Source organism: Coregonus lavaretus (assembly GCF_964263955.1).
Source record: "Coregonus lavaretus genome assembly, chromosome: 9".
Lineage (NCBI taxonomy): Eukaryota > Metazoa > Chordata > Actinopteri > Salmoniformes > Salmonidae > Coregonus > Coregonus lavaretus.
In genome coordinates this window covers 2,028,356-2,100,444 of record NC_139996.1, presented here as the reverse complement: position 1 = coordinate 2,100,444, position 72,089 = coordinate 2,028,356, and the positions used below count along the sequence as shown (strand labels likewise).

General features: G+C 42.2%; 1 protein-coding gene across 1 annotated transcript; it reads left to right on the top strand.

Moving 5' to 3' along the window:
• The first annotated feature begins 33,919 nt into the window (after positions 1–33,919).
• On the top strand, positions 33,920–47,710 carry LOC311134812 (NLR family CARD domain-containing protein 3-like). Its single transcript, XM_084168594.1, has 9 exons — positions 33,920–34,041; positions 34,171–34,399; positions 34,833–36,588; positions 38,496–38,669; positions 40,698–40,871; positions 42,696–42,752; positions 44,309–44,482; positions 44,906–44,952; positions 45,483–47,710. The coding sequence occupies exons 2-9, from the start codon at positions 34,189–34,191 to the stop codon at positions 46,004–46,006; spliced, it is 3,117 nt and encodes a 1,038-aa protein (XP_084024720.1). The 5' UTR covers positions 33,920–34,041; positions 34,171–34,188; the 3' UTR covers positions 46,007–47,710.
• The last annotated feature ends 24,379 nt before the right edge of the window (positions 47,711–72,089 follow it).

Below are 72,089 nucleotides of genomic sequence, written 5' to 3'. Positions count from 1 at the left end.
CAAATGATAGGAATATCATTAAATGTATGCTTATCAACGATAGCAAGTATTTGTTTTATTAATTAGGGCCTAATCAGAGAGAACAGTTAAAGAAATTGAATAGCGAACTGAAATGGCGATAGAGCTGTGAAAATTGAGTTGAGGACAAAGGAGAATAATTTATGGCTCTGGTTAGCGGAATTTTTTTTTGAGACAATCCAGCGAGTTAGATTGAGCTGTAAGATTTAAAGTAGAGGTCTAAATACTTGACTGAAAGGCAGTGCTTTGATAAATTCTAATTGTTATTACTTTATTCGATAGGTTGCTTAACACCAAATAGTATGCAAATAGTTGGTGAATTCTAGAACGATAATTTATTTTCGTTACGGGGACCAGGGGATGCAAGGAGCTTTGGCTATTATGCTGAGGGAATAGCACCAACCTATAGTGGGTTCTAGATTTGTTAAATAAACAAACGTATATTTTAAACTAAAGTAATACAATAGGCTACAATTATAACATTATCAGAAAAAGGCACAATTTAATGTGAAATAGTTATTACAATTATTATTAATAGTTATTACAGTTATTATCATTGATCCAGTAATGATAGAAGGATAGTAGAGGAAAGGCAAGGGATTAAATCTCATTTAGGGAAAGAGGAAGAGTATGAAGATATATTAGGGAGTTAAATACCATTAACTGAGGGATATAAAACGTTTAGCTGAGAAAGACAACAGGAATCATTTACCTTCCACCCTAATATAGACATTAGACCACACCAGAAGTAGAGATGGCAGGATCACCAGTAGCAATCATGAAGGTTCCCAGAAAATAGTGAAGATATTGGTAATATCTCTAACAAATGAGAAAAAGGACCAGAAAGATAGTAACTAAATGGCCAAAGGAGGGAACATTTAATGTAACCGTGATTGTATTGGCTAAAAAATGAAATATGACATTTACAGGGGGGACAGGAACAATAGAAGGGGAGACAGATTTTCCTAGGGGGTTGATCAAATAATTGATAATGGATCATTTGAGATGAGATCACATGTAGCAGATTTAGGGTAATCAATTAAATAATCATTGTATACTCGAGGAATCTTGAGTGGTTTTATGGATTAGTTATGAGGAATTAGATTGATACAAACAATTATTGATGGGTTAGGACTGGGGATATCTGTATCATGTTTTGTGTGTACTACCATCTTTAGATTACTGATGGTAATTGAAGGTTAACAAAATGTATAACCAGGAGAAAGAGATTAGCTCATCTCATTGGAATGTTGCCCAGGGCTAGGGGGAGCAGTAGTAAAGTTAGGCAGTATTTAGGTCATAAAAGTGAGCTACCACATTAAGTGGGGCCTGGCTATTTGTGGTTGTTGTTTTTCAAATTGGGTTTTTCAAATAAAAAACAACACACCTAGTATGATGGTTATAAAGGGTTGTTATGTTAAAATTAGGCAGTATTTAAAAATAAGTGATGGCAATTGGATGATAAATTACCAATATTACCTAAGTGATTGCTTAGGTAGGTGGTAATATTGACACATGAGCAAAACATGTGTCAAAAGGGGGATGGTAGGATTAAATAATAAATATATACGAAGGAGAGGACAAAATACTTAAAAAAACAACAACAAAAAAACAATTTTTTAGATACAGTCTAGAAGAAAATGCAGTCAGAAATAGAAATTGAGAGCTGAACATGTGTGAAGATAGTTTATTAACCACACCCGTATGTCAGAGGTTTTGTGCCCCACAGGTGAACTAAAAGAGCAGGTGACCCACTCTATCTAACCAGGTGACTGGTGAGCATCCAGTCCCTAAAGAAGAAAAACTGGAAGCAGGCCTGTTGGGAAGGGCCCTATCAGGTTATATTGGTCACTGCCTTTGCCATTAGAATAGCAGAAAGAGCAACCTGGGTCCACATTACCCACTGCAAAAAGTTAAGAACACATGCAAGCACCACTGAACACATGCAGAGTTAGAGAGAAGAACTGGACCAATAGGGTCTGGGGAACACCTTTGTTAACGAAGATCTCCTACCCCAACCTATCATCACGGTAGTGTGTTCTCAGGGTGTGAGTATGGGGTAATACCAAGCAGAAAGACTGAGGACAGGAGAGGGTTGACGGTTTTTGGGAATATGGATAACTTGAGTTGCATCATAGTCTCGGCAATGGTCTTGATATGTCAAGATCCACCACCAATTGTGCTATGCCCTTACCATTGTTAAGAAGTAAAAGAGAAGAGAAGCAACCCGACATACTGACCGTCAAGGACGAGTGGCCTACAAAATGGGAGTCAGAGAAGGGCAGACTGTCAGATTCAAAATAAGGGTTAGGGACGTAGCCAACGGGTGGGGTATCTTTTTGTTTGTATTGTATTTTAATGAGTGACACCCTAGTGGGTGTCAAAAGGGGGAATCCTAAATTTCCCTGAAATTTCTTATTTTGGGTTTTCTTATTTTGGGTTCACACCCAGTGGGTGTGAAAAGGGGGATTTTGGGGGTCTATTTTCTTATAACTAGATGTGATGCCTAGCTTAGAAAGAATACATTAATGATTAAACACAATAGGTTTGTGCTGTACTGATATAGACTGTTTAACATAACAAGCTGTGATTAATGTGAGGAACCATTAGGGGGGAGGCTGAGATAAGGCTTGTGTCTCACACACACACACACTGCCTCTTTGTTGAACTGCCCAAGGACATATGTACATAGAGCACAGGTAGAGTGGGAAAGTACTGAAATCTCAGGAACAAACTGCGTCTGGGGTTGCTGACTAAGACAAGTTGTGGAGATAACAACTAATGCCTGGCAACAGTGAAGCGCCAAGGGGCTGGGACCAGCCTGTGCGCCAACGATAGGCTGAGTAAGTCTAAACCACGCTCAGTCTCTACTCTGATAGGCCAGCAGGGAGCAGGAACTATCTCTGTCAGAGTATTAAAATAATAGTTTTGGGTTGAGACAGTTAGTTCTCTGAGTGCCCTGTGTGGTATTTCAGTGGACCCGTATATACGAACACCATATTTACCATTGAAGTGTTTTACATTAATTAAAATACTAGTCTATTATAGAAGACGTGTATTGACCTCTTTTTGTTCCAATACCAGATTTGAATTGACGCAACTTAACAGTATGGAAGTTATAGATCCAAAATATCCCAAAATCTGAAAATTGAGAGATCGAAGCAAAATCACAATGTTTGCCTGTGGTGCCTGGCCTTAATATTTCGATTTAGAATGTCCGATTATCAAATGGGCATGAACAGGGTCAGGGGAACAGCTCGACTAGTGAATGGAGGCTGATTTCCTGCCTGTTCGTTTTTAGTTTTTCAATCATATGCTGTGTATACTCTGGTTATTTCACTCCAAACATCCACCACTGTTTGAGGAGCATGCAGCCTCTCGCTGCGCGACAGGTGATACTCCGCCCAAACTCTGTATGCCATGGGCTCTCCAACCCTGTTCCTGCAGCTAGTGTTATAGGGCCCCAGGGTTGCATGATGGTGGAGAACCCCACAATTACTTATGGCGGCACAAAGGATGACATTGCCACCACGCTGGCCAGGGACTTCCACAATGGCACGTTGGCCAATTAAGTTCCTGCCTCTCCTTCTCCTCTTCGCCAGATTGAACCCTGCTTCATCTACAAAAATGTATGAGTGTTCCAGAGTAGACAGTGTTCCAGAGTAGAGAGTGTTCCAGAGTAGAGAGTGTTCCAGAATAGAGAGTGTTCCAGAGTAGAGAGTGTTCCAGAGTAGACAGTGTTCCAGAGTAGAGAGTGTTCCAGAGTAGAGAGTGTTCCAGGGTAGAGAGTGTTCCAGAGTAGACAGTGTTCCAGAGTAGAGAGTGTTCCAGAGTAGAGAGTGTTCCAGAGTAGAGAGTGTTCCAGAGTAGAGAGTGTTCCAGGGTAGAGAGTGTTCCAGAGTAGACAGTATTCCAGAGTAGAGAGTGTTCCAGAGTAGAGAGTGTTCCAGGGTAGACAGTGTTCCAGAGTAGAGAGTGTTCCAGAGTAGAGAGTGTTCCAGAGTAGTGAGTGTTCCAGAGTAGAGAGTGTTCCAGAGTAGATTGTTCCAGAGTAGAGAGTGTTCCAGAGTAGACAGTGTTCCAGAGTAGAGAGTGTTCCAGGGTAGACAGTGTTCCAGAGTAGAGAGTGTTCCAGAGTAGACAGTGTTCCAGAGTAGAGAGTGTTCCAGAATAGAGAGTGTTCCAGAGTAGAGAGTGTTCCAGAGTAGAGAATGTTCCAGAGTAGAGAGTGTTCCAGAGTAGAGAATGTTCCAGGGTAGACAGTGTTCCAGAGTAGAGAGTGTTCCAGAGTAGATAGTGTTCCAGAGTAGAGAGTGTTCCATGGTAGAGAGTGTTCCAGGGTAGACAGTGTTCCAGAGTAGAGAGTGTTCCAGGGTAGACAGTGTTCCAGAGTAGACAGTGTTCCAGAGTAGAGAGTGTTCCATGGTAGAGAGTGTTCCCAGAGTAGAGAGTGTTCCAGAGTAGAGAGTGTTCCAGAGTAGAGAGTGTTCCAGAGTAGACAGTGTTCCAGAGTAGAGGGTGTTCCAGAGTAGAGAGTGTTCCAGAGTAGACAGTGTTCCAGAGTAGAGAGTGTTCCAGAATAGACAGTGTTCCAGAGTAGAGAGTGTTCCAGAGTAGAGGGTGTTCCAGAGTAGAGAGTGTTCCAGAGTAGAGAGTGGTCCAAGGTAGAGAGTGTTCCAGAGTAGAGAGTGTTCCAGAGTAGAGAGTGTTCCAGAGTAGAGAGTGTTCCTGAGTAGACAGTGTTCCAGAGTAGAGAGTGTTCCAGAGTAGAGAGTGTTCCAGAGTAGACAGTATTCCAGAGTAGAGAGTGTTCCAGAGTAGAGCGTGTTCCAAAGTAGAGAGTGTTCCAGAGTAGAGAGTGTTCCAGAGTAGAGAGTGTTCCAGGGTAGAGAGTGTTCCAGAGTAGACAGTGTTCCAGAGTAGACAGTGTTCCAGAGTAGAGAGTGTTCCAGAGTAGAGAGTGTTCCAGAGTAGACAGTGTTCCAGAGTAGACAGTGTTCCAGAGTAGAGAGTGTTCCAGAGTAGAGAGTGTTCCAGAGTAGAGAGTGTTCCAGAGTAGAGAGTGTTCCAGAGTAGAGAGTGTTCCAGGGTAGAGAGTGTTCCAGAGTAGACAGTGTTCCAGAGTAGAGAGTGTTCCAGAGTAGAGAGTGTTCCAGAGTAGAGAGTGTTCCAGAGTAGAGAGTGTTCCAGAGTAGAGAGTGTTCCAGAGTAGAGAGTGTTCCAGAGTAGAGAGTGTTCCAGAGTAGAGAGTGTTCCAGAGTAGAGAGTGTTCCAGAGTAGAGAGTGTTCCAGAGTAGAGAGTGTTCCAGAGTAGAGAGTGTTCCAGAGTAGAGAGTGTTCCAGAGTAGAGAGTGTTCCAGAGTAGAGAGTGTTCCAGAGTAGAGAGTGTTCCAGAGTAGAGAGTGTTCCAGAGTAGAGAGTGTTCCAGAGTAGAGAGTGTTCCAGAGTAGAGAGTGTTCCAGAGTAGAGAGTGTTCCAGAGTAGAGAGTGTTCCTGAGTAGAGAGTGTTCCAGAGTAGAGAGTGTTCCAGAGTAGAGAGTGTTCCAGAATAGAGAGACCCACAGTATCGACTGTAATTGAGTACTGACAGTGTCTGCTGTGGCAGGTGAGAAAGTGCAAGTTACCTGAAATACATCTAATCTCTCAATGTTCTAATCTCTCAATGTTCATCTCAAAGTGCACCAAATTCCTGCATTTATCTGTTGTAATGCCCTGGACCCCCCATACTGGCTTTGTCTTCAAATCCTAGAAAAGCCCCTGGACAGGCCTCACTCCAGTCACAGCTACAACCACCACCACCGACCACCACTACTGTTACCTCTGGGAGAGAGGAGCTGCTACCCCTGGGGAGAGAGGAGCTGCTACCCCTGGGGAGAGAGGAGCTGCTACCCCTGGGGAGAGAGGAACTTCTACCCCTGGGGAGAAAGGAGCTGCTACCCCTGGAGAGAAAGGAGTTGCTACCCCTGGGGAGAGAGGAGCTGCTACCCCTGGGGAGAGAGGAGCTGCTACCCCTGGGGAGAGAGGGGCTGCTACCCCTGGGGAGAGAGGAGTTGCTACCCGTGGGTAGAGAGGAGCTGCTACCCCTGGGGAGAGAGGAGCTGCTACCCCTGGGGAGAGAGGGGCTGCTACCCCTGGGGAGAGAGGAGTTGCTACCCCTGGGGAGAGAGGAGTTGCTACCCCTGGGGAGAGAGGAGTTGCTACCCCTGGGGAGAGAGGAGTTGATACCCCCATGGGGAGAGAGAGAGAGAGAGAGAGAGAGAGAGAGAGAGGAGAGAGAGAGAGAGAGAGAGAGAGAGAGAGAGAGAGAGAGAGAGAGAGAGAGAGAGAGAGACAGAGAGAGAGAGAGACAGAGAGAGAGAGAGACAGAGAGAGAGAGAGAGAGGGAGAGAGAACAGGTAGAACCTGATATTTAAATGAGTTCAGCAAACGAAAGTAACTTTCGACGACCGAATGATTATTCTAGACTCTGCTTCTGTTGAGAGAGAAATAAAAGGTAAGACGACGATTGTTATGTGTTTTAATATAGTTGATGATATTGTAATGTGTATTAATATAGTTGATGATATTGTTATGTGTAATAATATAGCTGATGATATTGTTATGTGTATTAATATAGTTGATGATATTGTTATGTGTATTAATATAGTTGATGATATTGTTATGTGTATCCAGGTTATAATTCCCATTTCAGCAATAGTATTGATAATAGGGTTAACCCTAATGCTGTGATGCGTAGGGGGTTGCCTTTTTCGACAGCGACCTGGTTTACCTCCCTGCCCGCTGTTTGCTACTCTACTGATATCATAAGCTCCCCCACATCCGTTGAACAAAGAGACACAATAATATGAGTGAAAGGATTTCAGGATAATATCAGTAAGTGTTGATTTAGAGTTGTCTTCTGGGTTCAGCCTTCTAGCTGCCTTTATCAATTGGGTGAAATGTATCAAATGACGTGGCCTCAGAGTTGGGAGATAACCAGTCCCAGTTTAAATCGATCCATTTCATTATTTCCCCAGCACAGCAAGGGAATCTAGGGACTCAACCTTTTTTAATTTAACCTTTATTTAAGTAGACAAGTCAGTTAAGAACACATTCTTATTTACAATGGCGGCCTACCCCGGATGACGCTGGGGCAATTGTGCGCAGCCCTATGGGACTCCCAATCACAGCCGGTTGTGATACAGCCTGGAATAGAACCAGGGTCTGTAGTGACGCCTCAAGCACTGAGATGCAGTGCCTTAAACCGCTGAGCCACTCGGGAGCAGAATCAGAATCTCCTTTATTCACCAAGTACATTTCCACATTCACTACCAGTCAAACGTAGGGCTGAGAGGAATGTGGCCTTGTGTTGCTGCACTGTCTATAACTACCTAAACAAACAGTAACAGGGCGATGAGGTGAAAGGTATCAGTCATGACTACATGTTGTTACAGGCTTTGGTATTTCCATTTATATTTTGAGGTTGGACGTTAGCATGTTGGCCGCACCTCTTGGCGCCACCTCAATAGACAGTATGCTTATGCCTGTGCTGGCTTGTCATCTCTTTAGTCAGAAGGGTTCCATCTGTTATGTGATATTGAAGAGCAGATGGCCCAGTGTTCTGGTTGGCCTTAGAGATGTTAGAAGACTGGCACCTCTTTGCAGCTCTGCTTCTTTACGTTGATGAACAAAGTCTTTCTGTCTTGTATCTCCCACGGTTTGGTCTGGTTTGGTCTGGTTTGGTTTGGTTTGGTCTGGTTTGGTTTGGTTTGGTCTAGTTTGGTTTGGTTTGGTTTGGTTTGGTCTGGTTTGGTTTGGTTTGGTTTGGTCTGGTTTGGTTTGGTTTGGTCTAGTTTGGTTTGGTTTGGTCTGGTTTGGTTTGGTTTGGTCTGGTTTGGTTTGGTCTGGTTTGGTCTGGTTTGTTTTGTTTTGGTCTGGTTTGGTCTGGTCTGGTTTGGTTTGGTTTGGTCTGGTTTGGTCTGGTTTGGTCTGGTTTGGTTTGGTTTGGTTTGGTCTGGTTTGGTCTGGTTTGGTTTGGTCTGGTTTGGTCTGGTTTGGTTTGGTTTGCTCCACTAGTTTTTTTTACTCCATATTGTAAGTTGGAGGGTTTTTATTTCAGATTTTCTCGTCTGGAGCCACTTCAATGGTGGGTGTCTTTTAGGTACCACTTTGTTGTTGCTAGTCAACATTCAGTGGACACTAGGGATTGGACGATTAATACCGGAGCTCCGATGCGCCGTTGCAGTTTTCAAAGCACTACTGATTTGACACAATGTATCAATGCTTGTATCAAAGTAACAATACTACGTGATGATGACAGTCGAAGCTTCGGACATCACACTACCATCTGACAGCGGTCAGAAGAGCACTGCCCTCTGCTGGAAGCGTTGTGTTTTTATCTATACTGAACAAAAATATAAACGCAACATGTAATGTGTTGGTCCCATGTTTCATGAGCTGAAATAAAATATCCCAGAAATGTTCCATACGCACAAAAAGCATGTTTCTCTCCAATTTTGTGCACAAATTTGTTAACATCCCTGTTAGTGAGCATTTCTCCTTTGCCAAGATAATCCATCCACCTGACAGGTGTGGAATATCAACAAGCTGATTAAACAGCATTATCATTACACAGGTACACCTTGTGCTGGGGACAATTAAAGGCCACTCTAAAATGTGCAGTTTTGTCACACAACACAATTGGTGATTGTTGGGGAATGTTTGGCAGGAGCTTCAGTGATGAAAACACTTATGGGAGATTCTGGAGCGGTGCCTGAGACAGTGTTTTCCACCACCATCAACAAAACTCCAAATTATGGAATTTCTTGCGGAGGAATGATGTCAAATCCCTCCAATAGAGTTCCAGACACTTGTAGAATCTATGCCAAGACACATCTACACAAGGAGCATTGTTCTGGCGGCTCGTGGAGGCAAAACTCCCTGTTAAGACTCTATGTTGGTATTTCCTTTATTTTGTCAGTTACCTGGAGGTGTACGTCGCTCATCACTGCATCCATCTGTTCTTGTACTTTATGCTGGTCTACATTGACATAGATTCACACAATCATGTCTCTTACATACATTCTAATGCCTCAAATGAAAGTTGAATTGATAATTCAGTTAGTAATCAAATATAATATTTATTGGAACTTTTGAGCCAACAATATGTTTCTGTACAGGTCTGTTTTATTTAGTCAATTTGTTATTTGTTCCATTGGTTTGTGTGTGTGTTTGTGTGAGAGAGAGAGAGAGAGAGAGAGAGAGAGAGAGAGAGAGAGAGAGAGAGAGAGAGAGAGAGAGAGAGAGAGAGAGAGAGAGAGAGAGAGAGAGAGAGAGAGAGAGAGAGAGAGAGAGGGAGAGAGAGAGAGAGAGAGAGAGAGAGAGAGAGAGAGAGAGAGAGAGAGAGAGAGAGAGAGAGAGAGAGAGAGAGAGAGAGAGAGAGAGAGAGAGAGAGAGAGAGAGAGAGAGAGAGAGAGAGGCAGGTAGAACCTGATATTTAAATGAGTTCAGCAACCGAAACTTCTAGACTCTGCTTCTGTTGAGAGAGAAATAAAAGGTAAGACGACGATTGTTATGTGTATTTTAATGGAATTGTTATGTGTTTTAATATAGTTGATGATATTGTTATGTGTAATAATATAGTTGATTGATATTGTTATGTGTTTTAATATAGTTGATGATATTGTTATGTGTTTTCATATAGTTGATGATATTGTTATGTGTTTTAATATAGTTGATGATATTGTTATGTGTAATATAAATATGTTGATGATATTGTATGTCTATTAATATAGTTGATGATATTGTTATGTGTTTTAATATAGTTGATGATATTGTTATGTGTTTTAATATAGTTGATGATATTGTTATGTGTATTAATATAGTTGATGATATTGTTATGTGTATTCATATAGTTGATATTTTTGGTAGACAGTGTTATATTTGGCCTACTCTCCTTCAATGTATTTGAAGTCAATTTGATGCGGAGATGGGGGTGAATTCGTTCCGTGCCCTCCTGTGTTCCCCAGGGTGATCTCCTACTGTATCATAGACCTATAGACTGTGTTCCCCAGGGTGATCTCCTACTGTATCATAGACATATAGACTGTGTTCCCCAGGGTGATCTCCTACTGTATCATAGACCTATAGACTGTGTTCCCCAGGGTGATCTCCTACTGTATCATAGACCTATAGACTGTGTTCCCAGGGGTGATCTCCTACTGTATCATAGACCTATAGACTGTGTTCCCCAGGGTGATCTCCTACTGTATCATAGACCTATAGACTGTGTTCCCCAGGGTGATCTCCTACTGTATCATAGACCTATAGACTGTGTTCCCCAGGGTGATCTCCTACTGTATCATAGACCTATAGACTGTGTTCCCCAGGGTGATCTCCTACTGTATCATAGACCTATAGACTGTGTTCCCCAGGGTGATCTCCTACTGTATCATAGACCTATAGACTGTGTTCCCCAGGGTGATCTCCTACTGTATCATAGACCTATAGACTGTGTTCCCCAGGTTGATCTCCTACTGTATCATAGACCCATAGACTGTGTTCCCTAGGGTGATCTCCTACTGTATCATAGACCTATAGACTGTGTTCCCCAGGGTGATCTCCTACTGTATCATAGACCTATAGACTGTGTTCCCCAGGGTGATCTCCTACTGTATCATAGACCTATAGACTGTGTTCCCCAGGGTGATCTCCTACTGTATCATAGACCTATAGACTTGTCTTCTTAAAACAGGCTTAAAACACAACAAGCAACTAATAAACATTTTCTCTTTCTAATCTACTGTTAACTCTTTTCACTCAGGAAGGTATGTTGTGTGAAAGAGAGACAAATAAATATTGTGGAACTACTAACAACAACTTACACTTCCTCAAAACAGGTTGTGTTTGTTCATTAGTGCCCACCGTAGCAAAAACGTTTGGCAACGGAAACCGTTTAGGTCACATTTTACAGCGTTTGGAGCAAACCGTTTATGCATTGTTGCAAAACTGTTGGCTGCGGAGTAAACTAATGAATACGACCCAGGTAGTAGCCTACAACTCAGCTGTTGATGTCTGCCTCATGCTGAAACCTGAACGTAGCCTGAGGGGTGGACTATGATGCAAGCTAGATATACTGGTTTTCTAAAGCTAGCTAGCTTCAGTTAGCTTCACATTCCAGCTCAGGCCTCATCCATAGAAATGTACAGAGTGCTAGTCATCAGGAAGGTGCTCTCAGCAGAACGGAGAATTTATAATGACTTGACAGTTTAAAATCATACAAAATGGCGCTAACTGGACGTGGACAAGTCAAATTCAAATTCAACATTTCGTATGATAAATGTAACTGTATCATAGTTCTACTATAGTGTAGCGATCTGTGCAACTTCCGGCGTGAGTTTACTGTGAACACTGAGGCTGTACCCACTTTAAGTTACAGTTTTAACAGTGTAGGCTATTTGATCATAATGTAAAAAAGGCCTCCAATAACATTTAACATGGAAATAGCTGTTCTATCATTCAGCCTACAGGAGCAGCCAATGTGTGGTGTTTAATGTAAGCCTACATTCCATGAGACTTTTGAACAAAACATGCAGGGCTTGGCATTAACCTGTTTATCCACTTGTCCTTCAGACAAGGAGGGGACTGAAAATGTTGTGTTGTTTGATGCAAGAAACCACTTTACAAAAAAAAATTCATCATTATTCCCATACCATTATTACAGAGAATCAGACAAATTATGCTACCCTCTGCCTATTGGCTACTTAGTTTATTCAAGCCTGTCTCAAAATACAACATTGCCCCTTTAAGACAAAAACATCTCTTTACCTGACTCGCTTTTCAATGATGTCTAGAAATGGACACGTTTTGTGCTGTTGTAGGAAGCAATCACTCCCCTATTGCTGACTACAAATGATCTATAACTGGGATAATAACTCACTAACTAGCAAAGGATATGAACAAATGATCTATAACTGGGATAATAACTCACTAACTAGCAAAGGATATGAACGAATGTCCACACGTCGCTACATGTAACTCTTGGTTTAATCTCAAAACAAGCGCATCGACTCACGACCGCTCATGCTGTAAAAACAGTCCAGCTCCAAGTGGATGGTCCAAATCCATATATAGCAATGGTCTATTTGCATATACAGTATCAATTAACAGTTTGGACACACCTACTCATTCAAGGGTTTTTCTTTATTTTTACTATTTTCTACATAAGGAATCATGTAGTAACCAAAAAAGTGTTAAACAAATACAAATATATTTTAGATTTTAGATTCTTCAAAGTAGCCACCCTTTGCCTTGATGACAGCTTTGCACACTCTTGGCGTTCTCTCAACCAGCTTCACCTGGAATGCTTTTCCAACCATCTTGAAAGAGTTCCCACATATGATGAACACTTGTTGGCTGCTTTTCCTTCATTCTGCATTCAAACTCATCCCAAACCATCTCAATTGGGTTGAGGTCGGGTGATTGTGGACGCCAGGTCATCTGATGCAGCACTCCATCACTCTCCTTCTTGGTAAAATAGCCCGTACACAGCCTGAAGTTGTGTTGGGTCATTGTCCTGTTGAAAAACAAATGATAGTCCCAATAAGCGCAAACCAGATGGGATGGCGTATCGCTGCAGAATGCTGTGGTAGCCATGCTGGTTAAGTATGCCTTGAATTCTAAATAATTCACAGACAGTGTCACCAGCAAAGCACCCCCACACCATCACACCTCCTCCTCCATGCTTCACGGTGGGAACCACACATGCAGAGATCATCCGTTCACCTACTCTGCGTCTCACAAAGACACGGCGGTTGGAACCAAAAATCTCCAATTTGGACTCCAGACCAAAGGACAGATTTCCACCGGTCTAATGTCCATTGCTCATGTTTCTTGGCCAAAGCAAGTCTCTTCTTCTTATTGGTGTCCTTTAGTAGTGGTTTCTTTGCAGCAATTCAACCATGAAGGCCTGATTAATTTTGACATTTTCCGGATTCACTGACCTTCATGTCTTAAAATAATGATGGACTGTCGTTTCTCTTTGCTTATTTGAGCTGTTCTTTCCATAATATGGACTTGGTCTTTTACCAGATAGGGCTATCTTCTGTATACCACCCCTACCTTGTCACCACACAGCTGATTGGCACAAACGCATTAAGGAAAGAAATTCCACAAATTAACTTTTAACAAGGCACACCTCTTAATTGAAATGCATTCCAGGTGACTACCTCATGAAGCTGGTTGAGATAATGCCAACAGTGTGCAAAATCTGTTATCAAGGCAACGGGTGGCTACTTTGAAGAATCTCAAATATAAAATATATTTTGATTTGTTTAACACTTTTTTGGTTACTACATGATTCCATATGTGTTATTTCATAGTTTTGATGTCTTCACTATTATTCTACAATTTAGAAAATAGTAGAAATAAAGAAAAACCCTTGAATGAGTAGGTGTGTCCAAACTTTTGACTGGCTGGCAGTATGGCTGGTGGCATTGTCATGCTGGAGGGTCATGTCAGGATGAGCCTGCAGGAAGGGTACCACATGAGGGAGGAGGACGTCTTCCATGTAACGCACAGCATTGAGATTGCCTGCAATGACAACAACCTCAGTCCGATGATGCTGTGACACACCGCTCCAGACCATGACGGACCCTCCACCTCCAAATCGATCCCGCTCCAGAGTACAGGCCTCAGTGTAACGCTCATTCCTTCTATGATAAACGCGAATCCGACCATCACCCCTGGTGAGACAAAACCGCGACTCGTCAGTGAAGAGCACTTTTTGCCAGTCCTTTCTGGTCCAGTGACGGTGGGTTTGTGCCCATAGGCGACGTTGTTGCCGGTGATGTCTGGTGAGGACCTGCCTTACAACAGGTCTACAAGCCCTCAGTCCAGCCTCTCTCAGCCTATTGCAGACAGTCTGAGCACTGATGGAGGGATTGTGCGTTCCTGGTGTAACTTGGGCAGTTGTTGTTGCCATCCTGTACCTGTCCCGCAGGTGTGATGTTCGGAAGTACCGGTCTTGTGCAGGTGTTGTTACACGTGGTCTGCCACTGCGAGGACGATCAGCTGTCCGTCCTGTCTCCCTGTAGTGCTGTCTTAGGCGTCTCACAGTACGGACATTGCAATTTATTGCCCTGGCCACATCTGCAGTCCTCATGCCTCCTTGCAGCATGCCTAAGGCACGTTCACGCAGATGAGCAGGGACCCTGGGCATCTTTCTTTTGGTGTTTTTCAGAGTCAGCAGAAAGGCCTCTTTAGTGTCCTAAGTTTTCATAACAGTGACCTTAATTGCCTACCGTCTGTAAGCTGTTAGTGTCTTAACGACCGTTCTACAGGTGCATGTTCATTAATTGTTTATGGTTCATTGAACAAGCATGGGAAACAGTGTTTAAACCCTTTACAATTAATATCTGTGAAGTTATTTGTATTTTTACGAATTATCTTTGAAAGACAGGGTCCTGAAAAAGGGACGTTTCTTTTTTTGCTGAGTTTATATTATAACCTAGCCTACTTTACATAACATAACATCTCTTACTTGTTGCAAAAAAACTTTCTGAATGTATCAATGATTTCCCCTCAGATCAATCATGCCCGTTTTAGCCCTTCTGTCTACATTCTCAGATTGAAAGACAATAAATAGCCTACTTTTAATGAATACAAATAAGTGTGAGACATGGCCTTGTGTTGCTGCACTGTCTAGAACTACCTTAACAAACAGTGACTTATTATTATTATTGACAGTTACCATGGAGAAGAGATGTCACAACCAGATGTTCATGTGATTGCATTAAATAGCCTGACTGTTTGGAGGTGTCTGTTAGTAAATGTTTTATTTCTAAGAGATAATGAATAAAAGAGAACAATGGACATTCTAGAATGAGTTGTCACTGTGTTCACCACAACCAACATGCTGCATCTCTGTTTAGGGGTCAGTGGTCTAAAATGAGTCTCTCTGGGGAGAGAGAGGAGGGGGGCCCTGCCTCTAAAATGAGTCTCTCTGGGGAGAGAGAGGAGGGGGGCCCTGCCTCTAAAATGAGTCTCTCTGGGGAACATGACACCAAAACTAAGAGGTGAGTTTACAGTTTTGTTTAAGAATTATTAATTACATTTCCAAAACTATATGTCCACAATTTTGTCACATTACTTTTTTCATCAGAAATTATTGCTTATGGGTACCTTCAATATTACGCTTTGAACACACCGACTGCGTCATTGATAAAATAGTAGCAGCATCATCTAAATATGTGTGCAACAAAAGTTCAACATTCACCTTCTGCTACCATTTCTGTCAAGCCGTCTACTCAGATAGTTTGACGCATACGTTCGATAAATCCAAGATATGCACCACACATTGGAAATGAATGGACTTCTGGTGACCAAAATGCAATGACGCAGTCGGTGTGTTCAAGGCGTTACTGATCTCAGATTTTTTATTAATCGATTTTAGAGGTGTATGAAAATGTGTTTTTTTGCAAAACACTATATATCCAATGTTTAGCTGGAATGGGATGTTCGTATCCTGTATTTTTGATTTTGATATGTGGTTGTCTCACTTAGCTATCTTAAGATAAATGCACTGTCACGCTCGTTGAGTACAGGATTGGACCAAGGTGCAGCGATGAATGCATACATGTTTATTCACTAAGTTAACACACGACAAAACAACATAAGCAACGTAACGTGAAGCTCACAATGGCTACACACAAACAAGCCAAACAAGAGTCAAGATCCCACAACATAGGTAGGCAAAATGGCTGCCATGATTAGATAGTGAGAAAACACAACCATTTATTTGATAATTTCTTTAAACAATAGAAGTTAATTTACGAACATTTATGAAAATGGATATATAGCGTTTTGGAATGAAACTCTTCCTCTGTTTCCCCATCTGAACTCAGAGTAGATGAGAGATGTAATGTTTGTCTCTGTTGTGTTGAAGTCCAATCAAGCAGGAGAGACCAGCCTCCCCTGTACCCAGCTGTGTGTCCATGAAGAGTGACCAGTCTATGGGTCGTCCTATATACTTCAGAGAGGGAGACTTTTGTACTGAACAAAGGTAAGAAGAACTTATGGGTCATGGTCAGTGAGTTAAACAACACTGTATCTAGTCATTTCTCCTCTCCCATTTTCCCATTTATTTTTGTTGTTTTCATAATCCATTGGTGAATCCATTTTTCCATTTTCATAGTCCTAAAACAATATTAAACAAACACTACATTCCCTCCCTGTGTGTGTGTGTGTGTGTGTGTGTGTGTGTGTGTGTGTGTGTGTGTGTGTGTGTGTGTGTGTGTGTGTGTATGTGTGTGTGTGTGTGTGTGTGTGTGTGTATGTGTGTGTCACGGTTTCGGCCGAGGCTGCTCCTCCTCCTTACTCGGGCAGGCTTCGGCGGTCGTCGTCCCCGGAGTACTAGCTGCCACCGCTGTATGTTATCGATGTTTGTTTGGTTTTGTCTTCCTTGTTCACCTGTTTCCGTTTAGTGTTCATTATTGTCCCCTATAAGTTTCTCGTTTTGTTTGTCGTGTGTTGTGTGTAATTGTTCCTTCTGTCAGTAGGTGCCGTTTATTTTGCTCCATTGTTTTACAGATTTGCGTAATCTGTATGTATTTTGGTGTTTTGCGCACTGTGCATAATCGCCCGCCTCCGGGTTAGTAGAGGCCCGTTCGTTTGTATTTTTGTCGTTGAGTAAAGTCTGTTGGACGAAGCTTCTGTGTCCTGCGCTTGACTCCTACACCACATCCACATCAGCATTCTGACAGTGTGTGTGTGTCTGTCAGTGAGTGTGTGTCATACTGATTGCCTAGTCACTTTTACCCCTACCTACATGTACATATTACCTCAACTACCTGGTACCCTGCACATTGACTCAGTACTGGTACTCCTTATAGCCTCATTATTGTTATTTTAATGTGTTACTATTTCCTTTTTTAAATTTAGCTAATTTTGTTACTTTTTAACTGCATTGTTGGGAAATGGCTCGTAAGTAAGCATTTCACGGTAAAGTGTACCCCTTTTGTATTCGGCGCATGTGACAAATACAATTTAATTTGATTTAATTTGAAGCTCATGCGTAAAAACATGTCATCAGGTCAAACGGTCGTCTCACGCCGTATTGCGCATGTGCAGGCCGTCAAATCAAAGGCACTCCTTCCATATAAAGTTGTTTTTGACTAACATGAAAACGTGTCAGTTTGTCACTTTCACGAGGTTGGAGTAATAATGTGTTGAACTACTGAAGACAGAACATTTAGAAAATGAACAAATCAATCAAACCAAATGTGATTTGTCACATGCGCCGAATACAACATGTGTAGACCTTACAGTGAAATGCTTACTGACGAGCCCTTAACCAACAATGCAGAGTTTTTTAAAAAGTAACTAAGAAAAATTGTTTTGCTAAATAAACCAACAACTAAGGAAGTCATTTTTACTTCTTTGACTTCTCAAACCCTAAACCCTAGCCTGGTCTGCTTAATATGAGTACCCAATTATAATTTTTTACATCCGCAGTTGTCACAAAGTGCTTATATAGAAATTCAGTCTAAAACCCAAAGAGCAAGCAATGCAGATGTAGAAGCACAGTGGCTAGGAAAAACTCCCTAGAAAGGCAGGAACCTAGGAAGAAACCTAGAGAGGAACCAGGCTCTGAGGGGTGGCCAGTCCTCTACTGGCTGTACTGGGTAGACCAGAGGAACCAGGCTCTGAGGGGTGGCCAGTCCTCTACTGGCTGTACTGGGTAGACCAGAGGAACCAGGCTCTGAGGGGTGGCCAGTCCTCTTCTGGCTGTACTGGGTAGAGAGGAACCAGGCTCTGAGGGGTGGCCAGTCCTCTACTGGCTGTACTGGGTAGAGAGGAACCAGGCTCTGAGGGGTGGCCAGTCCTCTACTGGCTGTACTGGGTAGAGAGGAACCAGGCTCTGAGGGGTGGCCAGTCCTCTACTGGCTGTACTGGGTAGAGAGGAACCAGGCTCTGAGGGGTGGCCAGTCCTCTACTGGCTGTACTGGGTAGAGAGGAACCAGGCTCTGAGGGGTGGCCAGTCCTCTACTGGCTGTACTGGGTAGAGAGGAACCAGGCTCTGAGGGGTGGCCAGTCCTCTACTGGCTGTACTGGGTAGAGAGGAACCAGGCTCTGAGGGGTGGCCAGTCCTCTACTGGCTGTACTGGGTAGAGAGGAACCAGGCTCTGAGGGGTGGCCAGTCCTCTACTGGCTGTACTGGGTAGAGAGGAACCAGGCTCTGAGGGGTGGCCAGTCCTCTACTGGCTGTACTGGGTAGAGAGGAACCAGGCTCTGAGGGGTGGCCAGTCCTCTACTGGCTGTACTGGGTAGAGAGGAACCAGGCTCTGAGGGGTGGCCAGTCCTCTTCTGGCTGTACTGGGTGGAGAGGAACCAGGCTCTGAGGGGTGGCCAGTACACTTCTGGCTGTACTGGGTAGAGAGGAACCAGGCTCTGAGGGGTGGCCAGTCCTCTACTGGCTGTACTGGGTAGAGAGGAACCAGGCTCTGAGGGGTGGCCAGTCCTCTTCTGGCTGTACTGGGTGGAGAGGAACCAGGCTCTGAGGGGTGACCAGTCCTCTACTGGCTGTACTGGGTAGAGAGCAACCAGGCTCTGAGGGGTGGCCAGTCCTCTTCTGGCTGTGCTGGGTGGAGATTATAAGAGTATATGGCCATTAAGGACAGATTGTTCTTCAAGATTTTAAAATGTTCATAGATGACCAGCAGGGTCAAATAATAATCACTGTGGTTATAGAGGGTGCAACAGGTCAGCACCTCAGGAGTAAATGTCAGTTGGCTTTTCATAGCTGAGCATTCAGAGGTCGAGACAGCAGGTGTGGTAGGGAGAGAGAGAGATGGTCGAAACAGCAGGTTCGGGACAAGGTCGCACGTCTGGTGAACAGGTCAGAGTTCCATATCCGCAGGCAGAACAGTAGAAACTGGATCAGTGCAGAGAGACGGATAAACCATGTGATTATATATTTAGCAGAGATCTTCTGTGTATAAAGTCACGCGGAAGGGCAAAAAAGCATCTAACGGCTCACTCAGCTGTTCTACGAGTGGTCTGAGGCAGGTGTTGGATTACGACCGTTTTCAAGTGCAACGTTAATAACGATGTTTTTGGAAACAGCTCAGAGATTTAACAATGCTCCTAGAAGATTCTAATGATGAACTTGGCCTTAAAATGATTTTGGGAATCCAGACCCTGGATAAAATACATCTGCTAAATGTCAAATGTAAATGTTTTACATACAGATCTCATATTACTGTATTGAATTACTTTTTAAAAATATTTAAATATTGATGTCACAAGTGTATCATTTGTACAGTTCTTTATTAAAAAAGTACTTATTAGTTACATTTAACTGTGTAAAATCTATCAGTACTACTTGTTTCTCTGAGAGTGAGGCAGATATATAGCATTTTGCAAAAAAATCATTTGTCTCTCTGAAATGAAGCCATTAAGTGATCGATTTTAAACAAACACGTCTGTCATTGAAAACCCCCCATGCCATGATTAGATAGTGAAAAAACACAACCATTTATTTGATAATTTCTTTAAACAATAGAAGTTAATTTACGAACATTTATGAAAATGGATATATAGCGTTTTGGAATGAAACTCTTCCTCTGTTTCCCCATCTGAACTCAGAGTAGATGAGAGATGTAATGTTTGTCTCTGTTGTGTTGAAGTCCAGTCAAGCAGGAGAGACCAGCCTCCCCTGTACCCAGCTGTGTGTCCATGAAGAGTGACCAGTCTATGGGTCGTCCTATATACTTCAGAGAGGGAGACTTTTGTACTGAACAAAGGTAAGAAGAACTCATGGGTCATGGTCAGTGAGTTAAACAACACTGTCTCTAGTCATTTCTCCTCTCCCATTTTCCCATTTATTTTTGTTGTTGTCATAATCCATTGGCGAATCCTTTTTTCCATTTTCATAGTCCTAAAACAATATTAAACAAACACTACATTCCCTCCCTGTGTGTGTGTGTGTGTGTGTGTGTGTGTGTGTGTGTGTGTGTGTGTGTATGTGTGTGTGTGTCACGGTTTCGGCCGAGGCTGCTCCTCCTCCTTACTCGGGCAGGCTTCGGCGGTCGTCGTCCCCGGAGTACTAGCTGCCACCGCTGTATGTTATCGATGTTTGTTTGGTTTTGTCTTCCTTGTTCACCTGTTTCCGTTTAGTGTTCATTATTGTCCCCTATAAGTTTCTCGTTTTGTTTGTCGTGTGTTGTGTGTAATTGTTCAATCTGTCAGTAGGTGCCGTTTATTTTGCTCCATTGTTTTACAGATTTGCGTAATCTGTATGTATTTTGGTGTTTTGCGCACTGTGCATAATCGCCCGCCTCCGGGTTAGTAGAGGCCCGTTCGTTTGTATTTTTGTCGTTGAGTAAAGTCTGTTGGACGAAGCTTCTGTGTCCTGCGCTTGACTCCTACACCACATCCACATCAGCATTCTGACAGTGTGTGTGTGTCTGTCAGTGAGTGTGTGTCATACTGATTGCCTAGTCACTTTTACCCCTACCTACATGTACATATTACCTCAACTACCTGGTACCCTGCACATTGACTCAGTACTGGTACTCCTTATAGCCTCATTATTGTTATTTTAATGTGTTACTATTTCCTTTTTTAAATTTAGCTAATTTTGTTACTTTTTAACTGCATTGTTGGGAAATGGCTCGTAAGTAAGCATTTCACGGTAAAGTGTACCCCTTTTGTATTCGGCGCATGTGACAAATACAATTTAATTTGATTTAATTTGAAGCTCATGCGTAAAAACATGTCATCAGGTCAAACGGTCGTCTCACGCCGTATTGCGCATGTGCAGGCCGTCAAATCAAAGGCACTCCTTCCATATAAAGTTGTTTTTGACTAACATGAAAACGTGTCAGTTTGTCACTTTCACGAGGTTGGAGTAATAATGTGTTGAACTACTGAAGACAGAACATTTAGAAAATGAACAAATCAATCAAACCAAATGTGATTTGTCACATGCGCCGAATACAACATGTGTAGACCTTACAGTGAAATGCTTACTGACGAGCCCTTAACCAACAATGCAGAGTTTTTTAAAAAGTAACTAAGAAAAATTGTTTTGCTAAATAAACCAACAACTAAGGAAGTCATTTTTACTTCTTTGACTTCTCAAACCCTAAACCCTAGCCTGGTCTGCTTAATATGAGTACCCAATTATAATTTTTTACATCCGCAGTTGTCACAAAGTGCTTATATAGAAATTCAGTCTAAAACCCAAAGAGCAAGCAATGCAGATGTAGAAGCACAGTGGCTAGGAAAAACTCCCTAGAAAGGCAGGAACCTAGGAAGAAACCTAGAGAGGAACCAGGCTCTGAGGGGTGGCCAGTCCTCTACTGGCTGTACTGGGTAGACCAGAGGAACCAGGCTCTGAGGGGTGGCCAGTCCTCTACTGGCTGTACTGGGTAGACCAGAGGAACCAGGCTCTGAGGGGTGGCCAGTCCTCTTCTGGCTGTACTGGGTAGAGAGGAACCAGGCTCTGAGGGGTGGCCAGTCCTCTACTGGCTGTACTGGGTAGAGAGGAACCAGGCTCTGAGGGGTGGCCAGTCCTCTACTGGCTGTACTGGGTAGAGAGGAACCAGGCTCTGAGGGGTGGCCAGTCCTCTACTGGCTGTACTGGGTAGAGAGGAACCAGGCTCTGAGGGGTGGCCAGTCCTCTACTGGCTGTACTGGGTAGAGAGGAACCAGGCTCTGAGGGGTGGCCAGTCCTCTACTGGCTGTACTGGGTAGAGAGGAACCAGGCTCTGAGGGGTGGCCAGTCCTCTACTGGCTGTACTGGGTAGAGAGGAACCAGGCTCTGAGGGGTGGCCAGTCCTCTACTGGCTGTACTGGGTAGAGAGGAACCAGGCTCTGAGGGGTGGCCAGTCCTCTACTGGCTGTACTGGGTAGAGAGGAACCAGGCTCTGAGGGGTGGCCAGTCCTCTACTGGCTGTACTGGGTAGAGAGGAACCAGGCTCTGAGGGGTGGCCAGTCCTCTACTGGCTGTACTGGGTAGAGAGGAACCAGGCTCTGAGGGGTGGCCAGTCCTCTTCTGGCTGTACTGGGTGGAGAGGAACCAGGCTCTGAGGGGTGGCCAGTACACTTCTGGCTGTACTGGGTAGAGAGGAACCAGGCTCTGAGGGGTGGCCAGTCCTCTACTGGCTGTACTGGGTAGAGAGGAACCAGGCTCTGAGGGGTGGCCAGTCCTCTTCTGGCTGTACTGGGTGGAGAGGAACCAGGCTCTGAGGGGTGACCAGTCCTCTACTGGCTGTACTGGGTAGAGAGCAACCAGGCTCTGAGGGGTGGCCAGTCCTCTTCTGGCTGTGCTGGGTGGAGATTATAAGAGTATATGGCCATTAAGGACAGATTGTTCTTCAAGATTTTAAAATGTTCATAGATGACCAGCAGGGTCAAATAATAATCACTGTGGTTATAGAGGGTGCAACAGGTCAGCACCTCAGGAGTAAATGTCAGTTGGCTTTTCATAGCTGAGCATTCAGAGGTCGAGACAGCAGGTGTGGTAGGGAGAGAGAGAGATGGTCGAAACAGCAGGTTCGGGACAAGGTCGCACGTCTGGTGAACAGGTCAGAGTTCCATATCCGCAGGCAGAACAGTAGAAACTGGATCAGTGCAGAGAGACGGATAAACCATGTGATTATATATTTAGCAGAGATCTTCTGTGTATAAAGTCACGCGGAAGGGCAAAAAAGCATCTAACGGCTCACTCAGCTGTTCTACGAGTGGTCTGAGGCAGGTGTTGGATTACGACCGTTTTCAAGTGCAACGTTAATAACGATGTTTTTGGAAACAGCTCAGAGATTTAACAATGCTCCTAGAAGATTCTAATGATGAACTTGGCCTTAAAATGATTTTGGGAATCCAGACCCTGGATAAAATACATCTGCTAAATGTCAAATGTAAATGTTTTACATACAGATCTCATATTACTGTATTGAATTACTTTTTAAAAATATTTAAATATTGATGTCACAAGTGTATCATTTGTACAGTTCTTTATTAAAAAAGTACTTATTAGTTACATTTAACTGTGTAAAATCTATCAGTACTACTTGTTTCTCTGAGAGTGAGGCAGATATATAGCATTTTGCAAAAAAATCATTTGTCTCTCTGAAATGAAGCCATTAAGTGATCGATTTTAAACAAACACGTCTGTCATTGAAAACCCCCCATGCCATGATTAGATAGTGAAAAAACACAACCATTTATTTGATAATTTCTTTAAACAATAGAAGTTAATTTACGAACATTTATGAAAATGGATATATAGCGTTTTGGAATGAAACTCTTCCTCTGTTTCCCCATCTGAACTCAGAGTAGATGAGAGATGTAATGTTTGTCTCTGTTGTGTTGAAGTCCAGTCAAGCAGGAGAGACCAGCCTCCCCTGTACCCAGCTGTGTGTCCATGAAGAGTGACCAGTCTATGGGTCGTCCTATATACTTCAGAGAGGGAGACTTTTGTACTGAACAAAGGTAAGAAGAACTCATGGGTCATGGTCAGTGAGTTAAACAACACTGTCTCTAGTCATTTCTCCTCTCCCATTTTCCCATTTATTTTTGTTGTTGTCATAATCCATTGGCGAATCCTTTTTTCCATTTTCATAGTCCTAAAACAATATTAAACAAACACTACATTCCCTCCCTGTGTGTGTGTGTGTGTGTGTGTGTGTGTGTGTGTGTGTGTGTGTGTGTATGTGTGTGTGTGTCACGGTTTCGGCCGAGGCTGCTCCTCCTCCTTACTCGGGCAGGCTTCGGCGGTCGTCGTCCCCGGAGTACTAGCTGCCACCGCTGTATGTTATCGATGTTTGTTTGGTTTTGTCTTCCTTGTTCACCTGTTTCCGTTTAGTGTTCATTATTGTCCCCTATAAGTTTCTCGTTTTGTTTGTCGTGTGTTGTGTGTAATTGTTCAATCTGTCAGTAGGTGCCGTTTATTTTGCTCCATTGTTTTACAGATTTGCGTAATCTGTATGTATTTTGGTGTTTTGCGCACTGTGCATAATCGCCCGCCTCCGGGTTAGTAGAGGCCCGTTCGTTTGTATTTTTGTCGTTGAGTAAAGTCTGTTGGACGAAGCTTCTGTGTCCTGCGCTTGACTCCTACACCACATCCACATCAGCATTCTGACAGTGTGTGTGTGTCTGTCAGTGAGTGTGTGTCATACTGATTGCCTAGTCACTTTTACCCCTACCTACATGTACATATTACCTCAACTACCTGGTACCCTGCACATTGACTCAGTACTGGTACTCCTTATAGCCTCATTATTGTTATTTTAATGTGTTACTATTTCCTTTTTTAAATTTAGCTAATTTTGTTACTTTTTAACTGCATTGTTGGGAAATGGCTCGTAAGTAAGCATTTCACGGTAAAGTGTACCCCTTTTGTATTCGGCGCATGTGACAAATACAATTTAATTTGATTTAATTTGAAGCTCATGCGTAAAAACATGTCATCAGGTCAAACGGTCGTCTCACGCCGTATTGCGCATGTGCAGGCCGTCAAATCAAAGGCACTCCTTCCATATAAAGTTGTTTTTGACTAACATGAAAACGTGTCAGTTTGTCACTTTCACGAGGTTGGAGTAATAATGTGTTGAACTACTGAAGACAGAACATTTAGAAAATGAACAAATCAATCAAACCAAATGTGATTTGTCACATGCGCCGAATACAACATGTGTAGACCTTACAGTGAAATGCTTACTGACGAGCCCTTAACCAACAATGCAGAGTTTTTAAAAAAGTAACTAAGAAAAATTGTTTTGCTAAATAAACCAACAACTAAGGAAGTCATTTTTACTTCTTTGACTTCTCAAACCCTAAACCCTAGCCTGGTCTGCTTAATATGAGTACCCAATTATAATATTTTACATCCGCAGTTGTCACAAAGTGCTTATATAGAAATTCAGTCTAAAACCCAAAGAGCAAGCAATGCAGATGTAGAAGCACAGTGGCTAGGAAAAACTCCCTAGAAAGGCAGGAACCTAGGAAGAAACCTAGAGAGGAACCAGGCTCTGAGGGGTGGCCAGTCCTCTACTGGCTGTACTGGGTAGAGAGGAACCAGGCTCTGAGGGGTGGCCAGTCCTCTTCTGGCTGTACTGGGTAGAGAGGAACCAGGCTCTGAGGGGTGGCCAGTCCTCTACTGGCTGTACTGGGTAGAGAGGAACCAGGCTCTGAGGGGTGGCCAGTCCTCTTCTGGCTGTACTGGGTGGAGAGGAACCAGGCTCTGAGGGGTGGCCAGTCCTCTACTGGCTGTACTGGGTAGAGAGGAACCAGGCTCTGAGGGGTGGCCAGTCCTCTACTGGCTGTACTGGGTAGAGAGCAACCAGGCTCTGAGGGGTGGCCAGTCCTCTACTGTCTGTGCTGGGTGGAGATTATAAGAGTATATGGCCATTAAGGACAGATCGTTCTTCAAGATTTTAAAATGTTCATAGATGACCAGCAGGGTCAAATAATAATCACTGTGGTTATAGAGGGTGCAACAGGTCAGCACCTCAGGAGTAAATGTCAGTTGGCTTTTCATAGCTGAGCATTCAGAGGTCGAGACAGCAGGTGTGGTAGGGAGAGAGAGAGATGGTCGAAACAGCAGGTTCGGGACAAGGTCGCACGTCTGGTGAACAGGTCAGAGTTCCATATCCGCAGGCAGAACAGTAGAAACTGGATCAGTGCAGAGAGACGGATAAACCATGTGATTATATATTTAGCAGAGATCTTCTGTGGATAAAGTCACGCGGAAGGGCAAAAAAGCATCTAACGGCTCACTCAGCTGTTCTACGAGTGGTCTGAGGCAGGTGTTGGATTACGACCGTTTTCAAGTGCAACGTTAATAACGATGTTTTTGGAAACAGCTCAGAGATTTAACAATGCTCCTAGAAGATTCTAATGATGAACTTGGCCTTAAAATTATTTTGGGAATCCAGACCCTGGATAAAATACATCTGCTAAATGTCAAATGTAAATGTTTTACATACAGATCTCATATTACTGTATTGAATTACTTTAAAAAAATATTTAAATATTGATGTCACAAGTGTATCATTTGTACAGTTCTTTATTAAAAAAGTAGTTATTTGTTACATTTAACTGTGTAAAATCTATCAGTACTACTTGTTTCTCTGAGAGTGAGGCAGATATATAGCATTTTGCAAAAAAAACATTTGTCTCTCTGAAATGAAGCCATTAAGTGATCGATTTTAAACAAACACATGTCTGTCATTGAAAACCCCCCATGCCATGATTAGATAGTGAAAAAACACAACCATTTATTTGATAATTTCTTTAAACAATAGAAGTTAATTTACGAACATTTCTGAAAATGGATATATAGCGTTTTGGAATGAAACTCTTCCTCTGTTTCCCCATCTGAGCTCAGAGTAGATGAGAGATGTAATGTTTGTCTCTGTTGTGTTGAAGTCCAATCAAGCAGGAGAGACCAGCCTCCCCTGTACCCAGCTGTGTGTCCATGAAGAGTGACCAGTCTATGGGTCGTCCTATATACTTCAGAGAGGGAGACTTTTGTACTGAACAAAGGTAAGAAGAACTCATGGGTCATGGTCAGTGAGTTAAACAACACTGTCTCTAGTCATTTCTCCTCTCCCATTTTCCCATTTATTTTTGTTGTTGTCATAATCCATTGGCGAATCCTTTTTTCCATTTTCATAGTCCTAAAACAATATTAAACAAACACTACATTCCCTCCCTGTGTGTGTGTGTGTGTGTGTGTGTGTGTGTGTGTGTGTGTGTGTGTGTGTATGTGTGTGTGTGTCACGGTTTCGGCCGAGGCTGCTCCTCCTCCTTACTCGGGCAGGCTTCGGCGGTCGTCGTCCCCGGAGTACTAGCTGCCACCGCTGTATGTTATCGATGTTTGTTTGGTTTTGTCTTCCTTGTTCACCTGTTTCCGTTTAGTGTTCATTATTGTCCCCTATAAGTTTCTCGTTTTGTTTGTCGTGTGTTGTGTGTAATTGTTCAATCTGTCAGTAGGTGCCGTTTATTTTGCTCCATTGTTTTACAGATTTGCGTAATCTGTATTTATTTTGGTGTTTTGCGCACTGTGCGTAATCGCCCGCCTCCGGGTTAGTAGAGGCCCGTTCGTTTGTATTTTTGTCGTTGAGTAAAGTCTGTTGGACGAAGCTTCTGTGTCCTGCGCTTGACTCCTACACCACATCCACATCAGCATTCTGACAGTGTGTGTGTGTCTGTCAGTGAGTGTGTGTCACACTGATTGCCTAGTCACTTTTACCCCTACCTACATGTACATATTACCTCAACTACCTGGTACCCTGCACATTGACTCAGTACTGGTACTCCTTATAGCCTCATTATTGTTATTTTAATGTGTTACTATTTCCTTTTTTTATTTAGCTAATTTTGTTACTTTTTAACTGCATTGTTGGGAAATGGCTCGTAAGTAAGCATTTCACGGTAAAGTGTACCCCTTTTGTATTCGGCGCATGTGACAAATACAATTTAATTTGATTTAATTTGAAGCTCATGCGTAAAAACATGTCATCAGGTCAAACGGTCGTCTCACGCCGTATTGCGCATGTGCAGGCCGTCAAATCAAAGGCACTCCTTCCATATAAAGTTGTTTTTGACTAACATGAAAACGTGTCAGTTTGTCACTTTCACGAGGTTGGAGTAATAATGTGTTGAACTACTGAAGACAGAACATTTAGAAAATGAACAAATCAATCAAACCAAATGTGATTTGTCACATGCGCCGAATACAACATGTGTAGACCTTACAGTGAAATGCTTACTGACGAGCCCTTAACCAACAATGCAGAGTTTTTAAAAAAGTAACTAAGAAAAATTGTTTTGCTAAATAAACCAACAACTAAGGAAGTCATTTTTACTTCTTTGACTTCTCAAACCCTAAACCCTAGCCTGGTCTGCTTAATATGAGTACCCAATTATAATTTTTTACATCCGCAGTTGTCACAAAGTGCTTATATAGAAATTCAGTCTAAAACCCAAAGAGCAAGCAATGCAGATGTAGAAGCACAGTGGCTAGGAAAAACTCCCTAGAAAGGCAGGAACCTAGGAAGAAACCTAGAGAGGAACCAGGCTCTGAGGGGTGGCCAGTCCTCTACTGGCTGTACTGGGTAGAGAGGAACCAGGCTCTGAGGGGTGGCCAGTCCTCTTCTGGCTGTACTGGGTAGAGAGGAACCAGGCTCTGAGGGGTGGCCAGTCCTCTTCTGGCTGTACTGGGTAGAGAGGAACCAGGCTCTGAGGGGTGGCCAGTCCTCTACTGGCTGTACTGGGTAGAGAGGAACCAGGCTCTGAGGGCTGGCCAGTCCCCTTCTGGCTGTACTGGGTAGAGAGGAACCAGGCTCTGAGGGGTGGCCAGTCCTCTACTGGCTGTACTGGGTAGAGAGGAACCAGGCTCTGAGGGGTGGCCAGTCCTCTACTGGCTGTACTGGGTAGAGAGGAACCAGGCTCTGAGGGGTGGCCAGTCCTCTACTGGCTGTACTGGGTAGACCAGAGGAACCAGGCTCTGAGGGGTGGCCAGTCCTCTTCTGGCTGTACTGGGTGGAGAGGAACCAGGCTCTGAGGGGTGGCCAGTACTCTTCTGGCTGTACTGGGTAGAGGGGAACCAGGCTCTGAGGGGTGGCCAGTCCTCTTCTGGCTGTACTGGGTGGAGAGGAACCAGGCTCTGAGGGGTGACCAGTCCTCTACTGGCTGTACTGGGTAGAGAGCAACCAGGCTCTGAGGGGTGGCCAGTCCTCTTCTGGCTGTACTGGGTAGAGAGCAACCAGGCTCTGAGGGGTGGCCAGTCCTGTACTGGCTGTACTGGGTAGAGAGGAACCAGGCTCTGAGGGGTGGCCAGTCCTCTTCTGGCTGTACTGGGTGGAGAGGAACCAGGCTCTGAGGGGTGACCAGTCCTCTACTGGCTGTACTGGGTAGAGAGCAACCAGGCTCTGAGGGGTGGCCAGTCCTCTTCTGGCTGTGCTGGGTGGAGATTATAAGAGTATATGGCCATTAAGGACAGATCGTTCTTCAAGATTTTAAAATGTTCATAGATGACCAGCAGGGTCAAATAATAATCACTGTGGTTATAGAGGGTGCAACAGGTCAGCACCTCAGGAGTAAATGTCAGTTGGCTTTTCATAGCTGAGCATTCAGAGGTCGAGACAGCAGGTGTGGTAGGGAGAGAGAGAGATGGTCGAAACAGCAGGTTCGGGACAAGGTCGCACGTCTGGTGAACAGGTCAGAGTTCCATATCCGCAGGCAGAACAGTAGAAACTGGATCAGTGCAGAGAGACGGATAAACCATGTGATTATATATTTAGCAGAGATCTTCTGTGTATAAAGTCACGCGGAAGGGCAAAAAAGCATCTAACGACTCACTCAGCTGTTCTGTGTGGTCTGAGGCAGGTGTTGGATTACGACCGTTTTCAAGTGCAACGTTAATAACGATGTTTTTGGAAACAGCTCAGAGATTTAACAATGCTCCTAGAAGATTCTAATGATGAACTTGGCCTTAAAATGATTTTGGGAATCCAGACCCTGGATAAAATACATCTGCTAAATGTCAAATGTAAATGTTTTACATACAGATCTCAGATTACTGTATTGAATTACTTTTTTAAAATATTTAAATATTGATGTCACAAGTGTATCATTTGTACAGTTCTTTATTAAAAAAGTAGTTATTTGTTACATTTAACTGTGTAAAATGAATCAGTACTACTTGTTTCTCTGAGAGTGAGGCAGATATATAGCATTTTGCAAAAAACCATTTGTCTCTCTGAAATGAAGCCATTAAGTGATCGATTTTAAACAAACACATGTCTGTCATTGAAAACCCCCCATGCCATGATTAGATAGTGAAAAAACACAACCATTTATTTGATAATTTCTTTAAACAATAGAAGTTAATTTACGAACATTTCTGAAAATGGATATATAGCGTTTTGGAATGAAACTCTTCCTCTGTTTCCCCATCTGAACTCAGAGTAGATGAGAGATGTAATGTTTGTCTCTGTTGTGTTGAAGTCCAATCAAGCAGGAGAGACCAGCCTCCCCTGTACCCAGCTGTGTGTCCATGAAGAGTGACCAGTCTATGGGTCGTCCTATATACTTCAGAGAGGGAGACTTTTGTACTGAACAAAGGTAAGAAGAACTCATGGGTCATGGTCAGTGAGTTAAACAACACTGTCTCTAGTCATTTCTCCTCTCCCATTTTCCCATTTATTTTTGTTGTTGTCATAATCCATTGGCGAATCCTTTTTTCCATTTTCATAGTCCTAAAACAATATTAAACAAACACTACATTCCATCCCTGTGTGTGTGTGTGTGTGTGTGTGTGTGTGTGTGTGTGTGTGTATGTGTGTGTGTGTCACGGTTTCGGCCGAGGCTGCTCCTCCTCCTTACTCGGGCAGGCTTCGGCGGTCGTCGTCCCCGGAGTACTAGCTGCCACCGCTGTATGTTATCGATGTTTGTTTGGTTTTGTCTTCCTTGTTCACCTGTTTCCGTTTAGTGTTCATTATTGTCCCCTATAAGTTTCTCGTTTTGTTTGTCGTGTGTTGTGTGTAATTGTTCCTTCTGTCAGTAGGTGCCGTTTATTTTGCTCCATTGTTTTACAGATTTGCGTAATCTGTATGTATTTTGGTGTTTTGCGCACTGTGCATAATCGCCCGCCTCCGGGTTAGTAGAGGCCCGTTCGTTTGTATTTTTGTCGTTGAGTAAAGTCTGTTGGACGAAGCTTCTGTGTCCTGCGCTTGACTCCTACACCACATCCACATCAGCATTCTGACAGTGTGTGTGTGTCTGTCAGTGAGTGTGTGTCATACTGATTGCCTAGTCACTTTTACCCCTACCTACATGTACATATTACCTCAACTACCTGGTACCCTGCACATTGACTCAGTACTGGTACTCCTTATAGCCTCATTATTGTTATTTTAATGTGTTACTATTTCCTTTTTTTATTTAGCTAATTTTGTTACTTTTTAACTGCATTGTTGGGAAATGGCTCGTAAATATGCATTTCACGGTAAAGTGTACCCCTTTTGTATTCGGCGCATGTGACAAATACAATTTAATTTGATTTAATTTGAAGCTCATGCGTAAAAACATGTCATCAGGTCAAACGGTCGTCTCACGCCGTATTGCGCATGTGCAGGCCGTCAAATCAAAGGCACTCCTTCCATATAAAGTTGTTTTTGACTAACATGAAAACGTGTCAGTTTGTCACTTTCACGAGGTTGGAGTAATAATGTGTTGAACTACTGAAGACAGAACATTTAGAAAATGAACAAATCAATCAAACCAAATGTGATTTGTCACATGCGCCGAATACAACATGTGTAGACCTTACAGTGAAATGCTTACTGACGAGCCCTTAACCAACAATGCAGAGTTTTTAAAAAAGTAACTAAGAAAAATTGTTTTGCTAAATAAACCAACAACTAAGGAAGTCATTTTTACTTCTTTGACTTCTCAAACCCTAAACCCTAGCCTGGTCTGCTTAATATGAGTACCCAATTATAATATTTTACATCCGCAGTTGTCACAAAGTGCTTATATAGAAATTCAGTCTAAAACCCAAAGAGCAAGCAATGCAGATGTAGAAGCACAGTGGCTAGGAAAAACTCCCTAGAAAGGCAGGAACCTAGGAAGAAACCTAGAGAGGAACCAGGCTCTGAGGGGTGGCCAGTCCTCTTCTGGCTGTACTGGGTGGAGAGGAACCAGGCTCTGAGGGGTGGCCAGTCCTCTACTGGCTGTACTGGGTAGAGAGGAACCAGGCTCTGAGGGGTGGCCAGTCCTCTACTGGCTGTACTGGGTAGAGAGGAACCAGGCTCTGAGGGCTGGCCAGTCCCCTTCTGGCTGTACTGGGTAGAGAGGAACCAGGCTCTGAGGGGTGGCCAGTCCTCTACTGGCTGTACTGGGTAGAGAGGAACCAGGCTCTGAGGGCTGGCCAGTCCCCTTCTGGCTGTACTGGGTAGAGAGGAACCAGGCTCTGAGGGGTGGCCAGTCCCCTTCTGGCTGTACTGGGTAGAGAGGAACCAGGCTCTGAGGGGTGGCCAGTCCTCTACTGGCTGTACTGGGTAGAGAGGAACCAGGCTCTGAGGGGTGGCCAGTCCTCTACTGGCTGTACTGGGTAGAGAGGAACCAGGCTCTGAGGGGTGGCCAGTCCTCTTCTGGCTGTACTGGGTGGAGAGGAACCAGGCTCTGAGGGGTGGCCAGTCCTCTACTGGCTGTACTGGGTAGAGAGGAACCAGGCTCTGAGGGGTGGCCAGTCCTCTTCTGGCTGTACTGGGTAGAGGGGAACCAGGCTCTGAGGGGTGACCAGTCCCCTTCTGGCTGTACTGGGTAGAGAGGAACCAGGCTCTGAGGGGTGGCCAGTCCTCTACTGGCTGTACTGGGTAGAGAGGAACCAGGCTCTGAGGGGTGGCCAGTCCCCTTCTGGCTGTACTGGGTGGAGAGGAACCAGGCTCTGAGGGGTGGCCAGTCCTCTACTGTCTGTGCTGGGTGGAGATTATAAGAGTATATGGCCATTAAGGACAGATCGTTCTTCAAGATTTTAAAATGTTCATAGATGACCAGCAGGGTCAAATAATAATCACTGTGGTTATAGAGGGTGCAACAGGTCAGCACCTCAGGAGTAAATGTCAGTTGGCTTTTCATAGCTGAGCATTCAGAGGTCGAGACAGCAGGTGTGGTAGGGAGAGAGAGAGATGGTCGAAACAGCAGGTTCGGGACAAGGTCGCACGTCTGGTGAACAGGTCAGAGTTCCATATCCGCAGGCAGAACAGTAGAAACTGGATCAGTGCAGAGAGACGGATAAACCATGTGATTCTATGTTTAGCAGAGATCTTCTGTGTATAAAGTCACGCGGAAGGGCAAAAAAGCATCTAACGGCTCACTCAGCTGTTCTACGAGTGGTCTGAGGCAGGTGTTGGATTACGACCGTTTTCAAGTGCAACGTTAATAACGATGTTTTTGGAAACAGCTCAGAGATTTAACAATGCTCCTAGAAGATTCTAATGATGAACTTGGCCTTAAAATGATTTTGGGAATCCAGACCCTGGATAAAATACATCTGCTAAATGTCAAATGTAAATGTTTTACATACAGATCTCAGATTACTGTATTGAATTACTTTTTTAAAATATTTAAATATTGATGTCACAAGTGTATCATTTGTACAGTTCTTTATTAAAAAAGTAGTTATTTGTTACATTTAACTGTGTAAAATCTATCAGTACTACTTGTTTCTCTGAGAGTGAGGCAGATATATAGCATTTTGAAAAAAACCATTTGTCTCTCTGAAATGAAGCCATTAAGTGATCGATTTTAAACAAACACATGTCTGTCATTGAAAACCCCCCATGCCATGATTAGATAGTGAAAAAACACAACCATTTATTTGATAATTTCTTTAAACAATAGAAGTTAATTTACGAACATTTCTGAAAATGGATATATAGCGTTTTGGAATGAAACTCTTCCTCTGTTTCCCCATCTGAACTCAGAGTAGATGAGAGATGTAATGTTTGTCTCTGTTGTGTTGAAGTCCAATCAAGCAGGAGAGACCAGCCTCCCCTGTACCCAGCTGTGTGTCCATGAAGAGTGATCAGTCTATGGGTCGTCCTATATACTTCAGAGAGGGAGACTTTTGTACTGAACAAAGGTAAGAAGAACTCATGGGTCATGGTCAGTGAGTTAAACAACACTGTCTCTAGTCATTTCTCCTCTCCCATTTTCCCATTTATTTTTGTTGTTTTCATAATCCATTGGCGAATCATTTTTTCCATTTTCATAGTCCTAAAACAATATTAAACAAACACTACATTCCCTCCCTGTGTGTGTGTGTGTGTGTGTGTGTGTGTGTGTGTGTGTGGGTGTGTGTGTGTGTGTGTGTGTGTGTGTGTGTGTGTGTGTGTGTGTGCACTCCCTGGATGAGGAAATGTAATCTCATGTTTTGTCCCCAGAAACCAACAGGAGAGATCAGAGTCAGAGATTCTCAGTGGTCAGTCTTCCCAGAGTCATCAAACAGACCTGGCCTCCATATTCAGTGTATGTGGTCCTGTTATGCACATTTGTTTTTGTTTTCCTCAAATAAAGTTGATCTGTCAATCATTCATTCATGTGTTCATAAGAAAGCATTTCTTCTCTTGCTTAACTTATTTACTTTATTTATTTCAGTTGCTTGAAGAGAATATTATGACATTTGTGAAGAACGAGCTGAAGATGTTCAAGAGGATTCTTAGTCCAGAACTCCCAGAAGGCTTTGAGAGTCAGAAGCAGGATAAGGAAGTGGTGGATGCTGAAGATGAAAAGCAGGAGAGCAGTGCCAGAGAGGGGGCTCTGAAGATCACACTGCACGTCCTGAGGAAAATGAACCAGAAGGAGCTTGCTGACACACTGGAGAAAAGTAAGAGCTGTCTGCCTCATGTTGAATGCTGTTTTATAACAAACATTTAGAAGTTGTAGCTAAAGTACAGTTAAAGTAGCTGTGTAACTCAATGATATTGTAGCAGCCTTAACACAACACCTAGTGACCTCATCAAGTAGCAGCAGGGATGTGTTGTGGTGATTAATTTAGACAGAGAAGAGGAGAGAGAGGAGAGAGAGAGAGAGAGACAACATTAATGATGCCATCAATAATACGAATAATAATAATCATAATGATAATCATAGAATCAGTCACTCCAGTGTGGAATGCATTATGAAAACATTTACACATTTATACTGTCAGTTAAGAGAATAAATGATTATAATTTACAACTTTATAACACAGTCTTACAATACTGTAGGCATTAAAACAGACATAATATTAATATCCTCTGTGTTATTTCTTAATTCAGATGAGCTTGCTATGATTTGCCAACGTGAACTCAAATCTAATCTAAAGAAGAAGTTTCAATCTGTATTTGAGGGGATCGCTAAACAAGGAAACCCAACACTTCTCAATAAGATCTACACAGAGCTCTACATCACAGAGGGTGGAACAGGAGAGGTCAATAATGAACATGAGTTGAGACAGATTGAGACAACAACCAGGAAACAAGCAAGACCAGAGACTGCAATCAAATGTAACGACATCTTCAAACCCTTAACTGGACAAGACAAACTTATCAGAACTGTGCTGACAAATGGAGTCTCTGGCATTGGAAAAACAGTCTCTGTGCAGAAGTTCATTCTAGACTGGGCTGAAGGAAAAGCAAATCAGGATGTCCAATTTGTATTTTCATTCCCTTTTCGGGAGCTGAATTTGATGAAAGGGGAAAAACACACTTTGATTGAACTTCTCAATCACTTCTCAATGGAAACCAAAGAATCAAGAATCTCCAACTACGATAAGTACAAAGTTCTGTTCATCTTTGATGGTCTGGATGAGTGCCGACTGCCCCTAGACTTCCAGAAGAACAAGATTTGTTGTGACGTCACAGAGTCAATCTCAGTGGATGTTCTGCTGACAAATCTCATCAAGGGAAATCTGCTTCCCTCTGCTCTCCTCTGGATAACTACCCGACCTGCAGCAGCCAATCAGATCCCTTCAGGGTGTGTTGACCAGGTGACAGAGGTACGAGGGTTCAATGACCCACAGAAGGAGGAGTACTTCAGGAAGAGATTCAGTGATGAGGACCTGGCCAGCAGAATCATCTCACACATAAAGACATCAAGGAGCCTCCACATCATGTGCCACATTCCAGTCTTCTGTTGGATTTCTGCAATAGTCCTTGAACACATGCTGAAACATAAGAGAGAAGAGATGCCCAAGACTCTGACTGAGATGTACTCACACCTTGTGGAGTTTCATACCAAACAGAAGAATGAAAAGTATCTTGGGAATGAAGAGACAGGTCCACACTGGAATGAAGAGATCATTCTGTCACTGGGAAAACTGGCTTTTCAACAGCTTGTGAATGGCAATCTGATCTTCTGTGAAGAAGACCTGAAGGAGGCTGGCATTGATGTCAATGAAGCCTCAGTGTACTCAGGATTTTGCACACAGATCTTTAAAGAGGAATGTGTGCTTTACGAGGACAAGGTGTACTGCTTCGTGCATCTGAGCATTCAGGAGTTTCTGGCTGCTGTATATGTGTTCCTCTCATTCATCAACAACAATGAGAATCTAATGGCCGAACCGCAAGTTACTGAAGTTACTGTCTACAAGAGTGCTGTGGATAAAGCCTTACAAAGTGAGACAGGAAACCTGGACCTTTTCCTCCGCTTCCTTCTGGGCCTCTCACTGGAGTCCAATCAGAAGCACTTACGAGGTCTACTGACAAAGACAAGAAGCAGCTCACAGAGCCATGAAGAAACAGTCAAGTACATCAAGGAGAAGATCAGGGAGAATCCCTCTCCAGAGAGGTGCATCAATCTGTTCCACTGTCTGAATGAACTGAATGACCATTCTCTAGTGGAGGAGATCCAAAGCTTCCTGAGATCAGGAAGTCTCTCAGAAGCCAAACTGTCACCTGCACAGTGGTCAGCTCTGGTCTTTGTGTTGCTGACTTCAGAAAAGGAGCTGGATGTGTTTGACCCGAAGAAATACTCAAGATCAGAGGAAGGTCTTCTGAGGCTGTTGCCAGTGGTCAAAGCCTCCAGAGCTGCTCTGTGAGTACATAACATGACATTTAAGTACTAATCATCAGGAAGAAATATTCAGTTTAGAGAAATATATGTATTATAATTTGTATATCATATATCATATTAAATTGAAAAGCTTGCTGAATCAGTGCATTGGTGTTCACATTAGTATAACAATATGACCATGCAATTCTAGGAGACGAAAGATGAATCTACAGTGGGGGAAAAAAAGTATTTAGTCAGCCACCAATTGTGCAAGTTCTCCCACTTAAAAAGATGAGAGAGGCCTGTAATTTTCATCATAGGTACACGTCAACTATGACAGACAAAATGAGAAAAAAAAATCCAGTAAATCACATTGTAGGATTTCTAATGAATTTATTTGCAAATTATGGTAGAAAATAAGTATTTGGTCAATAACAAAAGTTTCTCAATACTTTGTTATATACTCTTTGTTGGCAATGACACAGGTCAAACGTTTTCTGTAAGTCTTCACAAGGTTTTCACACACTGTTGCTGGTATTTTGGCCCATTCCTCCATGCAGATCTCCTCTAGAGCAGTGATGTTTTGGGGCTGTCGCTGGGCAACACAGACTTTCAACTCCCTCCAAAGATTTTCTATTGGGTTGAGATCTGGAGACTGGCTAGGCCACTCCAGGACCTTGAAATGCTTCTTACGAAGCCACTCCTTCGTTGCCCGGGCGGTGTGTTCGGGATCATTGTCATGCTGAAAGACCCAGCCACGTTTCATCTTCAATACCCTTGCTGATGGAAGGAGGTTTTCACTCAAAATCTCACAATACATGGCCCCATTAATTATTTCCTTTACACGGATCAGTCGTCCTGGTCCCTTTGCAGAAAAACAGCCCCAAAGCATGATGTTTCCACCCCCATGCTTCACAGTAGGTATGGTGTTCTTTGGATGCAACTCAGCATTCTTTGTCCTCCAAACACGACGAGTTGAGTTTTTACCAAAAAGTTCTATTTTGGTTTCATCTGACCATATGACATTCTCCCAATCCTCTTCTGGATCATCCAAATGCACTCTAGCAAACTTCAGACAGGCCTGGACATGTACTGGCTTAAGCAGGGGGACACGTCTGGCACTGCAGGATTTGAGTCCCTGGCGGCGTGGTGTGTTACTGATGGTAGGCTTTGTTACTTTGGTCCCAGCTCTCTGCAGGTTATTCACTAGGTCCCCCCGTGTGGTTCTGGGATTTTTGCTCACCGTTCTTGTGAACCGTTCTTGTGATCATTTTGACCCCACGGGGTGAGATCTTACGTTGAGCCCCAGATCGAGGGAGATTATCAGTGGTCTTGTATGTCTTCCATTTCCTAATAATTGCTCCCACAGTTGATTTCTTCAAACCAAGCTGCTTACCTATTGCAGATTCAGTCTTCCCAGCCTGGTGCAGGTCTACAATTTTGTTTCTGGTGTCATTTGACAGCTCTTTGGTCTTGGCCATAGTCGAGTTTGGAGTGTGACTGTTTGAGGTTGTGGACAGGTGTCTTTTATACTGATAACAAGTTCAAACAGGTGCCATTAATACAGGTAACGAGTGGAGGACAGAGGAGCCTCTTAAAGAAGAAGTTACAGGTCTGTGAGAGCCAGAAATCTTGCTTGTTTGTAGGTGACCAAATACTTATTTTCCACCATAATTTGCAAATAAAATCATTGAAAATCCTACAATGTGATTTTCTGGATTTTTTTTCTCAATTTGTCTGTCATAGTTGACGTGTACATATGATGAAAATTACAGGCCTCATCTTTTTAAGTGGGAGAACTTGCACAATTGGTGGCTGACTAAATACTTTTTTCCCCCACTGTATATTTTGTTTAAGAGAATAAACCAAATGCATCTGCCATTGTCCTTCTACACTACTGGTGTTAAATTAACAGTGTGTTTGTGAAATCATGATAATTTCTTTGTCAGGCTGTCATTCTGTGGACTCACAGAGGAAGGCTGTGCTTCTCTGGTCTCAGCTCTGAAGTCAAACCCCTCACACCTGAGAGAGCTGGATCTGAGTAACAATGTCCTGATGGATTCAGGAGTGAAGCTGCTCTCTGCTGTACTGGGGGATCCCCACTGTAAACTGGAGACTCTGAGGTCAGTATTCCTGTATTTGTATTTATTAAGGATACCCATTTGCTGCTGCCAAGGCAGCAGCTACTCTTCCTGGGGTCCTGCAACATTAAGGCAGTTATGTACAATTTAAATATGACATGACATTATATTTCATAACACTTTACCCAATACATTTAGTGTGTTCCCTCAGGCCACTACTCCACTATCACATATTTACAATCCAACATCCATGTGTACGTGTGTGTAGAGTGAGTGTCTATATGTATGTGTGTATGTGCCTGTGTGTGTGTGTGTCTCTTCACAGTCCCCGCTGTTCCACAAGGTGTATTTTTAACTATTTTTGAAATCTGATTCTACTGCTTGATTCAGTTACCTGATGTGGAATAGAGTTCCATGTAGTCATGGCTCTATGTAGTACTGTGCGCCTCCCATAGTCTGTTCTGGACTTGGGGACTGTGAAGAGACCTCTGGTGGCATGTCTTGTGGGGTATGCATGGGTGTCCAAGCTGTGTGCCAGTATTCCAAACAGACAGCTCGGTACATTCAGCTCGTCGACAACTCTCACAAAAACAAGCAGTGATGATGTCAATCTCTCTTCCACTCTGAGCCAGGAGAGACTGACATGCATGTCATCACTGTTGGCTCTCCGTGTACTTTTAAGGGCCAGCCGTGCTGCCCTGTTCTTAACCAACTGCAATTTCCCCAAGTCCCTCTTTGTGGCACCTGACCACACCACTGAACAGTAGTCTAGGTGCGACAAAACTAGGGCCTGTAGGACCTGCCTTGTTGATAGTGTTGTTAAGAAGGCAGAGCAGCGCTTAATTATGGACATACTTCTCCCCATCTTAGCTACTGCTGTATCAAAATGCTTTGACCATGACAGTCTACAATCCAGGGTTACTCCAAGCAGTTTAGTCACCTCTACTTGCTCAATTTCCACATTATTCATTACGAGATGTAGTTGAGGTTTAGGGTTTAGTGAATGATTTGACCCAAATACAATGCTTTTAGTTTAGGAAATATTCGGGACTAACTTATTCCTTGCCACCCATTCTGAAACTAACTGCAACTCTTTGTTAAGTGTTGCAGTTATTTCAGTTGCTGTAGTAGCTGACGTGTATAGTGTTGAGTCATCCGCATACATAGACACACTGGCTTTACTCAAGGCCATTGGCATGTCATTAGTAAAGATTGAAACAAGTAAGGGGCCTAGACAGCTGCCCTGGGGAATTCCTGATTCTACCTGGATTATGTTGGAGGCTTCCATTAAAGAACACCCTCTGTGTTCTGATAGACAGGTAACTCTTTATCCACAATATAGTAAGGGGTGTAAAGCCATAACACATACATTTTTCCAGCAACAGACTATGATCGATAATGTCAAAAGCCGCATTGAAGTTTAACAAAACTTCCCCCACAATCTTTTTATCATCAATTTCTCTCAGCCAATAATCAGTCATTTGTGTAAGTGCTGTGCTTGTTGAATGTTCTTCTCTATAAGCATGCTGAAAGTTTGTTGTCAATTTGTTTATAGTAAAATAGCATTGTATCTGGTCAAACACCATTTTTTCCAATAGTTTACTAAGGATTGGTAACAGGCTGATTGGTCGGCTGTTTGAGCCAGTAAAGGGGGCTTTACTATTCTTAGGTAGTTGGTCAACAAGTGATAACTGTTCACCAGATCCACATGTGTTTACCAGGCACACATAGTCCACACCATATGTGTTTGGACAGTGAAGCGTAGTGTTTTAAATTTGGTGCTATGCTCCAGCATTTTGGATTTGAGATAGAATGTTTCATATTAGGCGACAGAACAGAATGTCACCTTTTATTTGAGGTTAATGGTGAGAGGTTAGTATGTTTTGTTGTAGCCTCTGTAACTTTCTCACTCATTATTATTCATGATTCATTCATGATCTTTCTCAATCATGGCATCATCAGGATTACTTTTAGTAGTGTTTAGAAACATGTTATCTACTCACTCAGAAAGAAAACTACTCAACGCCAAAGAATAGCATTGTGGTTTTAATATGATTTGACTCTTTGCAGGCTGTCAGGCTGTCTAGTCACAGAGGAAGGCTGTCCTTCTCTGGTCTCAGCTCTGAAGTCAAACCGCTCACACCTGAGAGAGCTGCATCTGAGTAACAATGACCTGAAGGATTCAGGAGTGAAGCTGCTCTCTGCTGGACTGGGGAATCCCCACTGTAAACTGGAGACTCTGAGGTCAGTATTCCTGTATCACTCAATGAACACACACACACTGGACACACACACACACTGGACAAACACAATGATTAATTGAGTAGTGTTTAGAAACATGTTATCTACTGTTAATAATGATACATTAATTCATTTATATACAGTACCAGTCAAACGTTTGGACACACCTACTCATTCAAGGGTTTTTCTTTATTTTTATTATTTTTTACATTGTAGAATAATAGTGAAGACATCAAAACTATGAAATAATAAATATGGAATCATGTAGTAACCAAAAAAGTGTTAAACAAATCAAAATATAGTTTATATTTGAAATTCTTCAAATAGCCACCCTTTGCCTTGATGACAGCTTTGCACACTCTTGGCATTCTCTCATCCAGCTTCACCTGGAATGCTTTTCCAACAGTCTTGAAGGAGTTCCCACATATGCTGAGCACTTGTTGGCTGCTTTTCCTTCACTTTGCCGTCCAACTCATCCTAAACCATCTCAATTGGGTTGAGGTCGGGTGATTATGGAGGCCAGGTCATCTGATGCAGCACTCAATCACTCTCCTTACACAGCCTGGAGGTGTGTTGGGTCATGTTGTCCTGTTGAAAAACAAATGATAGTCCCACTAAGCCCAAACCAGATGGGATGGCGTATCGCTGCAGAATGCTGTGGTAGCCATGCTGGTTAAGTGTGCCTTGAATTCAAAACAAATCAAAGACAGTGTCACAGGCAAAGCACCCCCACACTATAACACCTCCATGCTTTACGGTGGGAACTACACATGCGGAGATCATCCGTTCACCCACACCGCTTCTCACAAAGACACGGCGGTTGGAACCAAAAATCTCCAATTTGGACTCCAGACCAAAGGACAAATGTCCACCGGTGTTATGTCCATTGCTCGTGTTTGTTGGCCCAAGCAGGTCTCTTCTTCTTATTGGTGTCCTTTAGTAGTGATTTCTTTGCAGCAATTCGACCATGAAGGCCTGATTCACACAGTTCCCTCTGAACAGTTGATGTTGAGATGTGTCTGTGACTTGAATTCTGTGAAGCATTTATTTGGCCCGCAATTTCTGAGGCTGGTAACTCTTATATCCTCTGGAGCAGAGGTAACTTAGGAACTTCCATTCCTGTGGCGGTCCTCATGAGAGCCAGTTTCATCATAGTGCTTGATGTTTTTTGTGACTTTACTTGAAGAAACTTTCAAAGTTCTTGAAATGTTCTGTATTGACTGACCTTCATGTCTTAATGTAATGATGAACTGTCATTTCTCTTTTCTTATTTGAGCTGTTCTTGCCATAATGTGGACTTGGTCTTTTCCAAATAGGGCTATCTTCTGTATACCCCCCTACCTTGTCACAACACAACTGATTGGCTCAAACACATTAAGAAGGAAAGAAATTCCACAAATTAACTTTTAAGAAGGCACACCTGTTAATTGAAATGCATTCCAGGTGACTACCTCATGAAGCTGGTTGAGAGAATGCCAAGAGTGTGCAAAGCTGTCATCAAGGCCAAGGGTCTATTTGAAGAATCTGAAAGATAACATATATTTTGATTTGTTTAACACTTCTTTGGTTACTACATGATTCCATATTTGTTATTTCATAGTTTTGATGTCTTCACTATTATTCTAAAATAGTTTTAATAAATGTTTTAAAAACTTGAATGAGTTGGTGTGTTCAAACATTTTACTGGTAGTGTATATATACATATATGAATAGATATGGCAGGTTTCAGGACTCTGATGTATCTGAAAATGTTGAATAAATATACTGCCACTATTTTCACCACCAAAGAATAGCAGTGTGGTTTTAATATGATTTGACTATTTGCAGGCTGTCAGGCTGTCTAGTCACAGAGGAAGGCTGTGCTTCTCTGGTCTCAGCTCTGAAGTCAAACCCCTCACACCTGAGAGAGCTGGATCTGAGTAACAATGACCTGAAGGATTCAGGAGTGAAGCTGCTCTCTGCTGGACTGGGGAATCCCCACTGTAAACTGGAGACTCTGAGGTCAGTATTCCTGTAGTTGGTAAACAAGTGATAACTGTTCACCAGATCCACATGTGTTTACCAGGCACACATAGTCCACACCATATGTGTTTGGACAGTGAAGCTTAGTGTTTTTAATTGGGCGCTATGCTCCAGCATTTTGGATTTGAGATAGAATGTTTCATATTAGGCGACAGTATATAATGTCACCTTTTATTTGAGGATATTTTCAGACATATCTGTGTTACTGTTTAGAAATGAAAGCACTTTATGTATCTAGTTCTCCCATTTGAAAAAGTCGTAATAATTTGGACATATTCACTTATATTGTGTTAAAGTAGTCATAAGTTTAGTATTTGGTCCCATATTCCTTACCCACAGTGATTACATCAAGCCTGTGATTCTACAAACTTGTTGAATGCATTTGCAGTTTGTCTTGGTTGTGTTTTGGATGATGTTTTCCCCAATAGAAACTGAATGGTTAATAATGTCCTGTCATTTTGGAGTCACTTCACTTGTATTGTCAGGAAGAATAGAAGATGTTTCTGAACACTTCTGCATTCATGTGGATGCTACCATGATTATGAATAATCATGAATGAATCGTGAATGATGATGAATGAGAAAGTTACAGAGGAACAAGGATCATACCCCATCTGTTATTGGTAATGGTGAGAGGTTAGCTGTTTTGTTGTAGCCTCTGTAACTTTCTCACTCATTATTATTCATGATTCATTCATGATTTTTCTTAATCATGACATCATCAGGATTAATTTAGTAGTGTTTAGAAACATGTTATCTACTCACTTAGACAGAAGATTAATCCAGTCATCATCCACCATTCAGTTACTATTGGGCAAAACATAACCCAAAACACAACCAAAACAAACTGCAAATGCAACCAACGAGTTTGGGACCAAATACTAAACTTTGGACTACTTTAATACACTATATGTGAATTGGTCAGAATACTTATGACTTCTTCAAATGGGGGGACTAGATACATAAAGACTTTCATTTCTAAACGGTGAAACTGATATGTATGAAAATACCCTCAAATAAAAGGTGACATTATATACTGTCACCTCATATGAAACATTTGATCTCAAATCCAAAATGCTGGAGTACAGAGCCACATTTAAAATGTTAGCTTCACTGTCAAAATAGATATGGTGTGGACTGTATACGCAATACAATCTAAATCTGATACCTCACTGTCTATCTTTTGACTGATACTGCTTTTTAAACTGGTCTGGTCAGTCTACTCAAATATTTGTACTATAAATGTTTCTCTCTACAAGCAATATTATGATAATTTCTAATAATGATACATTCATTTATGAATAGATATGTCAGGTTTCAGGACACTGATATATCTGAACATGTTGAAACAATATACTGCCACTATTTTCACCACCAAAGAATAGCAGTGTGATTTTAATATGATTTGACTCTTTGCAGGCTGTCAGGCTGTCTAGTCACAGAGGAAGGCTGTGCTTCTCTGGTCTCAGCTCTGAAGTCAAACCCCTCACACCTGAGAGAGCTGGACCTGAGCTACAATCACCCAGGAGACTCAGGAGTCAGACTGCTCTATGCTGGACTGGAGGATCCACACTGCAGACTGGAGAAACTCAAGTATGTAGAGGGTTTATGTCAATGTTCATATCAGACATGTTGGAGTTATCAGGCTAGTTAAGACAAACATTCTGACCACCACTTGGACTAAGTTATATGCTGACTGTGTGTGTGTGTGTGTGTCCAGTGTGTGTGTGTGTGTGTGTCCAGTGTGTGTGTGTGTGTGTGAGAGTGTGTGAGTGTGTGTGTGTGTGTGTGTGTGTGTGTGAGTGTGTGAGTGTGTGAGTATGTGTGTGTGTGTGTGTGTGTGTGTGTGTGTGTGTGTGTGTGTGTGTGTGTGTGTGTGTGTGTGTGTGTGTGTGTGTGTGTGTGTGTGTGTGTGTGTGTGTGTGTGTGTGTGTGTGTGTGTGTGTGTGTGTGTGTGTGTGTGTGAGTTCATGTGTATCCCTCAATGACTGTCTGTTCTTCTGCTTACCGCTACAGTGTGGAACATGGTGGAGAGAACACAATGAAACCTGGACTTAGAAAATGTGAGTGTTGACTGCTGTGAAGAATATGACTAAGAATACGTTTTAATTCAAGTGAAGTCAAAGTCAAAGACCACCATCATTACTTACTTGGTCATATTAAATATCAGCTGTAGTTCTACAGAAGCACAAATCAGGGACACCAAAGTTTACAAAGAGTTGCTTTGACAATGTGTGTGTGTGTGTGTGTGTGTGTGGCGTGTTCCTGTTAAAATAGAAATGTGTGTGTGTGTTCATGAAGGTGTGTGTGTGTCCAGTGTGTGTGTGTTCATGATGTGTGTGTGTGTGTGTGTTTGTTCAGGACGTGTGGCCAGTGTGTGTGTGTGTGTGTGTGTGTGTGTAATTAAAGGGAATAAGTGTGTTTTATATTACCATACAGTATAACATATGATCATTCAACAAGTCTCAAGTTACCTTAACTTCTCCTTTTGATACCTAGAAACATCTACATTAAATGAATTAGTGAAAAGTGAGATAACATTCTAATGTGAATGATGATGATTTCTAATATTGTGTCTGGTTTCATCCATCAGATGTCTGTGATCTCACACTGGACCTAAACACAGTAAACAGACGCCTCTCTCTGTCTGAGGAGAACAGAAAGGTGACATGTAAGATAGAGGAGCAGCCGTATCCTGATCACCCAGAGAGATTTGAGATCTGGAGACAGGTGCTGTGTAGAGAGGGTCTGACTGGGCGCTGTTACTGGGAGGTAGAGTGGAGTGGGAAATGGGTTGATGTAGGAGTGACATATAAAGGAATCAGCAGGAAAGGAAGGGATGGTGACTGTAGGATTGGATGTAATGACAAGTCCTGGAGTCTGACATGCTTTGACGACAGTTACTCTGCTTGTCACAATAATAAGTCCACTACCATAAAGGTCCCCTCCTCCAGCCCCCACAGAGTAGGAGTGTATCTGGACTGGCCAGCCGGCACTCTGTCCTTCTACAGAGTCTCCTCTGACACACTGACCCACCTGAACACATTCTACACCACATTCACTGAGCCCCTCTATCCAGGGTTTAGAGTTCAGGTTGACTCCTCAGTGTCCCTGTGAATAATAACCATGGTAACACTGACACACACACACACACTGGAGACACACACACACACACACACAAACACACTGGGAACAAACACACAGTGAACATACACTGGAAACACACAAACCCACACACACACACGCACACTAGACACATACTGAACACACACACACTGGACACACACACACACACACACACTGGACACACACTGAACACACACACACGCTGGACACACACACACACTGGACACACACACTGAACACTCACACAAACACTGGACACACACACACACACACACACACACACACACACTGGACACACACACACACTGGACACACACACACACACTGGACACACACACTGAACACACACACTGGACACACACACTGGACACACACACACACATACTGAACACACACACACGCACTGAACACAAACACACACTGGGGACACACACACACTGGACACACACACACACACACACACACACACACACACACACACACACACACTGGACACACACACACACTGAACAAACACCCACTGGACACACCCACACACATACTGGACACAAACACACACACACACACACACACACACACACACACACACACACACACACACACACACACACACACACACACTGGACACATACACACTGAACACACACACACACACACACATACACACACACACACTGGACACACACACACACTGAACACACACACACTGGACACACACACACACACTGAACACAAACACACTGAACACACACACACACTGGGGACACACACACACTGAACACACACACACACACACACACACACACACACACACACACTGAACACACACACACACACACACACACACACACACTGGACACACACACACATACTGGACACACACACAAACTGGACAGACACACACACTGAACAAACACCCACTGGACACACACACACACATACTGGACACACACACACACACACACTGGACACACACACACACACACACACTAGACACACACACACACACACACTGGACACACACACACTGGACACATACACACTGAACACACACACACACACACACACACACACACACACACACACACACACACACTGGACACAAACACACTGGACACACACACACACACACACTGGACACACACACACTGGACACACACACTGGACACACACACAAACAGTGGACACACACACACACACACTGGACACACACACTGGACACATGTCCACGTTCTGGATTTTGATGAAAGGAAATCCCATATAGCCTACTGGACAGGACTTTGTTATGGCATCTTCTGTTTGGGTGTCTCAGGTCAGGTCTGAGCCATGATCAGAATGTGTCTCTGTGTCTATTTCCAGCCCTGCCATTTCTACCTGTCCTGATCTAGTGTTTCACCCCTGACCTCCTCACACCGTCTCACTGTCCATGTCTGCTTTTAGCTCCCACCTCTACTTCACTGTGTTATAATGGACCTTATGCTTGTTATGTCACCTCTGTAACCAGTTATCAAACATACTGACCTTTCTGACCCTATCCCATGGCCCTACTTTCTACAACTGAACATTTAAATTCCTCTATGAGTTTTTTTTTGTATCCATTTACTTATGTATGTATTTGTTGTATATTGGGGTTGTGCCGCAGAGCATCATGGGGGTTTGTATGTGTTGAGATGATCACATTCCGGATAAATGGTTGAACTGATTCCTGTCTCCCGTCTCATCATTATTGAATTGTTATACAGACGTGGTTATGAAACCCACGAGACATAACAAAAGATTGGTGATGAGTAAGTCTGAATCTACAGGAACTATTCTGTCTGGAAGAAGTGGGTTTTTACAACTGTTTAAAACTGTTATTTTCTGTGGTCCAGTCTAGGCTATTGTTAGCACAGTGTATTGATAGCAGAGGCAAGTGCTTAGTCCAGCTAGCTAAGAAAGAGAGTTAACCAGTAGTGTAAAGTAGTTAAGTAAAAATACTTTAACGTACTACTTAAGTCGTTTTTTGGGGTATCTGTACTTGACTTTACTATTTAAATTTTTGACAACTTTTACTTTTACTTCACTACATTCATAAAGAAAATAATGTACTTTTTACTCCATACATTTTCCCTGACACCCAAAAGTACTCGTTACATTTTGAATGCTTAGCAGGACAGAAAATGGTCCAATTCACACATTTATCAAGAGAACATCCCTGGTCATCCCTACTGCCTCTGATCTGGTGGACTCACTAAACACAAATGCTTTGTTTGTAAATTTCTGAATGTTGGAGTGTGCCTCTGGCTGAACGTACATTTTAAAAACAAGAACATCGTCTGGTACATACAGTGAATAAAGGAAAGGACATTTATTCAACTGTGAAGACAAACCTTTTAATTAAAACTGCTAAATGAGCGAACTTAGGAGGAAACGTCAGTGAGTGAAGTGAATGAAGATCACGTGACTGAGGAAAATATTGCTGTGGTTGAGGACAATATTGAAGTGAGTGACAATCAGGAGCTTATTGAGAAACGAAAAATGATTGGAATTGTTGGAAACATTGGACAGTTTGATGAAAGTATAGAGCAGTGGAGCTCATATACAGAACGGTTTGAATATTTTGTTCTTGTAAATGACATTCATGAGGACAACATTGTGCCTACATGTTTTAGTGTAATGGGGCCAAAGACATTTAATTTACTAGGCAGCCTGCTACAGCCAAACAGAACAGGTAATAAGACGTATGGGGATATTGTGGAGATACTTAAAGGACATTTTTCACCAGAACAACTAGTTAATGCTGAAAGGTTCAGGTTCCACAGGAGACATCAGGAAGAGGGAGAATCAGTAACAATGTTTGCTGCTGCATTAAAGAAACGACCAGAACACTGAGTTTAATGCTGTTCTAAATGACATCATTAGAGACAGACTAGTATGTGGGCTACGGAGTGAAGCTACACAAAAGAGACTGTTGACTGAAAGTCATCTGACCTTGGCAAAGGACATTGAAATCAGTGTGTCCATGGAACTAGCTGCTAAAGAGGCTCACCGGTTGAGTTCATCAGGAACTTAGTGGGTTCATCTAACAATCCTAATCATCAGCTGGTACATTTTAATCTCTTACACAGGGTATACCTTCCACCTAGAAAACATCATTTAATAGAAATCACAACTGCTCCTCTGTGTGATCTATGTAATCAAGGTGCCTTGGGCTCATTTAGTCATATGTACTGGGAGTGACCAGGGGACATGTTTTGGAAAGAGGTATCCTCATACCTTGTTCCCCCAAACTGTTATTACTGAATGATAATTCACCGCTGTCATTACAGCAAAGACGTATAATGTTGTCAGGTTGGACAGCAGCTAAAAAGATGTTGGAACTAAGATGGCAACCACCACACCTCATTGGATCAGCACTTTTATAGATATCATTTATTTAGAACGATCCACTGCTAGGATCCATGGGGCTAGCCAAACAACAATTGCAGCTGAAACCATAAAATAACTCCTGTAGTGGGTTTGGAAGTAAGCATTTCACTGCAATGTCTGCACCTGTTGTATTCGGCGCATGTGACCAATAAAATTTGATTTGATTTGATTTGATTTGATTTACCCAACAGATTGACCGTTAATTATCATTTTTGTGCAAATGTGTACCTTGATTTAGTATTTAATTTAATGGAGATCAGGATAGGTTTGTTGGGGTGGTCCCAGGAAGGGTTGGAGGGTGGGTAGGGGTGGTCCCAGGAGGGGTTGGAGGGTGGGTAGGGGTGGTCCCAGGAGGGGTTGGAGGGTGGGTTGGGGTGGTCCCAGGAGGGGTTGGAGGGTGGGTAGGGGTGGTCCCAGGAAGGGTTGGAGGGTGGGTTGGGGTGGTCCCAGGAGGGGTTGGAGGGTGGGTAGGGGTGGTCCCAGGAGGGGTTGGAGGGTGGGTTGGGGTGGTCCCAGGAGGGGTTGGAGGGTGGGTAGGGGTGGTCCCAGGAGGGGTTGGAGGGTGGGTTGGGGTGGTCCCAGGAGGGGTTGGAGGGTGGGTGGGGTGGTCCCAGGAGGGGTTGGAGGGTGGGTTGGGGTGGTCCCAGGAGGGGTTGGAGGGTGGGTTGGGGTGGTCCCAGGAGGGGTTGGAGGGTGGGTAGGGGTGGTCCCAGGAGGGGTTGGAGGGTGGGTAGGGGTGGTCCCAGGAGGGGTTGGAGGGTGGGTAGGGGTGGTCCCAGGAGGGGTTGGAGGGTGGGTAGGGGTGGTCCCAGGAGGGGTTGGAGGGTGGGTTGGGGTGGTCCCAGGAGGGGTTGGAGGGTGGGTAGGGGTGGTCCCAGGAGGGGTTGGAGGGTGGGTTGGGGTGGTCCCAGGAGGGGTTGGAGGGTGGGTAGGGGTGGTCCCAGGAGGGGTTGGAGGGTGGGTAGGGGTGGTCCCAGGAGGGGTTGGAGGGTGGGTTGGGGTGGTCCCAGGAGGGGTTGGAGGGTGGGTAGGGGTGGTCCCAGGAGGGGTTGGAGGGTGGGTAGTGGTGGTCCCAGGAGGGGTTGGAGGGTGGGTTGGGGTGGTCCCAGGAGGGGTTGGAGGGTGGGTAGGGGTGGTCCCAGGAGGGGTTGGAGGGTGGGCTGGGGTGGTCCCAGGAGGGGTTGGAGGGTGGGTAGGGGTGGTCCCAGGAGGGGTTGGAGGGTGGGCTGGGGTGGTCCCAGGAGGGGTTGGAGGGTGGGCTGATGCAGCTGAGGTGGGTGATTGTATATGTGGTTTATTATAATTGTATTTATCAGCAATAACTAGTTTCCATAATATACTGATACATATTTTAACAATATTGTGTCTCTAGCTGTATAACCATTCCTGCTGTGATTTGTTCTTGTCTGCTTTGAAAATAAATAAAAAAGTTTATCATAAAAAAAGGAAAAGTGCCCAGTTTCAACTGAAAATCAGAGACCAGGAAATCAAGTCACATGCCTCACAGGTCCTCAACTGGCAGCTTCATTAAATAGCACCCGCAAAACACCAGTCTCAATGTCAACAGTGAAGAGGCAACTCTGGGATGCTGACCTTCTAGGCAGAGTTGCAAAGAAAAAGCCATATCTCAAACTGGCCAATAAAAAGAAAAGATTAAGATGGGCAAAAGAACACAGACACTGGACTTTTTCTTTGCAACTCTGCCTAGAAGGACAGCATCCCAGAGTCGCCTCTTCACTGTTGACATTGATTCTGGTGTTTTGTGGGTGCTATTTAATGAAGCTGCCAGTTGAGGACCTGTGAGGCGTCTGTTTCTCAAACTAGACACTCTAATGTATTTGTCCTCTTGCTCAGTTGTACACCGGGGCCTCCCACTCCTCTTTCTATTCTGGTTAGAGCCAGTTTGCGCTGTTCTGTTTAGGGAGTAGTACACAGATCTTCAGTTTGTTGGCAATTTCTCGCATGGAATAGCCTTAATTTCTCAGAACAAGAATAGACTGAAGAGTTTCAGAAGAAAGTTATTTGTTTCTGGCCATTTTGAGGCTGTAATCGAACCCACAATTGCTGATGCTCCAGATACTCAACTAGTCTCAAGAAGGCCAGTTTTATTACTTCTTTAATCAGCACAACAGTTTTCAGCTGTGCTAACATAATTGCAAAAGGGTTTTCTAATGATCAATTAGTCTTTTAAAATGACACACTTGGATTAGCAAACACAACGTGCCATTGGAACACAGGACTGATGGTTGCTGATAATGGGCCTCTGTACGCCTATGTAGATATTCCATTAAAAATCAGCCGTTTCCAGCTACAATAGCAATTTACAACATTAACCATGTCTACACTGTATTTCTGATCAATTTGATGTTATTTTAATGGATCAAAAAATTGCTTTTCTTTCGAAAACAAGGACATTTCTAAGAGACCCCAAACTTTTGAACGGCAGTGCATATTGTTGAGAAAATTGAAATTTGGAAATAGAGCTGCACCTCTTGAATTTTGAGAGTTATTTGATAAAGGTAAGTGTCATAGAACCTGCAGAATATGCTCTTTCAGATACAGTACTATATAGAAATCTAAATATTTTACCTGCATGTGACTCTGGATTTGATAAAGAGATGCTCCTTTCCCTGCATCTTTACGTTCTGTTTCAGCTCAGCCGTCTCCCCACCCTGATAATAAAGTGTTTATCGGTATCTTCCACTAGATGGCAGTAAACACCTGCTGTAGCTAAACTTTACAATCGTATGTGTCCAGTTTCTTGGTCCTGGTGACTCCTGGGCCCTTATTCATAAAGGCAGTGTGTCTCAGAGTAGGAGTGTTGATCTAGGATCAGGTCCCCCCCTGTCCATCTAATCTGTTTCATTATGATCTAAAAGTCAAAACTGATCCTAGATCAGGACTCCTACTCTTTATGAATACTGTCACAGGTGACTCCTCAAGATGAGGCTCATGATTTATAAGTTATATTCTTCAAGAATCAATTAATATCATTAATTGAACTGCTTTGACATGAACAGATCTGTGAGGTCTTAACTTAAAGGTACTATATATACCTTATGGTTATTTTAATGGGGTTGAACATCCATCCCATCAGATTGGGTAACGGATTTTAGGAGTTCGGAAAAATACTGACTGACCTCACCCTCTCTGACCTCTCACCCTGCTGAAACACACTCAAGTAAAGACCACATAGCTACAGTTATACGCTTGTCTGGTTTTACCCACTTTTACAGCCAATGTATGGACTGGCATCCATATGAATCAGTGGAATATACTGACTAGTTAACCATCTCCCAATAAGGGTTCATCAAATCTATTTTATTGGTCACATACACATATTTAGCAGATGCTATGGAGGGTGTAGCAAAATGCTTGTGTTCCTAGCTCAGTGCAGTAATATCTAACAATACACAACAATACACACAGATCTAAGACGTAAAACAATGTAATGAAGAAATATAGAATTATTAGGAGGACATCAAGCATACAGCACTAAACAGACAGACATCTCAGGACATCAACAACTCCTGGGGGGCATATCAACATTCTACATGGACTTCCTCTCCTTGTCTCCTCTCCTTGTCTCCTATCCTTGTCTCCTCTCATTGTCTCCTCTCCTTGTCTCCTCTCCTTGTCTCCTATCCTTGTCTCCTATCCTTGTCTCCTCTCCTTGTCTCCTCTCCTTGTCTCCTTCCCTTCATCTCAACTACATGAGAGAACTGGACAGGTGAAAGCAATGTTTCCACACCTAGTACTATCTTAAGGGGCCAAGACAAATGCGCTGTAAGACGTTGGTACCCAGGTTTATAATGTGTTTCTCTCCTCACTGGTTGAATGATGTCAATGGATGAATGGGCGATAGAAACGGATAATGGGGCCCGTTACTTTACAATTACATTAGGATGAACTGAACGATGAGGAGGGTGAAGAGGGTGATTTTAATTTAGAACAATGGTGTGATGATGAGGATGAAGACTTGTGGGTGTTGTGGGTGGTCTAATTATTTCATTATGAAAGGCTGGAAAGGGTATGTAATCTCCCCTCAGAGAGAATCAAATCAGACCCTGAGTACAACGTACAACATCTGTAGTTCACAAAGGCAAGCCCAACCAAACGAACGGACGCTGACAGCATTGCAGATGTTACAGAATTTAGATGAGCTGGAGTCTAATGGAGGATTGGATATTAAGCCCAACCAAACGAACGGACGCTGACAGCATTGCAGATGTTACCGAATTTAGATGAGCTGGAGTCGAATGGAGGATTGGATATTAAGCCTGACAAAGCGGGTAAAAAAAGAATTGTGGCCCCGCTCTTCACGGCTGAGATAGAAAAACAAAAAAAATTATTTTCCTGCAATTCTACTCATTTTGCCATGTGGCGTAGAGAAAATATTGCAGTTTTAAAGCAAGTATTCTGCAGTTCTACATATTTTGCATTGGGGTGGAGAGAAAATGTAGCAATTTTATAACCAATTTCATGCAATTCTACTCATTTTGCCATGGGGCAGAGAGACATTTTTGCAGTTTTAAAGCAAATGTCCTGCAATTTTACCCATTTTGACAAGATTTCTTGAGTTATCTTAATAAAATGGACAAATAGTACTATTGCCGCTTTTTTCACATTTTTCAAGCGAAGGTCTTTTAAGGTCTTTTTAAGGGAGTATACAAGAACACTCGTTGGGTTTGGCTGCAGAGTTCAGCGCCAGCCGAACTGAAGCATTATTCATGAGATTGAGTCGTGAGTTAAAACACAGGTAAGGCCACAATACAGGGTCCCATACAATCAATAAATTACTCTTGTTTTCATATCTTTTCATGGATATCTTTTCACCGATATTTATTTATGTAATTCATCCTTTACAATTGTTTATGCACTATTTATCAAGCTTTGGCACTCATGTTTACAGCAAATAATATGACCGTGAGCCTTGCGGTCTATTCTATAAATACAATTTATCAAATGTATTACATTGTCATGTTTTTATTGTATGGGAAACAAAAACGTATGCTACATGTTGCAGTAGGCCTTTGTAGAATATTATACAACGTCTAATCCTGAATGCTGATTGGTTATAATATAAAACATATCCTTACATGCATTTTATGTACTTCTAAATATACAACTATTCAAAATAAGAAACAAAATATTCTTAATACATGACTGCATTCAATCAAGCAATATTTTTTGTTGTTGATGGTATTTAGATTGATAACAACCCAGCAGATGAATCTGATGCGTATGCTAAAGGAGATGCCCAACAAAGTCCCCTACTTAAGTCTGAACGGTCTATAATACAGTGCCTTCAGAAAGTTTTCACACCCCTTGAATTTTGTTGTGTTACAGCCTGAATTTAAAATGGATTAAATTGAGATTTTGTGTCACTGGCAAACACACAATACTCCATAATGTCAAAGTGGAATAATGTTTTTAGAAATTAATTAAAAATGAAAAGATGAAATGTCTTGAGTATTCAACCCCTTTGTTATGGCAAGCCTAAATAAGTTCAGGAGTAGAAATGTGCTTAACAAGTCACATAATAAGTTGCATGGACTCACTCTGTGCGCAATAATACTGTTTAACATGATTTTTTTATTACAACCTCATCTCTGTACCACACACATACAATTATCTGTAAGGTCCCTCAGTCGAGCAGTGAATTTCAAACACATATTCAACCACAAAGACCAGCGAGGTTTTCCAATGCCTCGCAAAGAAGGGCACCTATTGGTAGATGGGTAAAAATAAAATAAAAAGCAGAATATTTCTTTGAGCATGGTGAAGTTATTAATTACACTTTGGATGGTGTATCACTACGTAGATACAGGCGTCCTTCTTAACTCAGTTGCCGGTGAGGAAGGAAACCGCTCAGTGATTTCACCATGAGGCCAATGGTGACTTTAAAACTGTTAGAGTTTAATGGCTGTGATAGGAGGAAACTGAGGATGGATCAACAACATTGTAGTTACTCCACAATACTAACCTAATTGACAGAGTGAAAAGAAGCCACTATTTTATTGCATGGTGGTGGCTGCATCATGTTATGGTTATGCTTGTCATCGACAAGGACTAGGGAGTTTTTTGGGGAGATGAAAATAAATGGAATGGAGCTAAGCACAGGCAAAATCCTAGAGGAAAACCTGGTTCAGACTGCTTTCCAACAGACACTGGGAGATTAATTCACTTTTCAGCAGGACAATAACCTAAAACACAAGGTCAAATATACACTGGAGTTGCTTACCAAGAAGACATTGAATGTTCCTGAGTGGCCGAGTAACATTTTTGACTTAACCACCGTCCTGCCTGAACGTCTTGTGGACTAGAGTGCCAGTTAACCCCCCTCCTGCCTGAACGTCTTGTGGACTAGAGTGCCAGTTAACCCCCCTCTGCCTGAACGTCTTGTGGACCAGAGCGCCGGAGAGACTAAAAGCTAAAGTAAAAGCATCTGAAACTTTTGTTGTGTCCGGCACACCCCACTCTTCCTGACACCACCATTCTCTTCTCTAGCAAATAAAACATCTATCTTCTGAATGAAGCTTGTAAAATAACGGTTCTGTTCTGGAACAGTATGGATCACTTTCGTTCCCGGTTCAGTTGCTGTTCCTTGAAAACATTTTTTTCTGGTTTTCGGTTCTGTTGATCCGGCTTCCTCTCGACTGCCTTTCATTTTTGAAGACAATTATTTTCATTGTTAGAGCGGCCAATGGAGTATCTGGTCAATACATAGGTTTCCACCCAATTTTCAAAAGGTTTCCATGCAAATATTCTAAATTCTGCATAAAACAATAAGTGCATTTTCCCTCCAGAGATGTTTCCATCAAACTGATTTTTTTGTGGATAAAAGGCTGTACATGATAACGTAATTACTTTTGTGGTTAAATTCCCATGTACCACATGAAAAATACAAGTTAAATGGGTTTCCATCGCATTTTCAACTCTACTGATTGTTTTGTCACAAAAACTGTTGCATTATATAGCAAATGTGCCACTCTGGTCTTGGCACATGCCAACAACTCACAGATACAGTGTGGGCATGGCTATATCGATATTATTTGTATTTGTCAAACGGCAGCTAAGCATCGATCATCATGTTAGCTAAATAAGACCCATAATATTTATTGGAAAGGAGCATCAAGCTCGTCACCTGGCACTTTCACCACCCTGTGAAGTTCATCATAACTTATTTCATCTGTAGCCTAAAACTGCATGCCTTCCCGAGTCGTAGTGGGAGGACCACACAACATATCGCGTGACTCCCAAGTTTACTTCGATATGATGGTTATAGTATATTATCAGTGCTTAATTTGATCAGCCTCTCCGTTTTGGACTGTTTCGTTCCGGAACCTATTTGGCCGGATCCAGTACCTGGCATGAAAAATAATTGTTACTTTTTGCAATGTAAAAATTCGAATAATCTCTCCCAGAACTCTCTCTGCTCTGACAGACATGAACCTACAACTCTCATCTCTCCAGCATTGCACATCATTTATAGAGCCGAGCGAAGGGTTCTGGAGGAGCTGCAGCACGCCTGATGAATTGAAATACATTTTACAAAGTTATAGAATTACTGCTGCCTGTTCAGAATATCCTACTACACCATGAGAAAGCCTAAAATGTAGTCACAGGATAAATAGCTTATTTAAAAAAATAACCTAGCTGTGGAGTGTAGCACAATAACAAGGCATACTGTCGGGAACGGGCGGCAAATCTGTCAGTGAAACTTTTTTATAAATGTAGGACTATAATTTCCTCCTCATATTGTAGCATACAATATGTCTCCACACACCTAGGCTATAAACATAAAATATACCTTTTACAAATACATCAGCACGTTTAATACATTTGTTTCAAGCAATAGAGCATATGCTTTGAATACTGGTCTGTTGGGAAAATATGCAGTTTTGGGCAAATTCTCATATCACTTTGCTCAATGTGTCACATACAAGGCTTTTGTATGGCTGTTGAAGTGTGCAGAACAGTAATCAGACATGCCTGCCCCATATGTACGGCCCTCTTTGAGTTGTTGCTGGTGCTGCTTTACTTTCTTGACTGTGTCATGGGACCTGCGCCTACACTTGTCACACTCCATTGAAGCAGCATCAACTCTCACGACTCCTCTCTGATTGCTTCTGTAACTGGTGTGAAATGGCTAGTGTGGTATCTGAGGAATTTATGACTTTGCTAATGTTTTCAAATGGTGTCTTGGAGGATGTTGATTCAGCTTAGGGAAGCATCTGGGGAGCAGTTTTATAGGGGCAGAGGAAGTCTGTTGTGTGGAGTCATGTTCCATTCATGTGCGGCGAAGTGACTCCCGCCCAAGACGCCGGCTCATAAGGTGGGATTTCTCACAATTTTGTGCGCTGGTTGGTTCGCTGGCTTGTGGGTGTGTGCGCTGGAGAAATGTACAGTTTAAAAGACTTATGTGTGCAGATTTAGCTGTTATTTGCTGTGGGATAGGAGTCCGTTCTAAAAATTCTAAATTTGTTTGCGCTGGTAACAACGCAAACAGGGGGGGAGTGTCTATAACTATTGAATAATATAATGAAGGAATAAGGCCAGGGTAAATGTATACAAATTAGACCATTGTGAATCTATGGAAGCCCTCTAAGGAGGCGATCATTAGGATGGGCCGAAAATCCTAAAAACACGTTAGGTGTATTTAGGTGAGTCCAGGGGACTTGAGGCTGTGGTATATATATTCGGTTGCAAGTTACCTCTCAACATGTGGTTGACGAATTATATGATTGATGTGACCGCTCATTGGATGTCCGCGGAACTCGTGGTAGCAGAAGTTTAGAGACAAAGGAATTATACGACGCAATGGAGGTAGCATACTGCCTTAGGGGTCCATAGCAATGGAAATAAGCCTCTTAAAATGTATGTATATGTGTGTAGAATAGAGTAGGATTTGTGTTCTATGGTTTGTGAGCTCTGTTAAGTGTTATTGTTTGTCTATGGGGGGTAAAAGAGAGGAAGTACAGCGGGACTGTCTACTTTCTGTTGTCTGGCTTGGAGAGAGCTGGGAGAGAGCTCCATCCACTCTGAAATCGTATTGGTGTATGAACTACGCATTTGCGTGATTTTATGACTTTAGAGATACGTAGGGCAAATATGCCAATCCCCTGCCTGCACTGAGCTGCTGCGAGATGCAGACAAAGAGAGAGAAGATTTAGACACTAATAGTGTATTCTGGTTGTTAAATCGGCTGTTGTTTGACGATGAAACTGTTTTCTGTTTTCTGTCCTCGTCGCCATTTTGTAGTGTCGAGTAAACGTTGCTAATTATGCTGTGAGACCAAGGAGAACCGCTGACGCTGTATTTTCATCATAAAGGTTTATTCATAACCATGTCTCCCGAGTGGCGCAGTGGTCTAAGGCACTGCATCACAGTGCTAGCTGTGCCACTAGAGATCCTGGTTCGAATCCAGGCTCTGTCGTAGCCGGCCGCGACCGGGAGACCCATGGGGCGGCGTGCAATTGGCCCAGCGTCGTCCAGGGTAGGGGAGGGAATGGCCGGCAGGGATGTAGCTCAGTTGATAGAGCATGGCGTTTGCAACCCCGGCATGGTTGTGGGTTCGATTCCCACAGGGGGTATGAAAAAAAAAATAATAATGTATGCACTAACTGTAGGTCGCTCTGGATAAGAGCGTCTGCTAAATGACTAAAATGTAAAAAAATGTAAATAACAAAGGGATACAGCGTCGATTTACAGATACCTGCAGATACCTGGAGAATAATTGCCCCATCTCAAATATGATTATTCTGCTCTCCTTTGTCTCAACCTAGTATTTATAATCTTTACCCTGCTGTGGGTGGTTTCCCATACAGACCAATCACCTGTCTCCACACAACAGACTTCCTCTGTTCTATGGACTAGGTGAAAAATCTGTCGATGTGCCCTTGAGCAAGGCGCTTAACCCTAAATTGCTCCTGTAAGTCGCTCTGGATAAGAGCGTCTGCTAAATGACCAATTTATTTATTTATTATGGGGTGTCCCCACAAAACTGCTCCCCAGATGCTCCCTCCAAGCTGAATAAACCTCCTCTCAGGTTCCATTTGAAAACGTTAGCAAAGTCATAATTCCTCAGATACTACATATTCCCCCCTTCGAGACAAATTAAGTCTCGAAAACAAACAGAATAGGATTATGACAAGTAACAATTTATCTTATTGAGTATCTTTAACAATAAACCAAAAACACATTTTTCTATGGAGTGTAAATATATTTCTATGAAATATGAACAAATCTTTATGGAGTGTGAATTTATTTCTATGAAATATGAACAAATCTTTATGGAGTGTGAGAGCGAAAAACCTGTCTGGCAGCCTTCTTTCCAAATATCCATCCATCAATCAAGACAGTAAAATTCTCTCACAGCCCCTCTGTCCCAGGCAACCACTTAAGTACTCCAGATCAATTCATAAATCTTTATCAATGCATTTGAAACTATGATGCAATTTGAATACACATGAAAGCCTCAGCAAACAAAATACTATCCAAAATGTCCACACTCAGGCTGGTCGACCCATCGGACCCTCCTGTGGATTCTCTCTATCCCTGCCTAGACTCAATATCCCTAAGCATTCACGAAACAAACAAAAACATCTGAGATCCCCACATTTACCCAATAACAGCAAATATCATTCTACAAAAATTAATACAGAATGAATCTGACACAAATTATGTATTACACATGCAACTATGTCTATATATCATTGCAGACACTGGAATGTAGTCCACTACACTTCATCTCCTCAGCAGTGTCGACTTCCAATGCATCGTTGATGATGGAATCTGAACATTTCCACACCTTCCTTGTTCCACTTCCTCCAGTCCATTCATATTCTCCTTTCATATTGTCCCTTCATATTGTCCTTGTTTGAGTATTTGAATCTCTACATATTCCCCCATATGCTTCTGGAAGAAAAGAAAAGACCAAACAGTATCTTTTGCAAAACAACACATTCAAATTAAAACATCAATATCAACTAAGAATATAAAAATGATATATAAAATGAATCACATTCTATTTCCCCCCTTTGATTCATAACAAAATACTAACTATCACCATAATATTTAAAACCCCTTTGAAAAATACAAAATTGATATCTATCTATCAATACTCCTTTGAGTCTTGACAGAAGGTTAAACCCTCTTATCGTTTCATTTGCAAAACCCTTCAAATTATAGGTATTATTATCTATATGATCTTATCAAAATTTTACACCATACCATGGAAAAATCCCCACTTCTCTCTTAGACTCCTCCAATGATAGGCTTCCCAGACTATGAAACTTCTCTCTTTCATAATCAAATGTATCTCTTTCCCCTTGCTATTAAAATAGTTGCTTTAGTTGATTTATTAATACCCTTAACTATTTCCAGTGGGAAAGTTACCGATATCCTCTGTGTATTATTTACTGTTGGAGTGGCTACTGTAATATACTTCTCCTGAACTCCTTTGGTGACTGTGGAAGCTTCAACAGACCTCAAATCTTCCATCATAAGCGTCACCTTACGAGTTACATAACCTTTTAACCAATAATTCTTAGCCGGAACAAACTTTAATGCTTGCACTAAATAATTACACATATATTCTCCCTGATCTTTCCATGTAACATTACGCAAAATAAGCGAACAATCACTCATAACCCTCTTCCACTTCATATCGTTGTACAAAATATACTTCCTTTCACTAGGTGAAACAGCTTCTACTTCTAGTCTTCATAACAACACTTCTTCTCCATAATTATCTCTCCATATGAGAGGAACCCCACCTCTACACATTCCTTCTCTCACATCTACAAGGAAGATGAGCTGTATCACCCATCCTAACCCTAATGACAGTATTTTCCTCTAAAATTGGTGATGGAGCAATTGGCTCCCTTGTAATCAAATGTGATATATTTATAGCTTTAATAACTGTCAATGTTGAAAGAGTTGAATTGCTTCTCACTGTTGTTATAATATGCTAAAGTGTTGATGTCATTGTTGTTGATTCATCTATTTTCCCTAAATCTTTGAACTTTACTTGTATTTCCATCTATCACCACTAGTGTCACTACATTAACTCTCAGTCCCGACTCTAATCCCTCACTTTCAAACTGTTGATTATAAAAAATACATTTATAATCACCTTGATCTTCCTGCTGGGAATTGTAAATATAGATACTACAATCACCCTCAATCTTCTCTTATCATTCAGCAACCCATACTTTCTCAATGCAACTGCTCCTAACAGATCTAAACTCCTACCATATCTATCTTCCCACTGAACTCTAAATTTCCCTTCACCACTGTTCTCTCTCTCTTCCTACTAACATTGAAGCTGAGCTGACTGTCCTAGAGTTCCTTCAAACCTAGTTTTCTTAACTTTTTTTTTTTTATCTGACTTTTCTCCTAATTTTTAAAAACCATTTCACTGATTTATTCACAAAATCCTTTCCCACTAATTTTAGAAAAACCATTTCACTGATTTATTCACAAAATCCTTTCCCACTAATTTTAGGATATGTGATCGGGTAGTCCCCACCTGCTTATGACTTCTTTACACACAGACTTGGCAAACGATTGAGCATCTTTTAGCCTTGTTTGACATCTTATTCACCTCTTGGTGTAGGAATGTAACCAAGAATAACAGTCACCCCTTTTAACATTATTTTTCAGAGAGATTGTCCTCCTTCCTATGATATAATCAACCTTTTCAAGCAAATATGATTCCCAAAAACCATACTCCTTTGTAATCTTTCTCCTAATCTTAGCCTTCTTTCAACATTAGCTAACCCCTAGCTTCCTAAATCATCAGACCTAATAGGTCCAGAGGCGTTACTATCAACCACTCATGGTTTCTCCCCAAAACAACAATTGATTCCTACTCTAACGATTTTTTCTATTGTCTTCAAAACACCTGCTTTTGAAAGTCCTTCAATTTCTGGTTCAATCCCTTGAATTGCTTCATCTTTCAAATGATACTCATTCTTCCAAGGAGGTCTTCCTCCTCAAAATCTTCACTGAGATTTCCCATCCAGAATACTGTAGACAAATCCATCTCTGTCATCATCAACCATTGGTAAAACTTTTCCTTTGGCACTTCTACCAGACAGCCGTCTGGTGTACATCTTATTGTACAGTTCAATTTACACAATGCATCTCTTCCCAACAATGCAATAGGTGTATGTTCTGATACCAGTATGGGTATTGTAATTTTCTTCTGATTTTTATAGCAGAGCTCAATTGGTTCCTTAAGAGGAATCAACTGTTTCACTCCCTCAAATCCCTATCCTAATTAGTTGATTGGACATAGTGAGATGTGTAACCTCTTCAGGCTGAACACAGATAAAAGCTGTTCCGCTATTCATCATCACTTCCCATAGTCCTTTGTTTATTTTCACCTCAATTGTTGGATCTTTTTCCGGTCCTGATGCTACCAGCTGACACCCCCCTTTCGGATCTTCTAGGCACCCCTAGAATCCTTGCTCCTTGTCCCTATAAGGGTTCACCGGTCCTCCAGATGATCTTGACTGACACCTGTATCTTCCTCTGAAATTCCCTCTGATGTTTCCTTCTGGCCCATTGCACTCACAGCAAAGTTACCAACCTGTCCACAATCATAACACACTTCTGGAGATTGCTGGAAGTATGGCTTAAATCTTCCTCCTCTTCCTCTTTCTAAGCCTTCTCGTCCTCTTCCTCTCCAATTCTGTGTCTGTCCAGAAACTATCTCTGGATATGAAACAACTTGTACCACTAGTTGTGGCTGGTACAATTGCATTTGACCTTGTTCAGTTGAAGCTGTGGCAGTGATTGTTGATTTGGTGCACACTGATTCTTCATAACCAAAGCTTTTCTTCTCCTTCTTATTCTCCCCCCAGTTGTATTTCATCAAGTTTTCTGAGAGTTTCTTGGTCCTATTCTTTCTAGTTGTTGACATATCGGTATTCTTCAAAGGCTTATATTCTAAGTTCTGTCCTCGAAATATCATCGTCTTACTGGTGCCCTCTTCCCTTGGCCTCAATGTATTATTATTCTCCAATTCTTGGGATCCTTTTCTCAGCAGTTTTTTCCCTATTCTCTTCTGTATCTTCAGCTTCTTGAGTTGTTGTTCCAGTTCTCTTTGTCTCTTCTAAATTATTCCCCTTATCCAGGCATAATACGCATCGGTCTATATCTCTTTCTATTTCTTCTGTGCTAGTCATTGTAGAATAAAATCCTCTTGAATACGAAGCCCCTTTAATCTCCAAATCTTTATCGCTGTCTTCATCTTCGCTTTCATCAGAACTGGAATATCTTGTATTCTTCTTCTTCAAACATCCATCACCCCTTCTTTCCGCTCTGGCCAACCTCCATCTGATCACAGGGTCATATCCACCCATGATCTCTTCTCAATCACTCTGATCATCATCATCATCTTCTTCTTCTTCTTCATCTTCAAGTTCCATCTTTCTGAACCTTATTCCACCCTTAGTTTCCAGACATCTCGGTTTTCTTCCTACTTTTGGAGTTTTGGATTCATCTTTATGGTCGTTTCTGCTTCTCCTCTCTCTATTATTCAATCACTTTCATCATGTTGATGACGTCAGGGTTATGAGTCCCTTCACTGGCTATGGTTGTTCAATGTCATGCCAACTTTTATTCCCTTTTCCAGATAACCTTTAGTTAATGGTATTGCAAGGTTTACTATTTTCAACTATATCAACAGGTGTAATTACTTTCATAGTTCTGATGTCCTTTTTCCCCATTGTAACAACTCTTTTATATTCCTTTATTGTGAATTATTTTTATTTTAGAATATATAGCCTATGGTTTCCTCCCTATTTATTTATTTATTTATTTTATTTTATTTTACCAAATTATTGATTAGTGGCAATCTTACCACATCCAATCAGGAAATTAAATGAAAGTAGTCAACTTTAGAGCAATCCAAAAAATAAAGACTTCTAATCCTGCAACACTACAGTACTCACAAACCCCATTGCTTAATAAGCACCCAATTACCTTAATTGTACAGAATAATGTCAGTGCTCGATTCCCCCACTCAACTCTAATCAAACCCACTCATGCACAAAAACTCCAAAATGCAATTCTTATTTTCATCAATTGATCAGTCTTTTGCCAAGTCCTTGTCAAATTGTCATAACATCAAATATGATAGGCACACAAAATACCCTGTATGGTAAGGTAGGTTTTGTAAATAGAAGAGTACTGGCCTTGATTTGACTCGATCCTGTCGCAGCAGACTCTGTCGCGTCACACCCTGTCGCGTGATGTACACGTCAGCACTTCCGCTCTCTCTCTCTCTCCTCCTTCCTCTTATCGTCTCTCATATGACAGAATAACAAAGGACAAACAAGAATTTAGTATTTTATGCACACACTGAGTTATTTAAATCGTTCAATACTCCTCCGTTCACATTCGCGCTAAGAAATAAGCAAACAACTTAACTCAGGAATATTATAAATAGCTCAATAACATTTTATTTGATTTATTTAATTATTTTATTTTATTTTTAATCCGTCGACATATCTCTAGTTTATCAATTCGATAGGTCTCAAGAAAAAAGTTTAATCTTCAAACAACAGCCGATTTAACAACCAGAATACACTATTAGTGTCTAAATCTATCTCTTTGTTCGTCTGCGTCTCCCAGCAGCTCAGTGTAGGCAGGGGAGTGGCATATTTGCCCTACGTAACTCTAAAGTCATAAAATCACGCGCATGCGTAGTTCATACACCAATACGATTTCAGCGTGGATGGAGCCCTCTCCCAGCTCTCTCCAAGCCAGACAACAGAAAGTAGACAGTCCCGCTGTACTTCCTCTTTTTTAACCCTCATAGACAAACAATAACACTTAACAGAGCTCACAAACCATAGGACACAAATCCCACACTATTCTATACATAGTTTAAGAGGCTTAATCCATTCCTATGGACCCCTAAGGTAGCATGTAGCATGTATCATGTATCATGTAGCATGAAGCATGTTACCTCCATTGCGCCGTAAAATTCCTTTGTTCCTAAATTTAGGCTGCCACGAGGTCCGCGGAAATTCAATGAGCGGTCACATCAATCATATGATTCGTCAACCACATGCTGAGAGGTAACTTACAACCGAATATATATACCACAGCCTCAAGTCCCCTGGACTCACCTAAATACACCTAACGTGTTTTTAGGATTTTTGGCCCATCATAATGATCGCCTCCTGGGAGGGCTACCGTAGATTCACAATGGCTCTAAATTGTACACATTTACCTTAGTTCCTGGCCTTATCTTCATTCTTCAATAGTTATAAACACTCCCCCCTTTTTGCGTTGTTTACCAGCGCAAACAAATTTAGAACGGACTCCTATCCCACAGCATATAACCAACAACGCACACACGCAAGTTCTTAACGGTGCATTCATTCAACGCACACACACAGACACACGAACTAACCAGAGCCCAAAGTGGTGAGAAAACTCACCCTTATCTGCCGGACTCGGAGCGAAAGTCAGCTCGGCGCCCATGAATGGAACGCTGAGAAAAAACGCAATTCGTCCAAATTCCTCGTCGCCATTTTGTTGTGTCGAGAAAACGTTGCTAATTATGCTGTGAGACCAAGGAGAACCGCTGACGCTGTATTTTCATCATAAAGGTTTATTCATAACAAAGGGTTACAGCGTCGATTTACAGATACCTGCAGATACCTGGAGAATAATCGCCCCATCTCAAATATGATTATTCTGCTCTCCTTTGTCTCAACCTAGTATTTATAATCTTTAACATGATATGGGTGGTTTCCCATACAGACCAATCACCTGTCTCCACACAACAGACTTCCTCTGTTCTATGGGGTGTCCCCACAAAACTGCTCCCCAGATGCTCCCTCCAAGCTGAATAAACCTCCTCTCAGGTTCCATTTGAAAACGTTAGCAAAGTCATAATTCCTCAGATACTACAGCAGCTAAGCATCGATTTACATTTACATTTTAGTCATTTAGCAGACGCTCTTATCCAGAGCGACTTACAGTTTGTGAGTGCATACATTTTTTATACTGGCCCCCGTGGGAAACGAACCCACAACCCTGACGTTGCAAGCGCCATGCTCTACCAACTGAGCTACAGGGGACTACGATCATCATGTTAGCTGAATAAGACCCTTAATATTTATTGGAAAGGAGCATCAAGCTCGTCACCTTGCACTTTCACCACCCTGTGAAGTTCTATTAATAACTTATTTAATCTGTAGCCTTGCCGAGTCGTAGTGGGAGGACCACACAACATATCGCTTGACTCCCAAGTTTACTTCGATATAATGGTTATAGTATATTATCAGTGCTAAATTTGATCCACCTCTCCGTTTTGGACTGTTTCGTTCCGGAACCTATTTGGCCGGATCCAGTACCTGGCATGAAAAATAATTGTTACTTTTTGCAATGTAAAAATTCGAATAATCTCTCCCAGAACTCTCTCTGCTCTGACAGACATGAACCTACAACTCTCATCTCTCCAGCATTGCACATCATTTATAGAGCCGAGCGAAGGGTTCTGGAGGAGCTGCAGCACGCCTGATGAATTGAAATACATTTTACAAAGTTATAGAATTACTGCTGCCTGTTCAGAATATCCTACTACACCATGAGAAAGCCTAAAATGTAGTCACAGGATAAATAGCTTATTTAAAAAAATAACCTAGCTGTGGAGTGTAGCACAATAACAAGGCATACTGTCGGGAACGGGCGGCAAATCTGTCAGTGAAACTTTTTTATAAATGTAGGACTATAATTTCCTCCTCATATTGTAGCATACAATATGTCTCCACACACCTAGGCTATAAACATAAAACATACCTTTTACAAATACATCAGCACGTTTAATACATTTGTTTCAAGCAATAGAGCATATGATTTGAATTCTGGTCTGTTGGGAAAATATGCAATTTGGGGCAAATTCTCATATCACTTCGCTCAATGTGTCACATACAAGGCTTTGTATGGCTGTTGAAGTGTGCAGAACAGTAATCAGATATGCCTGCCCCATATGTACGGCCCTCTTTGAGTTGTTGCTGGTGCTGCTTTACTTTCTTGACTGTGTCATGGGACCTGCGCCTACACTTGTCACACTCCATTGAAGCAGCATCAACTCTCACGACTCCTCTCTGATTGCTTCCAGTGTCACCAAAGTGCTGTCAATACACAATTAGTCCATCACATTTGATATAGCAGTGGCTCCCTCATTGAACGTGGCTACTGCCATCCTGGGATAGGATAAAGTAATCCTTCTACCCCCCCCCCCCCACTGGCTATAAGGTGAATGCACCAATTTTTTAAGTCGCTCTGGATACGTAAATGTAAATGTAAATGTATACTGGCAATGAGGCTTTTGCCCACGGAGACAGTTTTGGGGCATCGCGACCATTTTAGAGTTCAGACATTCATTTGCATTCTGGGTTCCTCCATGCTACATTCTTTTGAGGATGTTATCATTTGACATCCTGTGATATACAGGTACCATTTTCTGTGCAACCTCTCAAGTAAAAAAATGTATGGATCTCCATGGTTTTTGCGACTGGGTGGATCTTCACCATTTTCTAGGTCTCGCTGGTACCAGCACCAATGCACACACCTATCCCCTAGTTGGAAGTGAATCCTCTTTTGTGCCAAGAGCCATCAAAGGATCCATGAATGTCTATGATGTCATCCTCATCCTCCTTCAGCAACTCTGCTATATCTGGGTCTATATCTGCATATTATAATTAGCTTTGCAGCTCTCCCCATTGGCTGTAGCCCTCTCTGAATCTCTGCAACTAAAGTGTGTGTGTGAGTCTCCTCTTTAGAGCTGCATAACCAAGTCCAAGTTCGTGGGCTAGAAGAACCATCCTCACATTTATATAAAATGCCACATCTCCCCTGGAGCCCTCCTGCAGCCTGGAGGAAGTGGAAACACTCCTCCTAAATGCATCACGATCACCTTCTCAGGGTGCACATTCTATCATGACAGAATTACAGAATCCCTGGTTGGTGGGGTCTATGGTGATTTTCAGTTCAGTGTTTAGACACTACAAGTTGGTTTCTTTGTGACGTGGAATAAAAGCCACTGTTGGCTGTCTGTCTGCTGTCTGGTTGATCGCTGCTAGCTGTCATCTTCATCTCAACTAATGTGCGTCTCGACGCGCTGCTGCCGGCCTCCTCCTTTTCCTCCTCTACCTGTACTGCCACTGCCTGGATCGGCTGATCAGGCTCTTTCATTCACTGCTTTTCTCGCATTGGCTAGCTGAGATCGCCTATTTTTATTCACATACTGTAGGTATATTCTCATTTTGTCTCTCTTTACGTGGATTCCTCGCGGGAGATATTTTCAAACAAGGAAGTGCTGTGCGGCACGTGAGGCCCTTTAACCAATCAGGTTGCCGGAAAGGTCCTTTAAATGCCAGTAACCAATCGGATGTCAGTAAGTGCCTCCTCTTTCAGCACTACGTCACAAAGGATATAGCCATGTATGGACTAGTAATGATCTGCTCCGGAAAACAAAATGTTGGATTATATATGATTCAACATGGAGAGTTCTACATGGAACATGCTAACAAAAACGACATTTATGCTAGGTGTAGTTGACGGAGTTGGGATAAAATGATACACATCAAGTATTTATATACATTATTGCCGATTTAATTATACATTTTATGGAAGTATTGTGGGGTTCTATTTTCTTATAACTAGATATGATGCCTAGCTTAGAAAGAATACATTAATGATTAAACATAATAGGTTTGTGCTGTACTGATATAGACTGTTTAACACAACAAGCTGTGATTAATGTGAGGAACCATTAGGGGGGAGGCTGAGATAAGGCTTGTGTCTCACACACACACACACTGCCTCTTTGTTGAACTGTCCAAGGACATATGTACATAGAGCACAGGTAGAGTGGGAAAGCACTGAAATCTCAGGAACAAACTGCGTCTGGGGTTGCTGACTAAGACAAGTTGTGGAGATAACAACTAATGCCTGGCAACAGTGAAGCGCCAAGGGGCTGGGACCAGCCTGTGCGCCAACGATAGGCTGAGTAAGTCTAAACCACGCTCAGTCTCTACTCTGATAGGCCAGCAGGGAGCAGGAACTATCTCTGTCAGAGTATTAAAATAATAATTGTGGGTTGGGACAGTTAGTTCTCTGACTGCCCTGTGTGGTATTTCAGTGGACCCGTATATACGAACATCATATTTACCATTGAAGTGTTTTGCATTAATTAAAATACTAGTCTATTATAGAAGACATGTATTGACCTCTTTTTGTTCCAATACCAGATTTGAATTGACGCAACTTAACAATTGGTGACCCCGACGTGATCTGGTAGAGGGACTTCGCTGGGTATTGTCCGGCCCATTGGACATCTCTGTCATTGGACGGTGTGTTTCACAAAGAGTCCGGACTACTAAAAACAGGTAAGCAGACACCTATTGTTATATAACTAAAGTTCTGCACATTGGCTTTATCCAAATTAATTTTGTGAAACACTTGTCTGATTATAAGTGAACTAAATTATGAATTATTATACAAATTATTATGAGTAGATAAGCACCATATTGTGACATGCAAACCTGTGGTGAATGTGATGTTAAACCTTGGTACCATAGAGTATTGTTCCACCGGCACATACCAGAGGGCTAGGTACGGCTAGGATCGGGGAAAATACTGAAATCCCCAGGCTAGGACCACCAGGGGTGGGAACTGGAGGCGTAGGGAATCATTGGTCTAAAAGTGTTGCGCTACTGACACGTATCAGAAGGCTAGATACGGCTAGGATCATAGGGACACTTACATTTTAGTCGACTCCAGGCTAGGATCACCAGTGGTGAGAACTGGAGGCGTAGGGAATCATTGGTTAAAGGTGTTACGCTATTGCACGTATCAGAGGGTTAGATACGGCTAGGATCATAGGGACACTTACAATTTTAGATAGTGTTGCACTACTGACATGTATCAGAGGGCTAGATACGGCTAGGATCAGAGGGACACTTTAGGGTATAGGGTGTTGTATGCATGAGAGTGCGAATGTAATAAAAGAGTGAATGCGGGTTATTAAAATTTATAAACCTGTATACCTTGATAGAAAACTAATTAGGAGTTAAAGAAGTCTGTGGTTGCTTAAACCGAATAACCCGTTATTAACAATTAGGAATATAAAGGTAGAATAATGAATAACTAGTATGACTAAACTGAAACGTTTGAACTGATATAACTGAACTGTAACGTTTGATGTTTGACACAGCATAATACTGGTTTTAAATAATTATGTTGAAGCAATTTGGTTTATTATTTAATTTAACGTTTGATGTTTGACATAGCATAATACTGGTTTTAAATAATTAAGTTGAAGCAATTTGGTTTATTATTTAATTTAACGTTTGATGTTTGACCCTGCAAAATACTGGTTAAATAATTAGACTGAAATATTTAGGTTTATTGTTGAAATATAAATATGCACCGACTTTAACTAATTAGGTGGGAATAATTTGATTTAAATAAATAGATAGACGTACTTTAAATAATTAAATAATGGACAAATAATACAAATTAAAACGAAAAACAGACAAAACCTGCTTTTGGAGAGTCAGGAAAGACTAAGAAGTGATTTGTGTCGATTAAGAATTGGCTAAAAACACCACGAAGCGATTATTTGAGAGGTACCTATAAATTTCTAACGATATATACGTATGAACTTGCTCACCCGAACGTAGACGTACGTAATGGGTGAGAAAGTAGAGAATATGAGTTTAAGGTTGTACCGTTGTTTGATCATGTGATAAGGTTTAATGGGTAATCGGACCAGAACTAATGTGGTTATGGAAGTAATGTATAATATAGTAGAGAGCCAACAGAGGGTTCCATTGAACTATTATTGTTTTCTAGATAGAAGTATTCTAGAAAGGTCTATGAAAATATGTTACAAGGTCCCCGCGCCTCCCCCGTTGTGTAGGAAGGAGCAAGGGGAGGGGTGAGAGATAGTTCAAATGATAGGAATATCATTAAATGCATGCTTATCAACGATAGCAAGTATTTGTTTTATTAATTAGGGCCTTATCAGAGAGAACAGTTAAAGAAATTGAATAGCGAACTGAAATGGCAATAGAGCTGTGAAAATTGAGTTGAGGACAAAGGAGAATAATTTATGGCTCTGGTTAATGGAAAAAAAATAGAGACAATCCAGCGAGTTAGATTGAGCTGTAAGATTTCAAGTAGAGGTCTAAATACTTGACTGGAAGGCAGTGCTTTAATAAATTATAATTGTTATTACTTTATTCGATAGGTTGCTTAACACCAGTGGTGTATGCAAATAGTTGGTGAATTCTAGAACGATAATTTATTTTCGTCACGGGGACCAGGGGATGCAAGTAGCTTTAGCTATTGTGCTGAGGGAATAGCACCAACCTATAGTGGGTTCTAGATTTGTTAAATAAACAAACTTATTTTAAACTAAAGTAATGCAATAGGCTACAATTATAACATTATCAGAAAAGGCACAATTTAATGTGAAATAGTTATTACAATTATTATTAATAGTTATTACAGTTATTATCATTGATCCAGTAATGATAAAAGGATAGTAGGGATTAAATCTCATTTAGGGAAAGAGGAAGAGTATGAAGATATATTAGGGAGAAAATACCATTAACTGAGGGATATA

Coding starts and splice junctions, on each gene's coding strand:
- LOC311134812 (XM_084168594.1), top strand. CDS start 34,189: ATGACATTTGTGAAGAACGAGCTGAAGATGTTCAAGAGGATTCTTAGT. Junction 34,400..34,832: donor TGCTGACACACTGGAGAAAA/GTAAGAGCTGTC, acceptor TTCTTAATTCAG/ATGAGCTTGCTATGATTTGC. Junction 40,872..42,695: donor TGTAAACTGGAGACTCTGAG/GTCAGTATTCCT, acceptor GACTATTTGCAG/GCTGTCAGGCTGTCTAGTCA.